Genomic DNA, 72,089 nt, shown 5'->3' on the forward strand with positions numbered 1-72,089 from the left:
TTGAGAAGAGCTGTATGTGGGGAGCCTCCCCACACATGAGAGTTGTACTCCACACAGGGGCGGATAAAACCCCTGTATAGAGTCAACAATTTTGCAGGGCTAAAGAAAGAGCGGAGTCGGCTTAGCACACCCAATCTCTTGGAAGCAGATTTTACAAGAGATGTAATATGATCTTTCCAAGATAAGTCGCGAGTAAAAGAAACCCCAAGCGTGTTCAAGGATGATGCAGGATTAAGCTGAATATTATTAATCATTAGCAGGTATACCTGTGGAAGATTTTGTCGGGTTGATAGGTGTAAGAACTGAGTCTTAGATGCATTAAAGACAACCATATTATTTTTACCCCAGTCAGAGATACGAGCCAAGTCAGACATTAGGTGTGCCATAGCCTCATCCCTTGTTTGTTGAAGTAACTGCTGAGATGGGCGTTGCGGGAACCGAATGGAAAGGTGAAGGGTGGAGTCATCAGCGTATGAGTGGATAGGGTTAGATGTACAGAAGGTCATTGATGAATAAAAGGAAGAGAGTTGGTGATAGACAGAGCCCTGAGGAACACCACTGTTGATAGATCTAGGAGAAGAACGATGGCCGTCTACAACAGTGGCTATAGAACGACCAGAAAGGAAGCTAGTGATGAAGGCACAGATAGAAGGATAGAAACCGTAAGAGGGCAGTTTGGAAATTAAAGATTTATGCCAGACTCGATCGAAAGCCTTTGAGATGTCAAGTGCAATGGCAAAGCTTTCGCCAAAGTCCCGAAAGGAGGATGACCAGGAGTCTGAAAGGTAGGTGAGAAGATCCCCAGTGGAGCGTCCCTGACGGAACCCGTACTGACGATCGGAAAGAAGGTTGTGATAGGAAAGATGCTTTAAAAGCTTTCTATTGAGAATTGACTCGAAAACTTTTGAAATACAGGACGGTTAAAGCAATTGGACGATAGTTGGAGGGTTGGGAGTGGTCACCCTTCTTTGGGACAGGCTGAATGAGAGCAAACTTCCAGCAAGAAGGAAAGGTACAAGTTGACAGACAAAGGCGAAAGGGTTTGCCTAGGCAGGGTGTAAGCACAGAAGCACAGTTCTTGAGAACAACAGGAGGGACCCCATCAGGCCCATATGCCTTGTTAGTATTGAGGCCAGTGATGGCAGAAAATACATCAATTGAAGAAATTTTAATATCAGCCATGAGGAAGTCAGAGGGGGGAAGAGATGGAGGAACAGCACTGGAATCGTCTAAGGTGGAATTGGAGGAGAAAGTCTGTGCGAAGAGATCTGCTTTATCAGTAGAAGAAATAGCTACAGAACCATCAGAGTAGAAAAGAGGAGGGAAGGATGATGAGGTAAAGTTGTTAGAAAGATTTTTGGCAAGGTGCCAGAAGGAGCGGGAAGAATTCGAGTTGGAGAGTTGAGAGCATTTAGCATGGATGTAATTATTTTTAGTAGAGCGAAGAACAGACTTAGCACGATTCCGGGCAGAAACGTAAAGATGATGTGATTCAGGGGTGGGTTGGCTCCAGTACCTTTTGTAGGCCCTCTCCTTGTTGCGGACAGCATTAGAACAATCGTGATTAAACCAAGGCTTTCTTGCGTTAGTCAAAGGAAATGAGAAAGGAATGTATGCTTCCATGCCCGAGAGAATAACCTCCATAATGCGCAAGGCACACTCAGATGGCTCACGGCCATGGAAGCAATAATCATTCTAGAGAAAATCAAAGAAGTACTGCCTGAGGGCCTCCCAGTCCGCGGCTCCAAAATGCCACAGACGACGTTTCCCTGGAGGGTCCACAGGCCGTACCGGAGTGATAGGACAGGTTAAGGTAATAAGGTTGTGATCGGAGGAGCCCAACGGAGAGAAAAGATTAACAGAGTAAGCTGAAGGATTAGTTGTGAGGAAGAGGTCAAGTATGTTTGGGCTCTCTCCAAGGTGGTCAGGGATACGGATAGGGTGCTGTACAAGCTGCTCTGGGTCATTAAGGATAGAAAAGATGTAGGCTTGTTCACCAGGTGGATCCGTGAAAGGAGAGGAGAGCCAAAGGTGGTGGTGAACATTGAAATCTCCTAGAATGGAGATTTCAGAGAAAGGAGAAATGGATAGAATGTGTTCCATCGTAGAAGTAAGATAGTCGAAGAATGTTTGATAGTCAGTAGAATTAAGGGATAAGTAAACAGCACAGATATATTTAGTCAGAGAATGACAGGAAAGCCGAAGCCAGAGTGTAGAGAATTCAGAAGAATCGAGTTCAGGAACACGAGAGCAAGATAAGTCGTTGCGTGTATATACACAACAGCCACCTTTGGCTTTGAAATGAGTATAGAGAAAGTAGGAGGATAGAAAAAAGGGTTTGCTGTCAGTTGCCTCAGACAGCTGAGTCTCCGTTAGAAAAAGAAGGTGAGGTTTAGAGGAGGAGAGGTGGTGCTCAACAGAGCGAAAGTTAGAAGAAAGGCCGCGAATGTTGCAGAAATGAAGAAGAAGAGAGTCAGACAGTGGTTCCAGGCACCTCGAGTCGTCACCGGGAGAGGGGCGGATGGTGGGGGCATTTATGGTCCCCCCCCCTGGGGACTCCGAGGCTTGGTAAAGAGACGCCATTTTAAATGAATTTTGAATAGGATGTGTAGTGTGTACTGTGCATGTAGTTTGGTGTAGATAGAGAAATTTGTACTGGAGAGCATGCTGGCCTACTCTCTGTGTAACTGAGACACTGAAAAAGTTCAGCAAAGGGGGATGGTCAGGAACTAGTCCTGAGGGCTGATGAAACGGGAGCTCCAGCACTCCCTGTCATCAGCTTTCCATCCACCTCGGGAGTACTGCCCTGCTCGACTGGTGCTACAGTCTACTCCACATTATCCTCACCTTTCTTCATATTACTCTCACATCATTCGGATTTCCCTTGATCCCACCGCACCAAGGCCTCTGCTTCGCAGTGGTGGCCACACACTAGTTAATACTGTTTGTTCGAACGTCCGACGGCTAAATATCAACGTACCGGTGCTTGCTGAGGGGATGGACTATGGCATTCCACCTTGGCAGACCCCTGTGCCTGCTATCTCATACACTACCGGCCTCCAAGACTGATCTGCCTCAGCTTCAGAAACAGCTAGCTTTGGAGACCATCGCCAGGCTGTCATTGTCCCTCCCTTCGGCCCACCATATTTACACTGATGGCTCCCTGCAGGAGGATGGCAGTGCTGGCTCTGCTGTAATTTCCCCAAGTCTGGACCTACTTCAGGGGGGCTGGTTGGGCCATAGACTGCCAACCTCGTCGAGCTGTACGTATTGCGAACTACGTGGACTCCTAGATGCAGTTACTTTTTAATGTATGTTCCTGTATTGTTATCCACGTATTTTTTCCTGTTTATGACTCTGAACTACTCGCAGTCATTGCAGAATCACGCAGAAAGCATATAATTGTGCATAGGACGTATGATATTGCACACACTTACAGTGCAATACTCCAAGTTTATCCTATTCTGACCGTGTGAAGTGTAGGCAAACATATAGCTTTACCCCTTTTCCTTACCCAGGCAGAAAATATCATACTTTCCCACACTCACGACATACAGGCAGCAACATATATTGCTAAAAAAACAACGTAAAATGAGAGAGAAAGGTGAACGTTTTATTACGGGAAAAATATGTTTTTCCCCGTCTGTAAACGTATTTATTTCTGCTTTCTCTCTCTATTCGTAATAATTAGACTTATTCGTAGTTTTGAAACTGCATTACGATTCTATTTTTGGCCATGCAAGTGGTGTTGGAGCGGCAAACTGTGACTCTACTCCCCTATTCCTAATCGAATCTGACCAGGTGCTAATCCACCCAACCCTCCAATTTCATCCCCTGTGGGAGAGCCTAGCCCCGGGGGAAGGGCAATTTTCTCATATAGGACTGAAAAATCAACCCTTTCACTCCCTTTTCCAAGCATGGGCCCAATGATAACATAAAAAATAACTTGATACTACTGTAAACACATTTTATATCAAAAAGGTGAAATAATATTCATAGCAAGTTTTTCGAGCCAATCCTAACATATTATGTACTGAAATCATTCGATATGATCATATCTAATTTATGCACATTTCAGGATCATTCACATTGTTTTGGAGGGTAAAAAAAAAATTATAACAACACGTGCGATGTTGCAGCGCGGCAGCACCTCCCAATGGCGGATATCGGTTGCTGATATTTCTGCAACTTTGTGCTCCATTGCAAGCCACAGAATGGGTCTAGGAAGCTGGGATTTGCACTGCTTGGTGCATCAGAACTTCCTCTTCAAATGGCAAAAAAATATATATTTTCAAAGCTTCAGAAAATGGCCCTGGCATCGGCCAGGGGTGCATGTAAAATTCTGGACCCACAGCCATGCAGGGGTTAACGACCATTGAGCACTCTGATGGGCAATAATTTGAAGTCTTCTTCTGATAGGAAAATAAGCTGTGTACCTCCAGACTTTGAAGTTGATGCACTCAAGGGATCATCATCAGTCCAAATAGACCATTTGGCATCTGCTGTATGTAAGTTAGAGCACCAGTCTCAGTACTTTATCCAAATGTACCATATGTGACATTTTCGTTAATCAAAGGTGGTTTTAACGAAAATTATAAGTCAAAATCAACACTGACCAGTTTTGACAGCACTATTGAATATGGAGAGTGTTGCCCGAATTGGAAATCAGGTGCTGGTGTGGTCACATGTTTCGCGTCAATACCATGCCATAGAAACTCTGCCATCCATACCACTGACATTAAGTTCATGTCCACTGAACTGTTTACTTCACCACAGAAACCTTTATTTCATTGAGGAAGTTTACACACTGATGTGTTTATATTATGGAGAACTCAGTATCAACCTAATATCAGTCAAATACCAGGATTTAGTTTTGTACTGACTTTCAATGCTCACGACAGCAGTTACCAGAATGATAGTCAATATACAATACCACGATTTATCCAGATTGCTTGAGTTACAACGTCGTGATAACCCCTTCAGACCGAGAGGTTCTTCCTAAACTGAAACAACCAAGTACAGGGTTTAGTGAAAAGTGTATATCCCATTGGAGCCCAGTGTCCCCAGTATTGGACAGAACTGGGAATTTTCAAATCTTAATAAAGCAGGGAACCCCTGGGTAGGAACCTATGAGCTTCGCGATTATGAGCCGATAGGCGGACGGCGTTATGCTAAGGACTCTCCCGGAACAGTGCCTCACCCAGCAACTCTGGGATCCAGTGGGATATGATTCTCCAGTTCTACAGTCCTTCCTAATCTCTTATTCAGTGCAGAAGAAAAAATAAGTTTTCTAAATTAGAAGCCTGCCTCAGTGTCGATTTCAAGGAATGCATGTTGAAAATCGCAAAATCAAAATATTAGCCTGTTATCGGTAAGAGTATTAACATACAGTAATCCCTCTAATATCCAAATGCCCAATATCCGAACATCCCTACTAACCGGACATAATCGTCCCAGGACCCAATACTCCCAAAATGGTCTGAAAACCGCAAAAAAATCGAAAAAAAAAAAACGAATTTTTCCCACCCGTAATTTGAACTTGGCGCGTGGGGCGCAGGACAGCTTTGTTGTGGCGCATCATTCCTCCGACATCCGCTACAGCGCCCCTGCATCCTCCCCACTTTCCGCCTGTCTCTCGTCGCAAGTGCACGCTCGTCATCATGGCTGCCCACGTGCTCGCATTTGTGGTGGTGCCTTACCTGTTGCAGGCACTCCTGCTGCTCTCGTGCCTCTCCTTCGTGTGTGTGATAATGGCCCCACTGCCTAAGAGGAAGAGAATGGTGTTGACTCTGGAGAAGAAACGGGAGATATTGGAGAAAGTAGATGCGGGGTGGTCTTCTTCCCGCATCCTCTACGAGTTCAACCTGGCCCGATCTACTTTGTTTGATATTAAGAGATCCTGAGACAAACTCATACAGTACACGGCTGACTTCTTGTCGAGAAGGAAATGCAACGTGGAGAGGAAGGTGATGTTTACTCCCAAGTTTGCTGAAGTCGACCACTCCACGTTGATTTGGTATCAACAGCAACATGCTGCTGGTGTGATGATACGTGGTACGGAGCTGAAGGCTGCTGCTGAGAAGTTTGCCAGGCTTCATGACGCCCTAGACTTCAAGGCATCCGAGGGTTGGCTCTTCGCGTTCAAGTTATGGCATGGCCTTACCAACCGTAAAGCTCATGGCGAAGCTTTGAACGCTAACGAGGATGGAGCTGACGAGTTTCGGCACAAGGTGAAGGGCTTGATCGACAGGAAGGGCCTCACTCTCGGTCAAGTCTACAATGCTGACGAAACTGGTTTATTCTATCGCTCTTTGCCAACGAACACTCTAGCTGAGGAGACGGAGAAGCGTGTACCTGGCCGCAAGCTCTCCAAGGAACGGATATCTGCTTTGTGTTGTGCCAATGCTAACGGCATGCATCAGCTTAAGCCCGTTATTGTTGGCCGTGCAAAGCAGCCTCGGTGTCTTTGTGGGATGATGGATGTCCTTCCTGTTGTCTGGTACCATTCTTTGAAGGCATGGTTTACAGCCCAGATCTTCAAAGACTGGTTCCACCACCACTTCGTCAAGGAGGTCACACATTACCAGACAGAGACACTGGGAATCCCACGCGACCAGGTAAAGGCCCTCCTTCTCCTCGACAATGCACCTGCCCACCCGTGCGACAAGGACTTGCTGGCTGAGAATGGCCGGATTAGGTGCATGTTTCTGCCACCTAATATGACTGCTCTCATCCAACCGATGGACCAAGGAGTGATCGTGGCAACAAAGCACCTATACCGACAGAAGTTCCTGGACGAGGTGATGGTTGTTCTCGAGGATGAGGACAAGCGCAGGGAGGGACGGGACACGCTAGGCCAGCGGACTTTGGAAAACTTTCGCTGCTACAACATCAAGTCTGCAATCTATAACTGGGCCAGTGCATGGAAGGAAGTCCCTGTCAAGACTCTAGAAAATGGTTGGTCTCGTCTGCTTCTCGGAACGGATGTGGAGTACGATTTCCTAGGTTTTGACGTGGATGACTTCCATGCATGTCTACGTACGCATGGCGACGATGTTGATGTGGACGATGTGCGTGAGTGGTTGGATGACGACGAGGGCAATCCTGGGTATCAGACCTTGTCTGATATCGAGATCGCATCTTCAGTTGCAGGTGTCAGTACCCAGCTGGAAGATTCTGACGAGGACAGTGACGATGATGCGGACTCCTCTCAGCAGGACACAACTCCAGCCATCCCCAAGCTGAGCGCACTCCGGGAACACCTAGGGTTCGTTCTCGACTACCTGGAACACCCAGACTGCAACAGGGAGGTGGGGCCCTTGGGACCTGTGGAGGAAGTGTGTGCTTTCAGGCAGCGCATCATCAATCATCAGAATCGTCGTTCCTTGCGTCAATCAACGATTGACAGTTTTTTCAGGCCCATGACCCCCGCTGTGCCCAGCCCTGGCTCCACTCCATTGCCTCCCCAAGACAGGCCCTCATGCTCCGAGCCACAGCCCAGCACATTAGCCACAGTGGAGTCACCGCTCGACGTGAGTTTGCGTCTAAGTGGGTACGCCATCACCACGACCCAGCGACGCACCCCTAGGTCACCTGCCAGTGATACTCTCAGACTCTGACAGTGAATAGACGCCAAGAACTTTTCCACTAGACCACACGGGAATTTACAGTGTTGTGCAGTGAAAAAAAAAGTGCATTGTTTTAAGGATTTACATTTGTGAGTGAAAAGACAATTTTTGAACTAAATTTAACGTAAATAGACTTGTGTGTTTTTGCTTTAGAAAATGGTTATAAGAGTGGAAAAAGTTAAAGTGCAGAGTGCAACACTTATTAAGTTACAATGGAGCATAAGTTAGACAAGAGTGCGCACTGTGAAGAGAACGGACTTCTGAGTGTGAATGACTAAGTTCAGTGCAAGACTTCATGAACAGTGTACTGCAAGTGCTTCAGGAAATCCATCTTACTGTCAGAGTCCAAGAGGAGGCGGATATTCATCGAGATGGCCATGGACTTGCTGTAAGTAGGCAGAATGTTTCATACTGTACTCTACTGTATTTTCCATACTATACTAACCTCAAACACCTCATTTCACTCTTTTATGTCCCTTATTGGTGTGAATATGCTGTGTCTTAGGTGCTATGCATGTGCAGTAGGAAGGTGTTTTTCTGAGTTAGGCTAGGTTAGGGTCTATAACTACCAGTCCAGGAGACAGGGACTTGTAAGTACCCAGAATGTTGAATATTGTATGAACCTACCTCAAAAACCTCATTTTATACTTCTTTTGCATTTATTTCAGTCTTTTATGTGCCTTATTGGTGTGATTTGGGTCTTAAATAGGTGCTATGCATGTCCAGAGGGAGTTGTATAGGTGTTTCTCTGAGTTAGGGTCCGTAAGTACAAGTCCATAAGCTGGGGCCCAATATCTGGACAGGACCACTATCCGGACCTGCCTATGGCTCTATTACGTCGGATATTGGAGGGATTACTTTTGAAGAACACAGTTGGATGGTTGATTGGTTGTGTACAATACATGTATTATGAAGGACTGGCATTACCGGCTAGCTCTTGCATTAGGGAATTATACAGAAAAGTGGTGGAAGTGTGTAACTAAATGATCCTCACCCGCCAAAATGGGAAAAGTATTGAGAGAGAGAGAGAAAGAGGAGTGGGGGGGGGGAAAGCTGTAGAAATGGGAGAAGCCCTAAAGGAAATCTGTCAATTAAGAGGATTTAATGTGATTACTTCATACGTTTTACAAAATATATCATGATTCATTCCTCTCTCACTCTCTCTCTCTCTCTCTCTCTCTCTCTCTCTCTCTCTCTCTCTCTCACACACACACACACACACACACACACACACAAGTTGTGTATATATGTTGCTGGGTAAATAATACTCTTGTACAGTCAGCCATTAAGTAAGGTTAACAATAACACAATTGGTTCAGAATACCCAAGCACAGTGAAACTAATTTTGCAAGAGAAGTAATGTGATGATTTTTAAAAACTAGATATTAAGAAAAAATCAACAGAAGAAAAGCAGAAATGATGAAGAACTAAGTATTGTATTGATAACAATGTTTATCAAAATACCTGGTTGTCAGAGTAAATTTTTCACCGCGATGGAGGTGTGATAGCAAAAACAAACAATGGTTGATTATGGCTGGCATACTAAAGAAAAGAATTACAATTAATTCAAAACAAAGATACCTGCAAAGTTACGTAATTTATATTTCAAGAAGTGACAGCATAAGCATATAGATAATGTTTACTTGTCCATGAAAACTATCAAGCATCTGATCAAGTGTGCAGTGACACAGTGCCACATGACTTACTACAAAGTGTGTAGTAACACGGTGCCACGTGACTGACACCAAAGTGTGTAGTAAACTCGGTGCCAGTGACTGACAACAAAGTGTGTAGTAACACGGCGCCAGTGACTGACAACAAAGTGTGTAGTAACACGGCGCCAGTGACTGACAACAAAGTGTGTAGTAAACTCGGTGCCACGTGACTGACACCAAAGTGTGTAGTAACACGGCGCCAGTGACTGACAACAAAGTGTGTAGTAAACTCGGTGCCAGTGACTGACAACAAAGTGTGTAGTAACTCGGTGCCAGTGACTGACAACAAAGTGTGTAGTAACTCGGTGCCACATGACTGACAACAAAGTGTGCAGTAACACGGTGCCAGTGACTGACAACAAAGTGTGCAGTAACACGGTGCCAGTGACTGACAACAAAGTGTGTAGTAACTCGGTGCCAGTGACTGACACCAAAGTGTGCAGTAACACGGTGCCAGTGACTGACAACAAAGTGTGTTGTAACTCGGTGCCACGTGACTGACAACAAAGTGTGTAGTAACACGGTGCCACATGACTGACAACAAAGTGTGTAGCAACTCGGTGCCAATGACTGACAACAAAGTGTGCAGTAACACGGTGTCAATGACTGACACCAAAGTGTGCAGTAACACAGTGTCACATGACTGACAACAAAGTGTGCAGTAACACGGTGCCACATGACTCACGGCGAAGGTGCGGGGACAGGTGAGGCCGGAGCGGGACTCCCACAGGCTGGAACAGCAGCTGAGCACTGAGTGCTGACCCGCCTCCCACCGCCCTTATGAACACACACACACCCAGTGAACACCTCCCCTCTCACCATACCAGCAAGTGAACACAAAGAACTGTTGCACTGCTTTGAATAATACAGCTTTCAAAAGAAGTCTCAGGTAAAATAAAACAGTGTTTATTCTCATGTTATTCAGCAATAGCAAGCAGAAAACTTACAGACACCACTGTCCTATCCCTGTGTTCATCCTGTCGATAAAACATATATATACTGGTAGTTATGAATTTCAGTACTATTCTTTTCCTTTGTCATGACAGTAATCTGTTTAAGAGATTAGAGATATTTTCGTCTGTGGGATATAACTGTAAAGTGGACAGACGTAAATATGACAGACAAACAGCAGGAATATTGGGCAGGCTTAATTGTGCAGAAATGCCCAGTGATATGAAGGCTGAAAGAGGCGAGGCCTCTAATGGACTGCCGTAGGTAGACCCCTAGACCTCAGGAACTGGTTTCCTAGTCAATAATCAGGCTTGGGTGCATATAGAAGTGATAAAACATTATATACAGAGCAGGTTATGTTTTCAGCTGCCTAATAATCCTTCATGCTTTCACAGCTGAGGCAAACATGGGTGAAGAAAAAGGAGACCAATGCCGATATGGACATGTGGAGGCGTGTGATGCGTAGAAGAACTGCTGGGCCACAGGGATCGGGATATTAAGCCTATACCCAGATTAGGACACATTACTAATTATTTATCTAATGGACCGTCATGATTTTTTTTTGCTACAACGGAATACTATTTAAACATAATTTGCACGATAGTTTCATAATAAGAGCGACCGTAAATTTCACCAGAAACTCATGTGACAGTATCTTATGTGCTGCGGTTACGGCTCAGTCAGCTGGTGTGGTCGTGGGTGTGGTATTTGGAGTGGGAAATGAATAAATGATACAGGGTTGATTCTGATAACACTGACTGGGTCGTCTCCTCAACACACAGAAAATCGCCCGACGGAGTGGAAGTGGAGATTATATATGAACCAGCCTGTGTACAGAAAATTACTTTTAGTGTTTTATTAATTCACTCAAATGGCCGGCTAGTTTACTTTCTATATATATATATATATATATATATATATATATATATATATATATATATATATATATATATATATATATATTTATATAAGTAAACTAGCCGGCCATTTGAGTGAATTAATAAAACACTAAAAAAAGAAAAACAACGTGTAAGGAAGCTCCCTAACACCTTGTTCTAAACGACTTACGTTGCTTATTACACCTTGCTGTCCTTCTTCGTGTTACATAAATCATACTCTGCATAGATAACGTGCAAACGAATGTTAACTAGCCATATCCAAAAATAAATCGCCAAGGTAGAGGTGTTAGGGAGCCTACTTAACCGACGGAAATACGGGCATGGCTGATAAGGAGTTATTTGGGATAAGTGTAAGGCACAGCAAGGTCAGGTGCAACAAGGTCAGATGCAACAAGGTCAGGTGCAGCAGTGTTAGCTGCAGCAGGATCAGGTGTAGCAGAGTCAAGTGCAACAAGGTCAGGCACAGCATGATTAGGTGCAGCAAGGTCAGGTGCAGCAAGTTCAGGCACAGCAAGGTCAGGTGCAACAAGGTTAAGTGCAACAAGATCAGGTGCAACAAGGTTAAGTGCAACAAGGTCAGGTGCAACAAGGTCAGGTGCAACAAGATCAGGTGCAACAAGGTCAGGTGCAACAAGGTTAGGTGCAACAAGATCAGGTGCAACAAGGTCGAGTGCAACAAGATCAGGTGCAACAAGGTCAGGTGCAACAAGGTCAGGTGCAGCAGGGTCAGGTGCAACAAGGTCATGTTCAGCAGTGTTAGCTGCAGCATGGTTAGGTGTAGCAGAGTCAAGTGCAACAAGGTCAGGTACAGCAAGGTCAGGCACAGCATGGTTAGGTGCAGCAAGGTCAGGTGCAGCAAAGTCAGGCACAGCAAGGTCAGGAGCAGCAAGGTCAGCTGCAGCAAGGTCAGCTGCAGCAAGGTCAGCTGCAGCAGGGTCAGGTGCAAAACAGGCAAGATGTGAGGTGATGACGTGTTGTGCAGTAGCGGCTCCAGTATTTTTTTTTTTTGGGGGGGGGAGGGGGCTTATGCGGGGCTTCCTGAGAGCAAGGAGGGGTTGAGGAAAACCAAGCACCAAAAGGAACAATATTTTGCTTTAGAATTAATGAAGGGGGGCACTGATGATGTTGGTGTGAGTGAGAGTGCAGAGTTGTGGGTACAATATTCCTCTTACTCTAATGTGGCCCAGATTTTCGTTCTTTTGCAGCTTATTTCACATAGCTCACTGACAGAAAAAGACAACACTACCACTATACGTCCTTTTCATAGCAATTCTTCGTGACTAGCGTCATGTTCAAGTGCTAATTCAATATTGCCACTCAGCATTCACGATGGTGAGATGGCAAATTTAGGCCAAGTTAGGGTAATATCGGTATAGTGGCAAATTCAGCCTGTTACATAAAACACACACACACACACACACACACACACACACACACACACAAAGTACCAATGCCCATTTTACCTTAAGCTGACCCAGATTTTCGTCTTTTGCATCTTGATTCACATAGCTCAGTGGCAGAAATGAAGCCAATGGTCCACACCCCTTCCATAGCACCTCTTTGTAACTAGCACCGACTCCTCTTCCTTTCCATAGCACTTCTTCGTGACGAGCATCATAATCTGGTGCTAATCCATTATTGCAATCCAGCATTCAAGATGGGGAGATGTCAGATTTGGGCCAAGTCTGAGTGAGAAGGGAGCTAGAAAAACATTCACCAAAATATAAATGGCCTATTATCTCTCCATCTATCTATATTCCTTTCTGGGCCATACCTGTATTGCTCCTTAAACCTTACCTGTATTGTTCCCTAAACCTTACCTGTATTGCTCCTTAAACCTTACCTGTATTGCTCCTTGAACCCTACCTGTATTGTTCCTTGAACCTCACCTGTATTGGTATCTGAACCTCATCTGTATTGGTATCTGAACCTCACCTGTATTGCTCCCTGAAATTTACATGTATTGCTCCCTGGATCTTAAATGAATTCTTGGTGATAATTTTTGCTTTCGTCATCAATTATAATAAAGAATCTTCATTATTATATACAAACAAGAAGCGGTGCCAAGGCAAAGCAAATTCCCTGCAGTCATTTTAGTGCTGACGTATAAACACAACAGGATATCTAGTCATAGAGGTCGCATATCAAATTTGGAGTAAATAGGGTGAAATTTGACGATTTTATGTCCATTTGAAATTTTTGGCCCGACCCACCTGACACTGACCCCCCTACCGCTAACTGGGCAGTGTCCCCCTTGATGTAATGAGGCAATTTATAGGATGCACATCTGAAAGATGCACATTTAGGTTTTGGTTTCATGACGATACGGTAAGTTTGAAAGAAGTTATGACGAAAGTACGATATTAATACATCCATCCATCCATACACACACACACACATATGTATATATATATATATATATATATATATATATATATATATATATATATATACATTTTGGGGGCCTACAGGCTGGGCCTTGGCCCAATTTGGCCCAAAATTTAACCAGGTGGTCAGAGGGTCATACCCCATCAACCTGGTAATTTTAGTCAAAATCGCACTAATAGTTTTCGTGGAAAGTTGTTAACAGACAAACAAACAAACAAAAAAACAAACCGAGTGAAAACAATACTCGTGCCCGAGCCCCTCCTGGGCGGGGACGGATAATTACAGTATTACTTTGTGTTGTAAAAGCTGTAGCCTACAAGACTTATCTGAAGGATGCATGATGGATTTTCTCCTTGTATGGAAGCAGGATTCGATAGCAAATGTTGCTCTAGTATCGTGTATGTAGAATATAGATAGATAGATAGATAGATAGATAGAAAGGTAGGTAGACAGACAGACAGACAGTTAGATAAAAACATACAAACAGACAGAGAAAGAAGGAAAACGAAGAGAGAAGAAAGGAAGAAAAGGAGAGAAAGAAAAAGAAAGAATGAAAAAGGGCAAGCCAGACAGAGAGACACTATATAAAATACACACAAAACAACTAAATCAAAATAACCCGAGACACCAAAATAATAACACTGTAGTCGAAATAATAATGTCATCAGCAATTACAACAAGTGTAATGATTATACCAGCCAGGCAGCTGAGGGGAAGAAGATGGAGAGCAGTTGAGGAAAGGAAGACCAAAGAAACATTTTCCAAAGAAGTTGCCTTGTTAGTAAATATAATACACGGAGACCAAGATAGATATATCCCTTCAAAACCGTTTAGAACAAATATTTCTGAATCGAGATCGTTAAACAACAGATTAAAATCTCTCATAGGCCAAAGGAAAGGAATATATAGGAAGCTAAAATGTGGTACTTGCCTGGTATTGTTTTTTTTTTTCCTGGTCATGTTTTCTTTAGTATTTCATTTCATATAACTCCATACGATTTATTTTACGCTAAACGAAGTCATGGGAGCCTAGGAGCGTTTATCTGTGGCCCTAACCATCTCATTGTCGAAATAACTCAATTATCTCTGTTATTCCATTTCTGGTAATGCAGGGTCATTACTCGTTTGTTGTGAGTGAGTCAGGGGGGCCTGACTTCAAGCTACTTTCAGTATTTATCATGCATCCTGATTTCTTTGCATGACATGGCCAACTTCATGTAAAACTGATACACCCAAAGATAAGCAGTCACTCAGTGGAAATCTGTTAACATGAACGTTAGAAGTGCAAAAAGATAAGGTAGAAATTTTAGAGACAGAAGAGGGTCCCCTAATCCATTCAGTACGATGGTGTGTGTGTGTGTGTGTGTGTGTGTGTGTGTGTGTGTGTGTGTGTGTGTGTGTGTGTGTGTGTGTGTGTGTGTGTGTGTGTGTGTGTGTGTGTGTGTGTGTGAGTTCCCAGAGGGAGACCGTTTTATTCAGCTTAGCCTAATAGTCCAAAAGAACAATAATAACTATTTTCCCTAACGTTTACAACTTTTACATAACTCTTTCTAAACCAGGTGTTCTTAAAGTAGTGTTTCGATACCCCCACAGGCGTACAGAAATGGGTTCCTGGGGGTAGGCAGAAAGGCATCCTGAAAACCAAGAAGAACAATTCTATCTATCTATCTATCTATCTATTGCCAGACGCCTCAATCCCGTTTGGGGTGGCCACAAACAAATCGCCTCCAAGTCGCCCTGTCCCCCGCCATTTCACTACCCTGCTCCCAACTCACACCCCCCTCTCTCATATACCTCTCCACCCCATCCCTCCATCTCATCCTCGGTCTCCCCCTCCCTCTTCCACCCTCCACCTCACTCACATACACTCTCTTCGTCAGTCTTTCACCCTCCATCCTCTCCACATGGCCAAACCACCTCAGTGTGTTCCTCACAACGCTTCCTATCACATCCACATCAACACCACAACGCTCCTTTATATCCTCATTCGTCAGCCTGTCTCTCCACGTGACTCCACAAGCTCCTCTTAAATAACTCATTTCCACTGCTCTCACTCTTGACTTGTGTCCTTCCAACAACGTCCAAGCTTCACTTCCGTACGTTAGAGTTGGTATCACAATACTGTCATGTAGTAACTTTTTTACTTCCATGCTCACTTCCCTGTTTCTTATCACTGCTTTCAAGGAACCAGCAACCTTCCTTCCCTGCTGTACCCTTTCAAGCACTTCACCCTCCAAACCTCCATCCTTACTCATCACACTACCCAAATACTTAAACGTACTCACATTTTCCAATTCCTCACCATCCAACCTCGCTATACATTCACTGACTTCACCTCTCTCAAAGACCATCACTTTACTCTTCCCTACATTCACCTTTAGGTTCCGTCTCTTACACACTCTCTCAAACTCATCCACCAAGCCTTGCAGCTCCCCTTCATCTTCACTCAACAACACAGTATCATCTGCAAACAACAGTACAGGGAGTTTCCAAACACTATCCTCTCTCACCAGGGCCACTCCAACATCCACTACCCTACCTTGTACCTCTTTTATTACCCCATCCATGTACAGATTGAACAACCATGGAGACATGACACATCCCTGTTTCAAACCAACTTTCAAAGAGAAAAATTCACTTAGTTCACCATCCACACGCACTGCAGCCTTAGCACCATCATACATACTCTTCACAGCATTCAACAACTTCCCATCTACTCCATATATTCTTAACACTTTCCACAATCCTTGTCTATCCACCCTGTCATATGCTTTCTCCAAATCCATGAAAGCCGCATACAACTTCTTTCCCTTCTCTAGAAACTTTTCCACTAAAGATCTAAGAATGAATATCTGATCTACACAACCTCTTCCCTTCCTAAAGCCTCCCTGTTCTTCTCCAACTAATTTCTCTGTTCTTTCTCTAACTCTGTCTATAAGTATCCTACCATACACTTTTCCTATTATACTAAGAAGACAAATGCCCCTATGATTACCACACACTTCTTTTTTCCCCTTTTCCTTTGTACAAGGGAATAATTATACCTGACTTCCAATCCTCCGGGACTCTACCTTCCTCCCAGGCCAATCTGCACATCTTCCACATCCATTCTACTACTATCTCTCCCCCATGCTTCAGCATCTCACCACACACTCCATCAATTCCTGGGGCTTTCCCTGATTTAACTTTCTTCATTGCTTCCACAACCTCTATCCTACTGATTTCTACCTGTCTTCTCACCTCCCTCCTTCTCCCAGCCATTCCCCAGCCACTTATACTCGCATTACTTCCATCCTCTACGTTCAACAATTCCTTAAAGTGTTCTCTCCATCTGCTCACTTTTTCTCCCTTCTCCACTAGTAATCTACCATGTTTATCTTTCACTCCCCTGCTAACTTCACTTCCACCCTGTCTTACTCTTTTCACTTCTCTCCAGAACATTTTCTTACAGTCCCTCCACTTTACACTCAAATTCCTTCCAAATTCCTGATCCACTCTCTTCTTACTCTCTCTTACTAATCTTTTCACCTCTCTTCCTTTCCACATATAACTCTCTCTTCTGCCTCTCAACTTCTTCCACGCCCCTATTTCTCATCCATTCATTGTATGCTTTCTTCTTTTGTGCCACAGCCTGTTTCACCTCTTCAGTCCACCACGCTGTTCCTTGCACCCCTCCGTCTTCTCTTCCTTCCACACACCACATCACATGCTGCACATATTTCTTCTGTAAATATCTTACACACACCTTCCACGTCTCCCATCTGCTCCAATTCATATTTGCCCAATCGTTCCTCCACTTCTCTCTTATACTCTGCCTTTTTCTCATCCTCTTGTAACCTTTCCACTCTCCTTGCAACTACTCCTTCCTCTCGTCTTTCCCTTCTTCTATTCCTCCATCTTACTTGCATCCTAATTCTGGCCACCACCAAGTAGTGGTCAGAAAGGCCACTCCCCCAACCTCTATAAACTCTTGCATCCAATATACATCTTCGCATCCTTTCATCCACACACACATAATCAATCATTGCCTTCCTTTCATTCAGTTCACCACCCACCCTTCTCATCACTCGCCATGTATACCTGTGGATCATTTTATGCCTGAAGAGGGTATTGGCTATTACCAACCCCCTCCCAGCACAGATGTCCACTAACGCACTCCCATTCTCATCTATCTCAGCAGGCACACCCCACTCACCAACTATTCCATCCACCTTCACATTACCAACTTTACCATTCATATCACCGATCAAAAACACTCTCTCATTCCTTCCAAACTTTTCCATGCACACTTCCACATTTGTCCAGAACTCTTCTCTCACTCTTCTAGCACGATCTTGCGTTGGCGCATACACACACACAATCGCCCACATTTGTATTCCAACTTTCAACTTTACCCACACAATCCTTGACCCAACTGATCCATACTGTCTTATGCTCTTCTTCCATCTTTTACTCACAACTATACACACTCCTTCCTTTGCCCTCTCATTCTCATCTACTCCTGCACATATACCCCATCCATACTCCCATTCTCTCACACTTTCTCCTCTCCATTTTGTTTCAGTTATTCCACATACATCCACTTTCGCATCCTCAAGCACCTGGACAATCTCTCTCTCTTTCACCTCATCATTCGCTCCTCTTACATTCCATGTACACATTACCAAGTCCTTTGTCCGGTCCTGGGTCGTCAACGTTTGGTCAGTCCTTGTCCGAGGCTTCTTGTTTGTTTTTTTAGTTAGTTGTTTTCCGGGGAGGGGCACTAACCCTCCGCCAACCCTTTTAGTCGCCTTTTACGACAAGCAGGGATACTGGGGGAGTATTCTTGAAAACCCCCCTACCCCCAGGGGGTAAGAACAATTCTGTGTATGGGAATTACCACTAACTGACAACTACGAACAAACAACAAAAATAAAAGAAACCATAGAATTCAGTTGTTTGTTTACAAACCATTCTATTTTCTCTTTTTTACTGGAAACTGAAATTGAAAGGAATAATATTAGAGAGGGGATATCAGTCTGACTTAGAGTTGAACCTGGGGGGGCTGGAGCCAAAAGAACTAAGGATCACTGAAGACTAAGGTGAGTATAATCCGCTGGTGACAGAAGAAGTACAATATATAAGGCGTTATGGCAAAATAGGGGTTAATTATTTTTATGTGAAGGGTGATATCTTAAAAATGACTTTCTTCTATACCTTGCCATTGAATTTGCCATCACTAACTAATTCAAATGCTTTCTCACGTTCAAAAAATGTACCGGGTACTGCGCAATGGTTTTTTGTATGCTAAAGTTATTTTAGTCAGTTCAGTAACAACCTGAATATTTCATGTTGTCCAGAAACCAGTACGAAATCCTGCATGTTCGCTTGGCTGATTCTAATTGTTACTTTTTTTTTTTTTAAGGTCTGCACATAGCAAGATAAAGGTTAATTAGACAACAGTTCTTTGTCTTAAATGTTACTTTTTTTTTTTTTAAAGCAGAACATGTAGGACTTTTCCATGGCATTCCTACTACTATGGTTTCAAACCCTTTCGTGAAAACAGTTTTGCCTCACCATATAATACATTAATAACCTCCATCCTTAATAAGAAACAGAGGTGAGATATCGCCACCTTCTACCTTAGTCCCTCTTTATTTATCTCTGTCATCTTTACTACTACTGATATAATCCTGGCTATTACTGTATCAATTTCTCCATGATGTACTGACTCTTCGACAATGATTCTGATTGCAAGGTCAGGTGCAACAGGGTCAGGTGCAACAGGGTCAGGTGCAGTAGAGTCAGGCGCAGCAAGGTCAAGTGCTCTTTTAACAACTTCATCTCTTTTGTTTTCTCCACCAGTTTCTCAGTAATAATATTTGGTTTATTCCTTTATTGATTCATTGGATGATTTCAGGATTCCCCTATTCTTTAAATTTTCTTCGCCTCTGTACTAATTAAACTTCTGGATATAGCCTAGTAATTCTTCTTATTATTCATGGCTTTCTTTCATTCAGGTACCTTAATGTGATCTTTCATTGTCCTTGCAGCCGGAGTATATATTATAAAAATTTCTCTGTGTCCTTTGAGAGTTTGCTGGCGTTCCTTCGGGTTTTCTAACTTCCTGTTTTTAGAGTTGCTTTATTTACTATTCTCGTTAAGATTTAACACATTGCTCTGCGTGGGTATCTACTTCATCCATCAACTGAATTTATTTAAACTGTCACACTAAACTTGGCTGCCTTATTTCTCACTGCCACAAGATTTGCACTTTTCTTTTCGAATTATCCTCTCCTTTTTCTTCTTCTTCTTCTTCTTTTCTTCTCTTGAGATCCAGTATTACTTGACATCTCACCATCTTACTTCTGACAATGTTTCAGGTAAGGGGTGCTGGAGAAGGACGCCCTCACGTGGCGGCACTACTGAACCTGGGATAGGATACGGGAACATATTCACGATTGAGTGAATGTCGTAACTGTGATTTGTTTCTACAGGAAGAACTGGACACATAAGAGGTTTCTTCTCCTTTCCTTCTTTGTCCTTCCCTCCAAAACAGATAACAGCAATGGCAATTTTCCACTGGTACACAAGAATTGTTTTTGACGAAAGAGCGCAAGACAGGGAAGGATTCTAATGTCATTGTCCATCCTGCAGAAACTACTGAGATACATGCTTGGGGTTTCATTTACTCGGGACTTATCTTGGAAAGATCATATTACATCTCTTGTAAAATCTGTTTCCAAGAGATTAGGTGTGCTAAACCGACTCCGTTCCTTCTTTACCCCTGCACAACTGTTGACTCTATACAGGGGTTTTATTCATCCCTGTGTGGAGTACAATACTCATGTGTGGGGAGGCTCCCCACGTACAGCCCTTCTCAATAGGGTGGAGTCAAAGGCTTTTCGTCTCATTAACTCTCCTCCTCTTACTGACTCCCTTCAACCTCTGTCTCTTTGTCGCACTGTTGCATCTTAATCTCTTTTCTTGCGCTACTTCAATGGTCCTCTGAACTGTCTGCATGCATCCACCTCTACGACGGGCGCGTAGCACCCGTCTAGCAGCAAGCTCTCATCCCTTTTCTGTCCAACTCTCTAATGCAAAAGTTAACCGTTACTCTCAGTCCTTCATTTATGTAACATGTCAACTCTGGAACTGTCTCCCTCTGTCTATATTTCCTGCTTCCTATGATCTCCAGTCTTTCAAAAGCAGTGTGTCCAGGCATCTTGAAATGATCATATCTTGAATTTGGCTCTCTCTTGTATTTTATTTTTCTCTTGGAAGGAACAATAATTGCGGGCTCGCGGCCTTTGGTTCCTTCTTCCTCTCATAAAAAAAAAAAAAAAATGCATTCCCTGTGTCATTTGCGCGGAGTGACTTTAGGAAGTTACCGTTCCTTTCTCTTTTTCTTCTTCCTCTCCTTCCGGCTTTCCCTTTAGGGGTCGCCACAGTGTCTCCATCTTACTGTCTTCTGCATCTTCTTCTCTTACACCTACCACCTGCATGTCTTCCTTCACTATATCCATAAACATTCTCTCTTTCTCCTGCCTGGTAACTCCATTTCCAGCATCCTCCTCCCGACATACTCCTCATCCCTCCTCCGCACATGTCCAAACCATCTCAGTCTCGCCTCTAGCTTTGTCCCCAAACTGACTTACGTGCGCTGTCCCTCTAATATGTTCATTTCTAATTTTGTCCAACCGTTCCCTTCTCTATTTAGCCATAATTAATCTAACCTAACCTAACCTTATCCTACATCAACCTAACCTAAATAAACCTATATTAAACTAACCTTACTTCACGAAATGACTGATTTCACAGTCTGCCTGCCTGCAACATACATATGTATATTTATTTATTTATATCGATATATCGACCTATAGTTACATATAGGTCGAAAAGACATCCAGCTATCTCCATGACACATATATTTCATAAAATGTTGTTGGTAAATGGCACAGTACTTGAGATAACATGCAGATACTTTCAGCACAGCGACTAAAAAGGGCACTCGGTACATGCACACTTAGCGGAACAGTAACATCCTGCATAAAGTCACTTTGTGCATACGACACCGGAGACAGATTTATATTTTGTATACTATTTTGGCATTACAAGCTAAATTTTCTCTTACCATGATGAGAAACCCTCTCCCCCTCCTTTGTTTTTTTTTATTTTATTTTTTTTCCCCGAGTAAGAATGAGGACAACTTACTTCACCGAAATTCACTTAAGAAATATTCAGCTTGGGCTGTAAGAAACTATCCTTCACCATTTGGGAAGATCTCTGTATGCTACTACAGTACAGGTTGGGGTGTAAAAAAGTATCCCTCACCGTTTGGGAAGATCTCTGTAGACTACTATCGCCATCTGGGGAGATCTGTAGGCTACTATCGCCATTTGGGAAGATCTCTGTAGGCTACTATCGCCATTTGGGAAGATCTCTGTAGGCTACTGTTGCCATTTGGGAAGATCTCTGTAGGCTACTATCGCCATTTGGGAAGATCTCTGTAGGCTACTGTTGCCATCTGGGGAGATCTCTGTGGGCTTCTCTCGCTGTTTGGGGAGATCTCTGTGGGCTACTATCGCCATTTGGGCAGATCTCCAACAGCATTAAGGTGTGAAATATTACTATGGTGGTACCATTCTTAAGTGGCGGTTTGGGTGGGGCACGAACCTCTGTACAGTGTTGCCACGTGTTCCATATCCACTATGTGAACGGCTCTGATATATGTAACAGGCATCACAATAAGATAAACACATAAGAATATATTGGTAACGTGTGTATTATAATATATGAAAGAACAGTAAACTTATTATGCATAAAATATTTATACGGCAATACAGAAACGTGGCATAATTATTTTACGGTGTTGATTTTAAAAAAAGTACTTTTATTGGCCGTTACCGTATTTCTGGGGTTGGTAATAATGTCACAATTACGATTATAAGATAATGTGCAGGAATATAAGCAAAAATATGCCAATTTCTTAGTAAAAAAAATATATATATACATTAAACCCTCGTGAGCGGCAACACACACACACCCAGTCCGACCTGGTCATCTGTGAGGGATAGAGGAACAGGCCTGTTTGGGGACACCTCTTAAAAAAACAATGCGCCAAGACTTTTACCTCCTGGGTGGTGTGGAAATAAAGTCAAGTTTACAATATGTACATTATAACGTAAAAGAAAATAACCAAAATGTATCCTAAAATACCACACACGAGAGAGAGAGAGAGAGAGAGAGAGAGAGAGAGAGAGAGAGAGAGAGAGAGAGAGAGAAGGGGGGGGGAAGGCAGACCAGGGGCAGTGTTGAGTGCAGCTGAGTGAGCGATGGGGGAAGGGAGGGAACGAAGGAGAGAGTGACTGAATGAAAACAAATCATGGCGCCACAACAACGAGGTCATCTGGCGCCATATGTAAAACAATAATATTTTTAAATATAATTAGATATAATAAAAACAAAATAAAGAAATGAAAGCACAGGTTTATAAGTCACTCATAAAAGAAACAAAATATCCAAGGGTGACTCACATCTCCCCCCAGGAGAGAGAGAGAGAGAGAGAAGGCAGGCAGGGGGAGAGTTGAGTGCATTGTCAAGCTGAGGGAAAGATGAAGGGAGGGAAGGAAGGAGGGCGAGAATGATTCAATGAAAACAAATCAAGGCGCCGCAACACTGAGGTCATCTGGCACCATATGTAAAACAATAATATAATAAAAAACAAAATAAAGAAATAAAAGCACAAGTTTATAAGACACATAAAAGAAACAAAATCCCCTAGGGTGATGCACATCCCCCCAGGAGAGAGAGAGAGAGAGAGAGAGAGAGAGAGAGAGAGGCATCGCGAGTATGGAAAACGTGGCACCACTGTACAGAGGTTCGTGCCCCAGCCAAACCGCCAATTAAGAATGGTACGACCATAGTATATCTCAAAGTTCGTGCCGGGCGACTCGGACACATTCCACAGCTTCTGTGTGGACGTCTATTTCCTAATTTAATCCAGCCTAATCTAGCCTATCGTAAACCAGCCAACCTTAACAGATTAGCCTGACTAACAAGCCATCCTGTAACTTGATATTAAAAAACAAACCTAACCTAACCTAACAGATTAACCTAATTTACTGACAAACTATCCTAACCTGATATTAAGAAAGCAAACCTAACCTTACCTAACCCAGACTTTCCTGGATAAGAAAATGTGTAAAAATGGTAAGCAGAACGGAAATTAACTTATCAGAATAACACTTTCTCTCTCACAGAGGTCTGCAGCTACTTGGGCCTGCCAGTCTTACCATAGCTGAAGACAGTGGAACGAATTGTACACACACACACACACACACACACACACACACACACACACACATAATTCATGAAATTTAACCCGCCCCATCCCGACGTTTTCTGGGCAGTGGTACGCACCAGTCCCAACATTTTTGGACCTTTTTTTTCTGGCTCAAACATCCGCTTTTGGTAAGAAACATCGAAACTTCATAGAGAAATCCCTCACCTGAGGTTTAAAATACTCGATCCAGGTAGGAGTACCTCCTTACCTTACAGGGTTTTCTATCAGGCTGGCTGCAAAGAAAACGAGTTCTATGGGAGGATAATTATTCTACACCATTCATAAACGGTATTTATTTATTTATTTGGTACGAATTTATATGTAGTACGAGAGTATATTGGTTTTCAAATGGTAATATAGGCATTATAAGCATTGTTTCACTCACTAACTCATCACCATTCCTGACCTTTTTTTGCCACATTACCTGATCATCATTTCTGACTGTTTCTTCCTCTAATGTTTGTCCTCCACATTGTCATCGATTGGGGAATCACTCTGGCCCTGAATTTCGTACCATGGCATGACATGGCTTTACTGGCCAGGTCACTGATAACAGGTGAATTGCTGAGAAAAGGTCATGCATGGGGGGGGAGGAGGTCATGCTGGGTAAGGTATTGTCCCTGCCTGGCATCTTGTAGAGGAAGGTGTCCTGTGTATACGTGCCAAAAATCACTCGCGAAAATTGAAAATTGTGCAAATTAGGGACCTTGCAATGTTGCCGCGTTAATTTACTTCGGGATATGAGTGCACATCATGTGAGGACGTGAATTCACGTCTCCGGGACGGGGCGGGTTAAGGCTCAATGGAAACCTATGTCTAACACTATATTCCCGGGTAACACGGTACCGGTATTATATGACTGGTAAACTCTGCCTTAATGTAGTGATTGTTTAATGAATGTCTCCATTATACTACAAACAGCATAAAATAGTTTTACTGTATCGGCTGCATAGATGCTGAACCTATGTTAAATACTGTTTTGCTTACTGATCATTACGGAATTAAGGAAACCATTGCAGTAAGCAACCTTTTCCCACACAGGCGAGTAACCACCTGAGTTACCACCAGTGACCAGACGCTGCCTACTTACTACATGAAGTACTGATACCCACTCGGTTCATCCCACACGTCTTCCTAGCCACTTTTTTATATAATAATTTGAAATATCATCATTATTTAATATGAACTTTGTCTACAACATTATACCTTTAATTGGGGGTAAATGAGAGCAGTTCTTTCTATAAGGTAAGACGATTTCATTTTGCCATAATGTAATATTTCTCCACCTTGTATAAACACAGTTGATCTTGGTAACATCATTATCTGCACTGCTTGGCCAGATACACTGCGTATCATACTTTCTAATTATTTCTCTGGTTTACTTCATTTCTCTCATCGTATAATTTTTTCCACAACTACAAGGGCGGCCAAGTACCGTGCTTGTTCGTGCCACTTAAAAGGGTATCACACGGTACCTGAAATCATGGTTTGCCGACGGAATGCGTTCCTGGTGTGCTGGAACCAGGCACAAACCGAGGGTGCATGCACAGAGAACGCTGGTTTTCTCGTGCAAGCAACCAGCGCCGACCGGTGCGGACCCACGCTGGCTTCCGGTGCTGGTAGGTGATCACAAAGGATGCGGGTAATCTGCTTCGACCAGCGCGGGGAGGGACATGGTAGCAGGTTTATCTGTCAGTTGTGATTTACCAGCTGTGTAGAAAACATGTCAAGCTCATCGTCTGATGATGAGCTAATATTGCTCGAGAGTACTCATGCAAAACTGAATAGGAAAAAGGGAGGAATACATGAAATAAATCGCAAAAGAAAACAGTATGGAGAATATCACCATCTTTTTAGTAACCTAAATGGGACTCGAGATGATTTTTTGAGTATACACGGATGAGCCAAGATACTTTTGACTACATTCCGAAGAAAATTGAACATCGCCTAGGAAAGACATGGTGTAACTGGCACAGACAGCCTATTCTACCAGAAGAAAGACTAGTCATCACTCTCAGGTGAGCTGAAATCAAATTCCAAAATAAATTTAATGTGGTACTAAATAAATATAATGAAATTTCTGGAAACCAAAAAATTTTCCTTTTATTTTGAGATACAGTTTGTACCTTAGTGGTACTGATAAACACTAACACTGAGCAGGGCATAGATACAAATATAATTGATATAATAATAGCACAAAAAAAAAAAATCCTTCTGTTTACCTTTATGAGGTATGAAGACTACTATTCTACAGTACAGAGGTATTGTAGCTATCAGTGGGAACATTTTGAGGTTCCAAAGGAGAGTGGGTGTAGGAGTGAGGTTCCAAAGGAGAGTGGGTGTAGGAGTGAGGAGATACCTGTAGAGAGGAAACAGAAGCTGGGGCAGAGGACCCATAGGTATGTGGAGGGAGAGACGTGATTGGAACTTGATATGCAAACTGCTGTACAATTTCTAGTATACGGCTTCTGAATGTCAACTTCTGTGCAATTGGAATTCCTTTAACATGAGGTAACAGGCTCTTGAAGAACATTAGATCCTCGTCATCATCATTATCCTGTTTGCGACTTGATTTTTCCATTAAATACTGAATTTTTTGCCTCTGAATATCCAAGAGGCTCTGGTAGTAGTCTTCTGTTTTCAGGCGCTTGTTACCTCCTTTTTTCTTCGGATACGAGGAAGCTGAAGTAAGTCTATGCTTGTCTGTTACTTCACCTTCGTGCACAGGTGTATCCTGAGTATGGGGTGGAGAGGCTGGCATACTTTCCTCACTAACCAAGGGGGGCTCCATGTCATCCATTTGATATCCTAGCTGAGGTGATTCAGGTAATGAGGTTCCAGCAGCATCACTTGCTAGCAGACTTGAGAAATTTTCTGTTGAAACTCTAGGTTTCACGACATCTTTCAGGAAATGCAATAAATGGAAATACTGCCACTTTGATGTCTGAGTGTCACCTACAGCATCACCTGATCGAGCTGGGGGTAATTTCCTAAGCTCCGCAGGAAATTGGTCCCGAAGATATTTCCATTTCTTTTTCACCAGTGTCTCTGAAGAGACCAAAGATTTGGGAAGTGATAAAGAAAGGCACAACTTTATATCAGAATTATAAATAACAACATATAAACATATGTACGTATCCTGGACCGCCATCACGCAAGAAGGGGGAGGGTAGACGAGACAACATGCACAAACACACACATGCATAGCTACTACACATGCACTCCTCACACTTAGTCCCAAGGCTGACAGCAACGGTAACATTATTATTTGATATCATTTATTGATATTGCTCATTATATTATTTACAGGTATCTTGCAACAAGATCATCGTTCCGTGCCCTTGCATTCACGTTTAGGATGGGTTCAACAACGGTGGAAAAGATTGTTGCTGAGACTGTTCGTGCACTATGGGAAGAACTGGAACAGGAACACATGCCAGTACCAACAGAGGAGTCGTTCAAGTCGATCGCTGAAGAGTTCTACAGCATCTGGAATTTTCCTAACTGCTTAGGCTCAATTGATGGATAACATATTCGTATTCAGTGTCCCCAGAATTCAGAATCAATGTACTATAACTACAAGACATATTTTTCCATTGTCCTTCAAGCTGTTGCAGATGCACATTACAGGTTTACGACTGTTGACGTAGGGGGCTATGGAAAGCAGTGATGGTGGTACGTTCCAAGCCTCAGAACTGTACAGAGTTTTGACAGAGAAAAAACTAGAAATTCCAGAACCATCCTTCCTACCAAATACACATGTCAAAGCCCCGTAGGTGTTAGTGGGGGATGAGGCCTATCCACTTTTACCTTTTCTCCTAACACCGTATGGTGGAGGTCACCTGACCTTTGAAGACAGCACCTTCAACGAACACCTATCTAGATGTAGGAAGACTGTCGAGTGTGCTTTTGGTATTCTGTACAGCAAATGTCGTTTGCTGTCAAAGTGTATTGAAATCAGTGTTGATTTGATTGATCAAATTGTAAAGTATATGTGTGTTTTGCATAACACAATTATAGACAGAGAGGGAATTAAGCACAGTCTGACTGAGACTGCTGTGTCTGCTAAACAAAATCGTATGCACTGTCCAGGAAGACCATCCAACGAAGCGAAGAATGTTAGGGAAATTTTTAAATCATTCTTACTGAATCATCCTTTAGTATACAAGGACAAAAATAAATAGAGTAGGTCCTTTGTAAATAAAGTATAAACCAAGATTTGAAAAGTGTGTTGGCTTCGCTTCTTTTGCCTTTGCTCGTACCTAATCAAACTGCACTTGTAAATACTATTAAAACACACACAATAAAAGATATTGCTCATCACTGCTAAATATTTGTTTAACTTATCTTTATAATTCACGGCACTAGTGTCAACAAGTGTGTTTATATATATATATATATATATATATATATATATATATATATATATATATATATATATATATAGTGTTATATAGCCTATGATTTCATCATCCTTTGTGTAATTCTAACGTACAGTATGCTGCATGTTTGATCACGAGCGTGTTCTACCTCACTCCCCCCTTCTACCGTTATAGTAGAGTAAGTCGTTCTTTCTGTTGTTCAGAGCAGGAGTGTCAACTCTTTGTCCCCTCTGGCTTCATTTGCGCGTCCTTCTTACAAGTTGTATCAAGCTCTGCCGGCCCCTATATAATGAGCTCAGTCTCTGCATTATTGCCACTTAGATCTACTCCTCATTTTGTTCACATCTCTGTCCTCCCCTGTACAGTTGTTATTATTGTGAGTGCTCAGGAAGTCTCCAACCATCTAGCAGCTGTGTAATTTGACTATGAGTGTTGTTACATTTTTCTTGTACTGTATAGCGTAAGTTGTTAATTTTTAGGCCTAGTAAGGTTTTGGGGATTCATGTGTTTTGGGTGTCAGCCCTTATTAATAATATTTTGTATCTGAAATAATATATCTTGCATTTACTGAGCATTACCCAGTGTATTTTCATTTTATCAGGGCTGACTTAGATAAATTTACTCTTGCTGGTTTCGTGTTGATAGAGGCTATTGCAGTTAACCATATATTTAACCTGTTTTTTGCCATTACATTATCCTTAAGAGTCCTGAATGTTTTGTTGTTAGTTTGAGCATTAAACTTTAACTTGTAATTTTACCTAACTCTTTTGTTTTGAACCTGGAACTTTACGGGACAGTAGTGATTTTTAGTATTCTCACTTAAAGTGTACATTATCTTTCTCTGTTCCGTAACATAAATTTGGCGACCTCTTATCAGGATATTCAGGATATTATCATAAGGATATTGCTTGATATTTTGTGACTGTGATTTATTCATGATGTCTACTATTACTACACTTGATGAAGCCAAAGATTTTTTGTCAAATGTGCAAACAGTGTGTGATGTAGAAAACAGAACAAAGAATGAACTTAAGCTTGTTGCTCAACAATTGGGAATTGTTGTTCGCTCTCATCATTCTAAAGATCAAATTGTTGACATGATTAATGAAAGCTTGCTTAATGTAACTCCTCCAAATGAGCAAACGCAGATTGAATTAGCTAAGTTACAGCTAGCCCTGCAGGAGGCTCGTGCTAAGGAGGCTGAATTTCAGGCAAAAGCTAAGGAGGCTGAGGCACAAGTTGAACTTGCTAGGATTCAGGCAGACCATGAGTATCGCATGAAACAAGGTGGAACTGGATCATCTACCTCTGATGATTTTGATGTGGCTAAAAATGTTAAACTTGTCCCTCCTTTTAATGAATCTGATTTAACAAAGTATTTTCAGTTGTTTGAGAGGGTAGCTACAGGTTTTAATTGGCCTAAGGAGTATTGGCCAGTACTCCTTCAAACTGTTCTCACCGCTAAAGCTCAAGTAACTTATGCATCTTTACCTCAGGATCAATCTGATAATTATGATGTAGTTAAGAGCTTGATTCTTAAGGCCTATGAGCTTGTTCCTGAAGCCTATAGAGTAAAATTTAGGACAACTTATAAGCAAGATAAGCAATCCCATGTTGAGTATGCAAAAATCAAAGATCTGTTAGAGCAGTGGTTAAATTCTAAGAATGTGGATTCTGATTTCGGTAAATTTAAGCAGATGATTTTGCTGGAGGACTTCAAAAGGTGTATTTATAAAGATGTAAGCCTATATCTTGATGAGAGAAGAATAGACAATTTGTCTGATGTTGCAGTTTTAGCTGATGAATATGTTCTCACTCACAAGAGATATTCGAGCAGAAAAAAGGAAAGCTGAGAGTAAGTACGTTGCCTCTACTCAGAGTACAGGTAACAGGAAAGAGGGTAAAGATGATGTTTCTCAGGAAGTAAATACCAGCTCCACCTCTAGATTTCAGAAAAGTAAATGTACTTATTGTAGTAAGCTTGGTCATACTACGGAGAAATGTTTCAGGAGACAGCGTGATGTGAACAAAAAGGAGTCTTTAAATATTCAGTCAATTGGTCTAGTGTCCACCCTTGAGAGTTTCCAGAATTATTTAACTGAGTTAACTGAACCTGCTTTGAGGGGTAAATTAAATTCTCATGATGGAGCTCCTCTTTTGAGCAGTGACGTGGGTGACACTCTCAAGAGTTCTTGTGCTAATTTCCTGTCTGATGGTTTTGTCAGTCCTCTGGACAGTAATGACAGGAAATCAGTTCAAATATATCGTGATACAGGTGCTTGCCAATCCCTTATGCTGACCAGTGTTCTAGGCTCTAATGTTAAATCCTCTGATGAAACTGTAATCTTACAAGGTGTAGGGAATAATTACTTCTCTGTCCCTCTGTGAAGAGTGAATTTAGAGTCTGGTTTTGTTAATGGTTCTGTTATGGTTGGGTTGGTTGAGACACTCCCAATGTCAGGTGTAACTTTCTTACTTGGAAATGATATTGGTGGAAGTCAAGTGTGTCCAGCTCCTCAGTTGTCTAGTGAGCCAGTGGCTGCGGCCCAGGATTGTGATGTCCCTGATGCGTTCCCTGCATGTGCTGTCACTAGGGCTAAGTCTAAAGTTACTGGTGACTTAGATGATAATGATGATGATGATGTTATCCTAGCTGATGCTTTTCTTGCTAATTTGGACCACTCACCAGATGAGGCAGTACCCCGTAGTGTTGATAATTTGTCTCGTCAAGAGTTGGTTGAGTTGCAGGTTGCTGACCCTGAGTTGAAAGGTCTAGCTAACTCTGCTTGCAGTGAGGAAGAGTCAGCCGGTGCTTCTACTTGTTATTATATAAAGTCAGGAGTACTTATGAGGAAGTGGAGACCCCCAACAGCATCAGCCGACTGTGAATGGGAGGTTGTACATCAAGTTGTCATCCCTCGTGTTTGTAGGCAGGATATCATTAGAGTGGCTCATGATTCCAGTTTGGCAGGACACCTTGGAGTGAGGAAGACTGTGGCATGCATTTTGAAACACTTCTACTGGCCAGGTATCTTCAGGGATGTTTCCTGGTATTGTAAGTCTTGTCACACCTGTCAAGTTGTGGGGAAGTGTAATCAGACCGAAAAGGTTGCACCTCTAGTTCCCATTCCTCCTTTTGAGGCGCCTTTCACCCGTGTGTTGGTGGATATTGTGGGCCCTCTTCCTAAGACTTCTTCAGGATTTTCTTATGTGTTGACCCTGATTGATATGGCTACTCGTTATCCTGAAGCCATTCCACTTAGAAATATCTCAGCAAAGAACGTGGTTAAAGAAATGCTAGGGTTCTTCACAAAGTTTGGTCTGCCCAAGGAGGTACAGTCAGACCGGGGAAGTAATTTCATGTCAAATGTTTTCAAGCAGTCTCTGAAAGAGTTGGACATCACCCAGATCACGTCTTCAGCTTGCCATCCCCAGACCCAAGGAGCGTTGGAGAGATATCATCAAACACTGAAATCGATGCTCAAGAAATACTGTTTGGAATATCAGAAAGACTGGGATAAAGGTCTTCCATTTGTTGTATTTGCCGCAAGAGAATCTCCAAATGAATCACTGGGCTTCTCACCCTTTGAACTACTGTTTGGCCATGAAGTAAGAGGACCCCTTAAGTTACTCAAGGAATGCTGGCTGTCGGAGGAAGATGACGTCAACCTGCTCGAGTATGTGATGAAGTTCAAAGAACGGCTGTCCACTGCTTTACAGCTGGCGAGAGAGAATTTAGGAGCTGCTCAGGAGAAGATGAAGACTTGGTATGATAAGTCCAGGTTACGCCACTTTCAGTCAGGAGATCAGGTTTTGATTCTGCTACCGGTGCATGGGCAACCTCTTGAAGCCAAGTTTAGTGGCCCTTATTTCGTGGAGAAGAAACTCAGTGATGTCAACTATGTCACCGTCACACCAGATCGTAGAAAGAACAAGCAACTTTGTCACATCAACATGCCAAAGTTATATCACAGACGGGAAGAAAATAACCCAGTCTGCACTGTAGCTGTTCCACCCGAGTATGCAAGTGAAGTTCTTCCATGCAGCATGAGCCTGAGTGATAGTTTGGGGAAGAATCCTGATATCATGAATGATCTCCAGACTAAGCTTTCTCATCTAACTCCCGAGGAAAGGCAGGAGTTTTCGGCATTACTGCAGGAGTACCCGCAAGTGTTCCGTGCTACTCCAGGAAGAACCACTGTGTTGATGCATGATGTCGATGTTGGAGACGCAAAGCCAATTAAATTGCCTCCTTACCGTGTGAACCCAGTGAAAGTTCCTCTCATCCAGAAGGAGCTTGGCTACCTGTTGGACCACAAGATGATTGAGCCCTGTCAGAGCGAGTGGAGTTCTCCTGTCACTATAGTCCCTAAACCAGGTGGGTCACAGCGGCTTTGCATCGACTACAGACGTGTTAATCAGATAACCAAAACAGACACTTACCCTCTCCCTCGTGTGGAAGATTGCATAGACAAGATCGGAAAGGCTAGGTACATAAGTAAGTTTGATTTGTTAAAGGGATACTGGCAAGTACCTATGACTGAACGTGCTAGGGAGATCTCATGTTTTGTAACACTAGGAAAGACTTTTGCATGTTCTGTAATGCCATATGGTATGAAAAATGCACCAGCCACATTTCAGAAGCTCATGAATGTTGTAACAGAGGGTTTGGCAGGGTGTGTTGTTTATATTGATGATGTATTAATCTTCAGTGACAACTGCAAAGATCACCTATGCCATGTCAGTAAATTTCTTGAGCGTTTAGTTCAGGCTAATCTTGTAGCTAATTTATCAAAGTGTGAGTTTGGTCAAGCTAAAGTTCAATACCTTGGGTACGTAATTGGTGATGGACATGTTGCACCACCAGGAGCTAAGGTTCAGGTTATAAGTGATCTTCCCAGACCTAAAAGTAGGAAAGAGCTACAAAGATTTTTGGGAATGGTAGGTTATTACAGGAGATTTGTTCTTAACTTTTCAATTCTTGTATCACCACTTACAGACCTACTGAAAAAGGGAGTTAAATTTGTCTGGACCGATAACTGTGAATCCTCTTTCAAGAAACTTAAAGCTATCCTATTAAGTCAGCCAGTGCTCGCTACTCCAAATTTTGCTAAGCCTTTTAAGATGGCTGTTCATGCAAGTGATACAGGAGCTGGGGCTGTTTTGCTGCAAGAGGATGATCAGGGTATTGAACACCCTGTATCTTATTACAGTAAGAAGTTTACTCCACCTCAAAAGAACTACTCAACTATTGAGAAAGAGCTTTTGGCCTTGATTTTGGGTTTACAGCATTTTTCATTTTATTTGTGTTCTGGTTTTGACCCCATAGTCATTTATACCGATCATAACCCACTGAAATTCCTTAGTAAGTTTAAAGATAAAAATCAGAGATTGACAAGATGGAGTCTACTTCTTCAGGAGTATTCATTAGACATACATGTCAAGGGGAAAGAAAATGTTATTGCAGATTGCTTATCTAGACTTTAGACAGATTGTTTTAGAGTAATAAGAAATTTCCTTCATAAATTTCTTTTTTCTTTGTGGGGAGGTGTTACATAGCCTATGATTTCATCATCCTTTGTGTAATTCTAACGTACAGTATGCTGCATGTTTGATCACGAGCGTGTTCTACCTCAGTCCCCCCTTCTACCGTTATAGTAGAGTAAGTCGTTCTTTCTGTTGTTCAGAGCAGTAGTGTCAACTCTTTGTCCCCTCGGGCTTCATTTGCGCGTCCTTCTTACAAGTTGTATCAAGCTCTGCCGGCCCCTATATAATGAGCTCAGTCTCTGCATTATTGCCACTTAGATCTACTCCTCATTTTGTTCACATCTCTGTCCTCCCCTGTACAGTTGTTATTATTGTGAGTGCTCAGGAAGTCTCCAACCATCTAGCAGCTGTGTAATTTGAGTATGAGTGTTGTTACATTATTCTTGTACTGTATAGCGCAAGGTGTTAATTTTTAGGCCTAGTAAGGTTTTTGGGATTCATGTGTTTTGGGTGTCAGCCCTTATTAATAATATTTTGTATCTGTAATAATATATCTTGCATTTGCTGAGCATTACCCAGTGTATTCTCATTTTATCAGGGCTGACTTAGATAAATTTGCTCTTGCTGGTTTCGTGTTGATAGAGGCTATTGCAGTTAACCATATATTTAACCTGTTTTTTGCCATTACATTATCCTTATGAGTCCTGAATATTTTGTTGTTAGTTTGAGCATTAAACTTTAACTTGTAATTTTACCTAACTCTTTTGTTTTGAACCTGGAACTTTACGGGACAGTAGTGATTTTTAGTATTCTCACTTAAAGTGTACATTATCTTTCTCTGTTCCGTAACAATATATATATATGAAGCTTCAACTACCAACCCACATAAACAGGAACACACACACACACACACACACACATTCTTACCTTCACAGTCTAGTTCTTTGCTGATTTCTGCCCACAGCTTGTCAACGACATTCCTGTTTGCGTGTAGCTTATTCCTCTTATCCCACAATGATGGTTTCTCAAATACTTTGCTGATAAGTAATTCAATGTCCATCTTGCCAGACGTCCACTCGCGCGAGTTGAGCAGGCAAGAATGGTCCAGGGGAATCAGGAAAGCTGGTTGAAGCAGGCTGCCCGCGCCGACACGCTCGAGCCTGCTTCCTCTGTGCACGCTTACACTTGTTTATATGGTGTAATTCTTGGCGCAGGTCAGCGCCGCTCGGCGCTGGTTGCTCGCGCGAGAAAACCAGTGTTCTCTGTGCATGCACCCTAACACACACGTTCCTCGAACGCCTCCGACGGTCGGGAAAAATGTAAACAAAGCCCACTGTAGTCTGTCCCACCGTCTCACACGAGTAACACGTATCAGACGCAACATGGCTTTTCTTGAATTTGCTGAGGGGAGAGTGATTGCTGCATTGGCTCTTGCAGTGGTGTCACTTGAGGAGGAAGAGGAGGAGAAAGAAGCGGCGGCGGCCAAAACCACGCGAAGGTGGCTGTGGAGCTGAGCATGGCTCATGAGAAGAGAGGAGGGCAGCCAGTATAGGGAGCTGATTGAAGAATTATCCCTAGATCAAGGGTGCTACCAGAACTGGATGCGTGTTAACAGACAACAGTTTCACCACCTGCTGGAAATGATTGGACCAGCCATCAGTAGAGCTAATACAAACATGAGGAAGGCTGTAACGCCACAGGAGCGATTGTCAATAATTCATTGCCACTTAGCCACAGGTAAATTATTGATTGATGAAATGTTTAATTTAGTTTGGTAAAAGTATTCAGAGTACAGGTACAATGAAAGAAAGTGTAGGGTCTTGCCACACACCTTCAGCATAGATAATACTGTCACAATGTAGCTAAGATAGAATAAAAGGTGATGTGTATCCAGAAGTCTCCATCAGCAAAGGTAAAAATAGTCTTTATTATGTATAATAAGCAAATTTCAAAAAGAAACGGTGGTGGGTCTTGTAATTTTTTTCCAAGTAATCATTTTTCAAAGAAAACATCCATTGAAAATTGTTTCATACCTAAACAATATAATGTTACGTCCCCATTCCACACTGCCACGGCTCCAACAGCGGTAGTACAGTACAGGAAGGACGTTGCCCAGTGAGTGGTTCTTCCTATGGTCAGCCTTTCGCTGTACAGCACACAAGATCAGCTGAGGGGAAAATAAACACTGGCTTCTTAAAGTTCACTGTCTTTTATTTTCCAAATAATTCCACTTAATGCTTTCCAACTTCACTATTCTCAAAAGCACTGGAGCACAAAGTTTACTAACTGCAGTTACACTTAATGCTTGAAAACACTTCACTATTTTCACAAGTACCGATGATGTACAAACTTCAATAAACACTTCACCGTTTTCATAATTACCGAAAATATACAAACTTCCCTGACACTGCACTGACACTGCACTAGACTCAAACTGAACTGAAAACCGACTGAACTTGAAACAGTCTCTTCCCCAACCTTATATAAGCTTGCATTACCCTAGAAACTTCTACTTCTCCACAGTTCTGGTGTATTCCAGGGAGAGTACAGTTACCAACCAAAACATGCCAGTTTTCTTACTGTACATAACACTATAAATTATTTAGCATACAAACTTAAAATTAATTGCATAATTTATCAGTCACATAACTAAAACATTACTGAGAAAAAGAGCACAAAAATTAATGCATAACGTACGAAATTACCACGGTCACAGACAGCAGGCAAACTGGCAACTCTGACTCGTACCGAAACCTACGGTAAACGTCCAGAAACATCGAGATGCTTCTCGACTACCTAACTGGCAAATCTCACTTCTTAACAATAACAACCTAACCTAGGACCTAATCTGAAGTAATTTCCAACACATGTTTACTTAGAAGAAAAAGATATACTCATCAAACCTTACCTATCGAAGTAAGTCATAATATCCAACATGAGTAGGGGAATAAACTCTAATGATTCTGGTCTTGCATACACCTCGTTTTATAAAAATAAAACGCAGTAGTACCTAATATTTTTTTACAAGGTTTATCGTGTGTTTTCTTTGAATCTGATTTATTTCTGTGGGAAGTACTAGTAGTACCGGTAGCCTGATTTATAATGAATGTTTATAGAGAAGAAAATGCTCAGTGGGTCATAAATTAACTATGGAGCATATAGTTTTGGTCCAATTTTTTCGGGTGTAATTCCAGCTTAATACCCTGGTATAATCTCAGTAGTATTTATGCCCAAGGCATAGTCTCATAGCAACATAAAAAAGGTCCACCTCTTCGTCGATATGGCACCTGAGTATTTTGAGATACTCCACACAGAGATAGTGATGAGCGCCGCTACTAGCCAAATTCATGCTAGAATGTTGTTGGCTAGTAATATTATCAACATGTGTCTTAATTATATCTTTAATTTAAGTATATTTGAAGAAATTACATTTTGTTGCTCCCTTTTCCAGGAGAGACTCAGAAATCACTGAGCTTCCAGTTCAGAGTCAGCCAGAACCTGATCTCCTGTATAATACCAGAAGTTTGTCAGGCATTATACAGAGCTCTGCAGCCGACATATGAAACTCCCAACGATCCAGCAGGAGTGGAGGAGGATAGCTGCTGACTTCATCTCACTGTGTAACTTTCCACAGTGTTTGGGTGCACTTGATGGAAAGCAAGTGTTGTTGGAGAAGCCTAGCCACAGTGGGTCACACTGTTATGATTATAAAGGTCATTATAGTATAGTTCTCTTGGCATTGGTTAATGCTGATTATAAATTTTTGTACGCTGATATTGGCACAAATGGCAGGGCTAGTGATGGAGGGGTCTGGAATAAGTGCACCATAAAGGAAGCACTTGAAACTGGTAATATTAGCACTCCACTTCTAGCTACCTTTCCCCACACTGACGTAAGTGTACTTTATGTCATTGTTGGGGATTATACTTTTCCCCTTAAGGCCTGTTTAATAAGACCCTATCCCGGCAGTGACCTATCACCGAGAAAATAATTTATAATTACAGGTGTCAAGTGCCAGATGGGTATCTGCAAATGCTTTTGGAGTATTGGCCAGCAGATTTCAAATATTTAGGCAGCCATTGAGAACGAGACCATATAGGGTCAATAAAACTGTGCCGGCTGCAACCACGCTGCACAATAGCCTCTGTACAGAGTCTCGGCTGGCATACTCACCTCGTGAACTCGTACACAGAGACGACATTCCAAGCAGGAGGCCCATTAATGGACAGTGGCATCAAAATCCAACTAATGGCCTTGGTGATTTATGGGAGGTTGCAAGACATCCAACAAGAGAGGCCATGGAGATCAGGGACTTGTTCTGTGGGTATTTCAATAATGAAGGTCGTGTTCCATGGCAGAATGACATGGCTTTGATGCATTAGCATCACACACACACACACACACACACACTTCCCCAGCTTCACATCTGATCACCCCATGCAACAGCTTTGTTCTCTCTTCACTCTAACTTGCTGTCCTTTGCACTTATTTGCATATCCTTTTCATGAGAGCCAACTTTAAAGACCTTTATTGCTCAGCATTATATCAACAGGCTCCCAGTAAATATGTACAATCAAGTAGTGGAACCTGTGTATTTTTAGAATGAAATAATGTGCATTTTATAGTATGAAAGAATGCTATCTCTTCAGTACTTTACAATAAACAATACAATATCTTTCTTCTGATTTGGTCCTTATCCTGTATTTTTTATGAGAAAACTGATCATATGAGAAAGCAACAACAGATTTTGGCAGGCATTTTAAGGCACAGAAAAGATTTTAAAGTTCTAGATGGAAGGTGCACAATATGTTTAACCCTTTGTTAGTCCTGTGGGGTATTCAAACGTGGTTAGTCCAGTGGGGTGATACAACACCCCAATACAAAAATACATGTAGTGTTACTAACATGTAAAATATAATCATATTGCCGCTTCAGCACTAATGAAAAGATTGAATGCCTTGTAGGTGGTGTTTATTACTTTATAATAGGAAAATACAATAAATTATAAGTAAAAAAACACCGTACCGAATGGATTCAAATCTCATTTGTTAGGTAAACACGCACAGGAAAATACATTTTGTGATTTTTAAAATAAGTATAATGATAAACAATATGCAAAAATAAGATAAAAAACCAATCTGTATCACATTATGATCTAAATGGTTAGTTTGATGGGGTGACTGGATACCCAACGGGGAGGGGGGAAGTGCCCCACTCTCTCATTACAGCAGAAGCAGGACTAAACCAATCCACATACTCCCTCCTCTCACTGAATCAGGAGAGTACTGGAATGGAGAGAAATATTAGAATTACCAGCTAGGAAATGTGAGCTTTTAAAAAAATTAGGGGTGCCCAAACACCCCACCTGACTAACAAAGGGTTAATAATGGTGATTGTTGATGGTAAAGTTTTGATGGCACAAAGCAGTAACAACTTCCAGAACCAGACTATGATAAAACCATTCCTACCAGAAAACTAATGAGGCAATCAGGGTATCAAAATAACTGTGGGCATGCATACAAAGGGTTTAAACCAAATAACAAATAGCAGTCTAGTCTTTTTTGTTAAAATCTTCATCAATCATGGTGAGGTATTTCCTCACAATAGCTGTATGAACCCAAGATATATATATATATATATATATATATATATATATATATATATATATATATATATATATATATATATATATATATATATCCCTCCAATATCCAATGTAATAGAGCCAAAGGTATGTCCGGATAGTGATCCTGTCTGGATATTGGGCCCCAGCCTCCTGGACTTGTACTTATGGACCCTAACTCAGAAAAACACCTATACAACTCCCTCTGGACATGCATAGCACCTATTTAAGACCCAAATCACACCAATAAATGCAAAAGAACCAGAAAATGAGGTTTTTGAGGTAGGTTTATACAATATTAAACATTCTGGGTACTTACAAGTCCCTGGCTCCTGGACTGGTAGTTATGGACCCTAACCTAGCCTAACTCAGAAAAACACCTCCCAACTGCACATGCATAGCACCTAAGACACTATTCACGCCAATAAGGGACAAAAAAAAGAGTGAAATGAGGTGTTAGAGGTATGAAAAATACCGTACAGTACAATATGAAACATTCTGGATACTTACAGCAAGTCCCTGGCCATCTTGATGAATAACCCGCCTCCTCTCAGACTCTGACAGTAAGAAGGAGTTCCTGAAGCACTTGCAGTACACTGTTCATGAAGTCTTGCACAGAACTTAGTCATTTGCACTCAGAATTCCATTCTCTTAACACTGTGGACTCTTGTCTTACTTGTGCTCTATTGTACCTTAATGAAATAAGTGTTGCACTCTGCACTTTAAGTCTTTCCACTCATAAAACCATTTTCTAAACAAACACACTCTAGTTAATTTACGTTACATTGACAGTCCATTAAATCTTTGTCTTTTCACTCAGAACTCAAATTCCTTAACACTATGCACTTTTTTTCTTTTTTTTTCGCTGCACAATACTGTAAATTCCCGTGTGGTCTAGTGAAGAAGTTCTTCGTGTCTAATCACTGTCAGAGTCTGAGAGTAACACATGCAGGTGACCTAGGGGAGTGTCGCTGGGTCGTGGTGATGGCGTACCCACTGCAGACGACTCTGAAGAGAGGCGCAAACTCACGTCGAGTGGTGACTCCACCGTGCCTGATGTGCTGGGCTGTGGCTCGGAGCATGAGGGCCTGTCTTGGGGAGGCAATGGAGTGGAGCCAGGGCTGGGCACAGCGGGGGTCACGGGCCTGAAAAAGCTGTCAATGGTTGACTGATGCAAGGAACGACAATTTTGACGATTAATGATGCACTGCCTGAAAGCGCGCACTTTCTTCACAAGTCCCAAGGGCCCCATCTCCATGTCGCAGTCCGGGTGCTACAGGTAGTCCAGAACGAACCCTAGGTGTTCCCGGAGTGTGCTCAGCTTGGGGATGGCTGGAGTAGTGTCACGCTCAGAGGAGTCCGCATCATCGTTGCCGTCCTCATCTGAATCTTCAAGCTGGGTACTGACACCTGCAACTGAAGATGCGATCTCGATATCAGACATGGTCTGATACCCAGGATCGCCCTCGTCGTCATCCAACCACTCACGCACTTTGTCCACATCAACATCGCCCCCATGCACACAAGTCATCCACGTCAAAACCTAGGAAATTGTGCTCCACATCCGTTCCGAGAAGCAGACGAGACCAACTACTTTCTAGAGTCTTGACAGGGACTTCCTTCCATGCACTGACCCAGTTGTAGATGGCAGACTTGATGCTGTAGAGGCGAATCTTTTCCAAAGTCCGCTGGCCTCGCGTGTCCCGTCCCTCCCTGCGCTTGTCCTCGTCCTCGAGAACAACCATCACCTTGTCCATGAACTTCCGGCAGTACAGCCTCTTTGTTGCCACAATGACTCCTTAGTCCATTGGCTGGATGAGAGCAGTAGTATTAGGTGGCAGAAACATGCACCTAATGCACCCATTCTCAGCCACCAACTCCTTGTCGCATGGGTGGGCAGGTGCGTTGTCGAGGAGAAGGAGGGCCTTTACCTGGTCGCGTGGGAGTCCCAGTTTCTCCCTCTGGTAATGGATGACCTCCTTGACGAAATAGCAGTGGAACCAGTCTTTGAAGATCTGGGCTGTGAACCATGCCTTCAAGGAACGGTACCAGACAACAGGAAGGACATCCATCACCTCACGAAGACACCGAGGCTGCTTTGCAAGGCCAACAATAACGGGCTTGAGCCTGTGCATGCCGTTAGCATTGGCACAACACAAAGCTGATATCCATTGCCTGCAGAGCTTGCAGCCAGGTACACGCTTCTCCATCTCCTCGGCTAGAGTGTTCGTAGGTAAAGAGCGATAGAATAAGCCAGTTTCGTCAGCGTTGTAGACTTGACCGAGAGTTAGGCCCTCCCTGTCGATCAAGCGCTTCACCTGTGCAGAAACTCGTCTACTCCATCCTTGTTGGTGTCCAAAGCTTCGCCATGAGACTTACGGTTGGCAAGGCCATGTCGTAACTTGAATGCGAAGAGCCAACCTTTGGATGCCTTGAAGTCTAGGGCGTTGTGAAGCCTTGCGAACTTTTCATCAGCAGCCTTCAGCTCCGTGCCACACACCATCACACCAGCAGCACGTTGCTGTCGATAACAAATCAACGTGGAGCGGTCGACTTCTGCATACTTAGGAGTATACATCACCTTCCTCTCCACGTTGCATTTGCTTTTCGAAGAGAAGTCAGCCATGTACTGCATGAGTTTGTCACCGGATCTCTTGATATCAAACAAAGTGGATTGGGCCAGGTTAAATTCACAGAGGATACGTGAGGTAGACCATCCCGCATCCACCTTGTCCAATATCTCTCTCTTCTTTTCCAGAGTCAAAACCACTCTCTTCCTCTTCTCATGTGGCGGGGCCATCATCACAAACATGAAGGAGAGGCACGAGAGCAGCAGGAGAGCCTGCAGTAGGTAAGACACCACCACAAAAGTATCAGTGTGGAGCTGTTACTTCAGCTCCAGTCAGCACCCCTGAGACGGCCAGTAGCCACTCAACCCTCCTGAAGGAGACGGCCTGTAGCCGCTCTAAGGGAAAACAGGAGACGGCCGGTAGCCGCCATGAAGGTGCCCTTCCCAAGATGGCCTGTAGCTGCTCAACCCTCCTGAAGGAGACGATCTGTAGCCGCTCCCTCCTTCATCAGGAGACGGCCTGTAGCCGTTCCCGCCTTCGTCAGGAGACAGCCTGTAGCCACTCTGAAGGTGCCCCTGAGTCGGCTTGTAGCTGCTCCCTTCCCCAAGCCACGGCCAGTAGCCAGGCCTTAGCGACAGCCTGTAGCTGCACCGCTAGAAGGCCACGGCCAGTAGCCAGGCCCTATGACAGAAGACGGCCTGTAGCCACTCCTCCATCAGGTGCTGACTCCTGTTCACCAACCTACAACTCAGAGGGAGTCCTCAGCCTGGAGGAGTACTGGAGAGGCCCCGTGACTTCCCCACGCCTCTTCTCCCTGCAGCTGGATCTTGAGAGTACTCACCGGATGGCCCCCAACGTAGGAAGCCCCTTCCTGACGGCGCCACCGAGCACCAGGGACCGCAGCCCTCAGGACCCCCAGACCACCCCCAAGACCCCGGGGCGGGACCTCCCTACACCCAGATGCCGGAAATCTTCATCCTCTGTCAGGCATCTGAGCGAGAAGTTCAGGCAGTTATTCGGCCCCAGCCCTGAGGGCCGAACTCCAGCCCCAAACCCCGAAAGTGTGGGGCCCTTCACAACCCACAGCCCCAGACGAGAGAGGACGCCCCTATGCATGATCCCCTGGCCCCTGAACACAGAGGCCCCCGGCGGAACCCAACCCTGTCAGTAGTGAGGTTGGGTCACCTCCACCGCCCTTGTACCTGACCGCCATGATGCCCAGACCTGAATGGAGTGACATTGAAAGCACAGTGTCCGTAACTTAGTGACGTGAAAGCAGATCAGTGAATTAACCATATAAAGGAAGACAGTGAGAGAAGCACCAGTGACAATATAAAAGTGGTGGAGTGAATAAAAGTAACAGTGAAATCGTGAACACGGCCAGGCAGTGAAATACGGGTCTATTACCGTGAATACGCTACCATCTGATAACGCCACATCATACTAAAATCATACACAGACCCCAGTGTTAAAGTAATAATTGCCAACAGTGAAATAGTACCACCCACTCCACAAATATATAAAACTTGGACTTTCTGCAATAATAGTATGGTATATAAACCTCTGCCCTAAGTGCTATTCACCTTGCCCGACCTTGACCTGAGTAGTATCCTGCGCAGTACTAATAACCCATATCTAGGCATAAGAATTATAATTGTCCAGTGTATCTGCATTCGTGACATCTACCCGCTCCATTGTAGAATTTAGTAATACACGTTTAAGGTTGTTGCCTTGAGTTCTTGTGTCCTGCCTATCTCCTATTTGTCTAAGCTCTGGTCTAGAAAGAGAGCCCAGCTACACACTAGGCATTAGAGTGACAGGAAGCCAACCCTAAAACACCTAGCATAACGCTGGTGGACAGCGGGTTCTTGACCTGGGCATATGAGAGAGTTAATCAGGAAATACTGGAAAAATGGCAACCAAACTACATGTGCAATTACCTAACTTTGACCCCAAACAGTACGATGTGCACACATACCTGGCAATTAGTAAACCTTTGCTAGATATCGGTTTCGAGGATGACAAGCAGAAAATTACAGTCACACTCCTGCTACTGGGCAAAGTGGCAGCTAATATAGCACCCAAGATCGCCCTGGGGCTCACCTGGCAGAATTTCACGAAACTCGAGATTCAAACCATCACCCCATCACTAGGTAAAGTGGTGGCATTATCTCAACTGGATAGTTTAACCCGCCCCGTCCCAGAGACGTGAAGTCACGTCCTCACATGATACGCACTCATATCCCAGAGACGTAAATTAAAGCGGCAACATTGCAAGGTACCTAATTTGCACAATTTTCAATTTTTGCGAGTGATTTCGCGAGTGATTTTTGGCACGTGTACACGGGACACCTTCCTCTATTCCTCTACAAGATGCCAAGCAGGGACAATGTCTTACACCGCATAACCTCTCCCCTCCCCTTGCACGCCATTGTCTTGGCAATTCACCTGTTACCAGTGACCTGGCCAATAAAGACATTCAGGGCCAGAGTGATTCCCCAATCGATGACAATGTGGAGGACAAAGTTTACATAGCATTAGAGGAAGAAACAGTCAGAAATGATCAGGTAATGTGGGAAAAAAAAGTCATGAATGGTGATGAGTTAGTGAGTAAAACAATGCTTATAATGCCTATATTACTGTTTGAAAACCAATATACTCTTGTACTACATATAAATTCGTACCAAGTAAATAAATAAATACTGTTTATGAGTAGATAAAATAGTTACCCTCCCATAGAACTCGTTTTCTTTGGTGCCAGCCTGTTAGAAAACACAGTCAGTTAAGGAGGTACTCGTACCTGTATCGAGTATTTTAAACCTCAAGTGAGCGATTTCTCTGTGAATTTTCGATGTTTCTCACCAAAAGCGAATGTTTGAGCCTAAAAAAAAAAGGTCCAAAAATATTGGGACTGGGGGGTACCACTGCCCAGAAAACGTCGGGACGGGGCGAGTTAACTTTCAATGGCAACTTGGACAATATTTTAATCCAGGCTAGATGCCTGGTCACTGCTGGATCCCCCAGCACCTTTTCAAGAAACTGTATCGCCAGGGCAACCACCTGCTTACCCCATCCGGGCATATCCTCCTAACCCCCGATGCCGCTCTCGAAGTCCTCCGACACCTGCACACCCATGGCATTCACCTGGGCATGAAAAAACTCCTGCAAGTCTTTAACGACACCTACTGGGCACCCAATCCTTCTGCCCTCACCAGGGAAATTATCCAATCCCGCCAAGCATGCACCCTCAGTAAAGACATCACCCTTACCGTCAGTCCATCGGGCCAGATTACCGCCCACAAACCTTGGCAGCTATTGCCGATCAACATAGTGGGACCCTTACCCCCGATATCAGGCTATAGGTACGTGATCACGTTTGTTGACACATACTCCAAATTCGTAGTAGCCTGCCCAGTGAAGGAACATCACGCTGTTGCAGTGGCTGACACCCTTATTCAGCAAGTATTCCTGTACTTTGGTATCCCACAAGCGATCCACTCAGATCTCACACCCGAGTTCACCAGTAAGATCTGGGAGGAGATGGCCCACATATTCGACTATAACATCACCCACTCGTCCCCTTACTGGCCCCAAGGAAATGCCATAGGTAAGCGAAGCCATCGTATGCTGATGAATCAACTCCGCACCCGGATAGAAGCCACCAAAGACGACGACTGGCCCTCCTATGTAAAAATCGTGCAATTGGGCATCAACTCCTGCCCCCGAGAAGACGGAATTTCACTGTACAAACAAGTGTTTGGGGAAACACCCCTCCTCCTGCCCCTTCAGCAGCATTTGCAACCCCCCACTTCAAGCCCCACGTCAGACCCATTGCACCATCTCAAACATCGGCTAACCCACCTCCAAAACAACCTGGACCTCCGCTCCGACACCGCATCCAACCCCTTCAAGCCAGGTGACACTGTTATGATAGTGCAGCTCCCCACCCCCCACAGGCTTGCACCACACTTCATAGAGCCATCATTCGCATCCCTAACCCCTATCAGGTGATTGTCGTGTACCACGGACCTCCGCACACCCTCTGAAACCGGCATGTGCGCCCTTTTCGCACTCCTGCCCCCACCGCCCCGGCCCCACACCCCGTCCCACCCCAACACCACTTCCCTCTACCTCCTACAACTGTTACATCTCCCCCTCACCATCTCTCTCTCCCTCCCCCTCCCCTGCCGCCTCCACCTCACCTTCCATCATGCCACATCGCACCTCACCTGACAACCCTCAAACACCACCAACTCCCCACCACCCCCCCACCTCCTCACCACCCACCGCCTCCTCTCCCACGCCCAGCACCACATGTCCCGCCCACCACACCCCTGCCCAAGCCGTCGCACACCCCTGCCACCGCATTTCCCAGGCTGCAGCCTGCACACGCCCCCTCAACCCGGCCTGCCCTGTCCCCTGCCCCCAACTCCACCTGTACTGCCCACGCTCCCATGACTCCACCACCCACTCACCCTACACCCCACTCCCCGTGCCATGCTGCCCACACCCCTACCACCCCACAGTTGCCCTTGCATGCCCTGTGCACCTCACACACACGCTGACACTGCACACACACATCACCACCCACAGCCACCCTTAAAACAACCATCACATGATCCAGCCGCCTCTCCTGCCCACCTGCCCGATACACCTACTCTCCCACCCCACCCGCCTCACTGCAAAATCTCACCCCTGCCCCTGCCGTAAATCATCTCACACTCATGATACACCAGGCACAAATCCCGGCCACCTACACTCCTCAGAGATGCCATGCCACATTACCCCAACATAAAACCCCACACTCACCGTCCATCTCCAGCATTCAACACAGCCCTGCACAGAGGATAACACCTAGCACCATGAGGATTCAACGAGCTGTATGGGCGCCGCCCTTTGGATGAAAACAACGAGTCCGAGGACCTCACCACCTCCTATGACTCCTCCGCTCCTCCACCGACTCATCCACCCTCTTCATCACCTGTGATGAGCAGCTAGATGAGAATTCAGCCACCACAGCCTGGCACGCCCTCCTCCAACACTTACAGCCAGTATACCACACCTACGACACCGAAGTTTACCACCTCCAGTCACAGGGACGTGACTTTTTCCCAGCAGACGGTGGTAAAATGCAGTATAGTGCCACAGGGGGCGACCTAACACCCCCAGAAGGAGCCCACAGAGGAGCAACGACAGCACACCAACTCAGGGCGACAAGGATATAAGTCCGCCTGGGCCAGGTGCCCCTATGACCCGGAGGTCGCCCGCCACCACCATAGCAGGAATACAAGACTACCTTCTGAGTGAGCCTTCCCCAACCAATATCGGGGTGGAGCTGTTACTTCAGCTCCAGTCAGCACCCCTGAGACGGCCAGTAGCCACTCAACCCTCCTGAAGGAGATGGCCTGTAGCCGCTCTAAGGGAAAACAGGAGACGGCCGGTAGCCACTCTGAAGGTGCCCTTCCCAAGACGGCCTGTAGCCGCTCAACCCTCCTGAAGGAGACGGCCTGTAGATGCTCAACCCTCCTGAAGGAGACGGCCTGTAGCCGCTCTATGGGAAATCAGGAGATGGCCTGTAGCTGCTCCCACCATCGTCAGGAGACAGCCTGTATCTGCTCCCGCCTTCGTCAGGAGACAGCCTGTTGCCACTCTGAAGGTGCCCCTGAGTCAGCTTGTAGCTGCTCCCTTCCCCAGGCCACGGCCAGTTGCTGGGCCATAGCGACGGCCTGTAGCCGAGCCCCTACAAGGCCACAGCCAATAGCAGGGCCCTACGGCAGGAGACGGCCTGTAGCCACTCCTCTATCAGGTGCTGATTCCTGTTCACCAACCTATGACTCAGAGGGAGTCCCCAGCCTGGAGGATTACTGGAGAGGCCTCATGACTTCTCCCTGCTGGACCTGGAGAGGACTCACTTGATGGATCCCAATGTAGGCCGGTGCCACAGCCCCTTCCTGATGGCGCCACTGAGCACCGGTAACCGCAGCCCTCGGGACCCCCAGACCGCCCCCAGGACACCCAGGCGGGACCTCGCTACACCCAGACACCAGAGATCTTCGACCTCCGTCAGGCGCCTGAGCGAGAAGTTCAGGCAGTTATTCGGCCCCAGCCCTGAGGGCTGTACTCCCGCCCCAAGCCCCAAAAGTGCGGGGCCCTTCGCCACCTGCAGTCCCGGACGAGTGAGGATGCCCCTGCCCATGATCCCATGGCCCCTGAACACAGAGGCCCCTGGTGGAACCCAACCCTGTCAGTAGTGAGGTTGGGTCACCTCCGCCGCCCTTGTACCTGACCTCCACGACTCCCAGACCCGAAAGAAGTGACAGTGAAAGCAGTGTCCGTGACTTAGTGATGTGAAGCCAGAGCAGTGAATTCAGTGGGAGAAGCACCAGTGACTATATAAAAGTGGTGGAGTGAATAAAAGTAACAGTGAAATCGTGAACACGGCCAGGCAGTGAAATACGGGTCTATTACCGTGAATACGCTACCATCTGATAACGCCACATCATACTAAAATCATACACAGACCCCAGTGTTAAAGTAATAATTGCCAACAGTGAAATAGTACCACCCACTCCACAAATATATAAAACTTGGACTTCCTGCAATAATAGTATGGTATATAAACCTCTGCCCTAAGTGCTATTCACCTTGCCCGACCTTGACCTGAGTAGTATCCTGCGCAGTACTAATAACCCATATCTAGGCATAAGAATTATAATTGTCCAGTGTATCTGCATTCGTGACATCTACCCGTTCCACTGTAGAATTTAGTAATACACGTTTAAGGTTGCTGCCTTGAGTTCTTGTGTCCTGCCTATCTCCTATTTGTCTAAGCTCCAGTCTAGAGAGTCCAGCTACACACTAGGCGTTAGAGGGACGGGAAGCCGACCCTAAAACACCTAGCATTACAATAATAAACGAAAGAAGTGGTGGCTGGCTGCTCGTCGGAAGTTCCCAGTGTTGGAATGCAGTCTTTATTGTTGTGAAAATATTATTTTCTTCACCATATAGGTTCACATATGCCAAAATATCTGGAACTTGATCAAAAAACTGTGCTTAATTTAATTATTAATGGAAAATTGTGATTCAGATCGAAAACGTGCTAAGTTAGCAAGTATTTCTACTTTAGTTCGCCAACATGCCTTGACAGACTTTTATTTTGATCAAATACTGATTTAAAGTGCAAATAAATGCATTTGTATGTTAAATTAATATTTATAGAAAGAAGTCTGCCAATGCAAGTTGTTGAGTTAAAAGAGAAACACTTCTGCTAATTTTAACTCGTTTTCGCTATGAATCCGGATTATTTACAAAGCAAAATTAAACAAAAAAATTTGACCGGGTATCAGATAATTAGGTGAGTATGAACCTATATGGTGATAAAATCTATTACACTTCCCATTTAAAAGTGCTTATTCGGTGTTGATTCGGTAAATAACCGCCGATTCAGTATTTCATCGCACCCTCCTGAAAGTACTTTACAATCAAGTTTAGAGTCACTGAATCTGTTCTCTCAGAAAACTAATAATGAAGAGGTCAAATATTAGATATTCATGAGCATAACACCAATATAAACTCATAAGACTGATACTGTATGCCATACATTAAGCACTTTACACCTCATGAGGTACGAGCACCGCTTGGGAATGGTGTAGCTATAAGCTACATCTAGTCGATTTCTCCACAATTTACTTACCTAACAGGCACAGCTCCGGTCAGATTTTCGTGATACAGTCAGCACTGCCAATGCCAAAGCGTCTGAGGTTCAGAGTTCGAGAATTTCGACTGGCGTGTCTGACACACACACACACAAACACACACACACACACACACACACACAGTATACACCTAAGGCATGGTAACAGACATCGACGGAGCATCTTTTTTTTTTTATATAAATAACAGAACGGAGGAAGGAAAAACAAATGGGTAAAAAAAATAATCCATACACCAGATTACTGGTGTCCTCTGTTCATAAAATATCTGTAACAGTTAGACTTGAACAGTTGTGGGTTGAAATTTGGAGGAAAACAACTCTGGGGAAGCGAGTTCCAGAGAGATGCAGTTCGGGGAATGAAAGAATTCTGATAGGCAGATGTTCTGCAATATGGTTGAGTGACATTCCAGTCATGAGCGCTCCCTATTTTATTACAATCATGACCAATATTTCTATGAAATATGTAATCTATATCCTTATATATATATATATATATTGTTACATAGCCTATGATTTCATCATCCTTTGTGTAATTTTAACGCACAGTATGCTGCATGTTTGATCACGAGCGTGTTCTGCCTCAGTTCCCCCCTTCTACCGTTATAGTAGAGCAAGTCGTCATTTCTGGAGTTCAGACCAGGATTGTCAACTCTTTATCCCCATGGCTTCATTTGCGCGTCCTTCTTACAAGTTGTATCAAGCTCTGCCGGCCCCTATATAATGAGCTCAGTCTCTGCATCATTGCCACTTAGATCTGCTCCTCATTTTGTTCACATCTCTGTCCTCCCCTGTACAGTTATTATTATTGTGAGTGCTCAAGAAATCTCCAAACATCTAGCAGCTGTGTGTAATTTGAGTATAACTGTTGTATTTTTTCTTGTACTGTATAGCATAAGTTTAATTTGTAGGCCTAGTGAAGTTTTTGTAATTCATGTAGGGATCTTTATGTCCATCAGTTTTAATATTATTTTGTATCTGTAATAATTTATCTTGCATTCACTGAGTATTATCTGGTATCTCATTTTATCAGGGCTGACTTAGATAAATTTACTCATGCTAATTTTGTGTTAATAGAGGCTATTGCAGTTAACCATATATTCAACCTGTTTTTGCCATTACATTATCCTTATGAGTCCTGAATGTTTTGTTGTTAGTTTGAGCATTAAACTTTAACTTGTAATTTTACCTAACTCTTTTGTTTTGAACCTGGAACTTTACGGGACAGTAGTGATTATTAGTATTCTCACTTAAAGTGTACATTATCTTTCTCTGTTCCGTAACATAAATTTGGTGACCTCTCATCAGGATATTCAGGATATTATCATAAGGATATTGCTTGATATTTTGTGACTGTTACTTATTAATTATGTCTACTATTACTACACTTGATGAAGCCAAAGATTTTTTGTCAAATGTGCAAACAGTGTGTGATGTAGAAAACAGAACAAAGAATGAACTTAAGCTTGTTGCTCAACAATTGGGAATTGCTGTTCGCTCTCATCATTCTAAAGATCAAATTGTTGACATGATTAATGAAAGTTTGTTTAATGTAACTCCTCCAAATGAGCAAACGCAGATTGAATTAGCTAAGTTACAGCTAGCCCTGCAGGAGGCTCGTGTGAAGGAAGCTGAATTTCAAGCACAGGCTAAGGAGGCTGAATTTCAGGCAAAAGCTAAGGAGGCTGAGGCACAAGTTGAACTTGCTAGGATTCAGGCAGACCATGAGTATCGCATGAAACAAGGTGGAACTGGATCATCTAGCTCTGATGATTTTGATGTGGCTAAAAATGTTAAACTTGTCCCTCCTTTTAAAGAATCTGATTTAACAAAGTATTTTCAGTTGTTTGAGAGGGTAGCTACAGGTTTTAATTGGGCTAAGGAGTATTGGCCAGTACTCCTTCAAACTGTTCTCACCGGTAAGGCTCAAGTAACTTATGCATCTTTGCCTCAGGATCAATCTGATAATTATGATGTAGTTAAGAGCTTGATTCTTAAGGCCTATGAGCTTGTTCCTGAAGCTTATAGAGTAAAATTTAGGACAACTTACAAGCAAGATAAGCAATCCCATGTTGAGTATGCAAAAATCAAAGAAGATTTGTTAGAGCAGTGGTTAAATTCTAAGAATGTGGATTCTGATTTTGACAAATTTAAGCAGATGATTTTGCTGGAGGACTTCAAAAGGTGTATTAGTAAAGATGTAAGCCTATATCTTGATGAGAAAAGAATAGATAATTTGTCTGATGCTGCAGTTTTAGCTGATGAGTATGTTCTCACTCACAAGAGATATTCTAGAGAAAAAGGGAAAGCTAAGAGTAAGTACGTTGCCTCTACTCAGAGTACAGGTAACAGGAAAGAGAATAAGGATGATGTTTCTCAGGAAGTAAATACCAGCTTCACCTCTAGATTTCAGAAAAGTAAATGTACTTATTGTAGTAAGCTTGGTCATACTACGGAGAGATGTTTCAGGAGACAGCGTGATGTGAACAAAAAGGAGTCTTTAAATATTCAGTCAATTGGTCTAGTGTCCACTCTTGAGAGTTCCCAGAATTCTTTAACTGAGTTAACTGAACCTGCTTTGAGGGGTAACTTAAATTCTCATGATGGAGCTCCTCTTTTGAGCAGTAACGTGGGTGACACTCTCAAGAGTTCATGTGCTAATTTCCTGTCTGATGGTTTTGTCAGTCCTCTGGACAGTAATGACAGGAAATCAGTTCAAATATATCGTGATACAGGTGCTTGCCAATCCCTTATGCTGACCAGTGTTCTAGACTCTAATGTTAATTCCTCTGATGAAACTGCAATCTTACAAGGTGTAGGGAATAATTACTTCTCTGTCCCTCTGTGCAGAGTGAATTTAGAGTCTGGTTTTGTTAATGGTTCTGTTATGGTTGGGTTGGTTGAGACACTTCCAATGTCAGGTGTAACTTTCTTACTTGGAAATGATATTGGTGGAAGTCAAGTGTGTCCAGCTCCTCAGTTGTCTAGTGAGCCAGTGGCTGCGGCCCAGGATTGTGATGTCCCTGATGTGTTCCCTGCATGTGCTGTCACTAGGGCTAAGTCTAAAGTTACTGGTGATTTAGAGGATAATGATGATGATGATGTTATCCTAGCTGACACTTTTCTTGCTAATTTGGACCACTCACCAGATGAGGCAGTACCCCGTAGTGTTGATAATTTGTCTCGTCAAGAGTTGGTTGAGTTGCAGGTTGCTGACCCTGAGTTGAAAGGTCTAGTTAACTCTGCTTACAGTGAAGAAGAGTCAGCCGGTGCTTCTACTTGTTATTATGTAAAGTCAGGAGTACTTATGAGGAAGTGGAGACCCCCAACAGCATCAGCCGACTGTGAATGGGAGGTTGTACATCAAGTTGTCATCCCTCGTGTTTGTAGGCAGGATATCATTAGAGTGGCTCATGATTCCAGTTTGGCAGGACACCTTGGAGTGAGGAAGACTGTGGCACGCATTTTGAAACACTTCTACTGGCCAGGTATCTTCAGGGATGTTTCCTGGTATTGTAAGTCTTGTCACACCTGTCAAGTTGTGGGGAAGTGTAATGAGACCGAAAAGGTTGCACCTCTAGTTCCCATTCCTCCTTTTGAGGCGCCTTTCACCCGTGTGTTGGTGGATATTGTGGGCCCTCTTCCTAAGACTTCTTCAGGATTTTCTTATGTGTTGACCATGATTGATATGGCTACTCGTTATCCTGAAGCCATTCCACTTAGAAACATCTCAGCAAAGAACGTGGTTAAGGAAATGCTAGGGTTCTTCACAAAGTTTGGTCTGCCCAAGGAGGTACAGTCAGACCGGGTAAGTAATTTCATGTCAAATGTTTTCAAGCAGTCTCTGAAAGAGTTGGGCATCACCCAGATCACGTCTTCAGCTTACCATCCCCAGACCCAAGGAGCGTTGGAGAGATATCATCAAACACTCAAATCGATGCTCAAGAAATACTGTTTGGAACATCAGAAAGACTGGGATAAAGGTCTTCCATTCGTTGTGTTTGCTGCAAGAGAATCTCCAAATGAATCACTGGGCTTCTCACCTTTTGAACTACTGTTTGGCCATGAAGTAAGAGGACCCCTTAAGTTACTCAAGGAATGCTGGCTGTCGGAGGAAGATGACGTCAACCTGCTCGAGTATGTGATGAAGTTCAAAGAACGGCTGTCCACTGCTTTACAGCTGGCGAGAGAGAATTTAGGAGCTGCTCAGGAGAAGATGAAGACTTGGTATGATAAGAAGTCCAGGTTACGCTACTTTCAGCCAGGAGATCAGGTTTTGATTCTGCTACCAGTTCATGGGCAACCTCTTCAAGCCAAGTTTAGTGGCCCTTATTTCGTGGAGAAGAAACTCAGTGATGTCAACTATGTCATCGCCACACCAGATCGTAGAAAGAACAAGCAACTATGTCACATCAACATGCTAAAGCTGTATCACAGGCGGGACGAAAATAACCCAGTCTCCACTGTAGCTGTTCCACCCGAGTCTGCAAGTGAAGCTCTCCCATGCAGTACGAACCTGAGTGATAGTTTGGGGAAGAATCCTGATATCATGAATGATCTCCAGACTAAGCTTTCTCATCTACCTCCCGAGGAAAGGCAGGAGTTTTCGGCATTACTGCAGGAGTACCCACAAGTGTTCCGTGCTACTCCAGGAAGAACTACTGTGTTGATGCATGATGTCGAGGTTGGAGACGCAAAGCCAATTAAACTGCCTCCTTACCGTGTGAACCCAGTGAAAGTTCCTCTCATCCAGAAGGAGCTTGGCTACCTGTTGGACCACAAGATGATTGAGCCCTGTCAGAGCGAGTGGAGTTCTCCTGTCACTCTAGTCCCTAAGCCAGGTGGGTCACAGAGGCTTTGCATCGACTACAGACGTGTTAATCAGATAACTAAAACAGACACTTACCCTCTCCCTCGTGTGGAAGATTGCATAGACAAGATCGGAAAGGCTAGGTACATAAGTAAGTTTGATTTGTTAAAGGGATACTGGCAAGTACCTATGACTGAACGTGCTAGGGAGATCTCATGTTTTGTAACATTAGGAAAGGCTTTTGCATGTTCTGTAATGCCATATACTGATTGTTTTAGAATAATAAGAAATTTCCTTTGTAAATTTCTTTTTTCTTTGTGGGGAGGTGTTACATAGCCTATGATTTCATCATCCTTTGTGTAATTTTAACGCACAGTATGCTGCATGTTTGATCACGAGCGTGTTCTGCCTCAGTTCCCCCCTTCTACCGTTATAGTAGAGTAAGTCGTCATTTCTGGAGTTCCGACCAGGATTGTCAACTCTTTGTCCCCATGGCTTCATTTGCGCGTCCTTCTTACAAGTTGTATCAAGCTCTGCCGGCCCCTATATAATGAGCTCAGTCTCTGCATCATTGCCACTTAGATCTGCTCCTCATTTTGTTCACATCTCTGTCCTCCCCTGTACAGTTATTATTATTGTGAGTGCTCAAGAAATCTCCAAACATCTAGCAGCTGTGTGTAATTTGAGTATAACTGTTGTATTTTTTTCTTGTACTGTATAGCATAAGTTTAATTTGTAGGCCTAGTGAAGTTTTTGTAATTCATGTAGGGATCTTTATGTCCATCAGTTTTAATATTATTTTGTATCTGTAATAATTTATCTTGCATTCACTGAGTATTATCTGGTATCTCATTTTATCAGGGCTGACTTAGATAAATTTACTCATGCTAATTTTGTGTTAATAGAGGCTATTGCAGTTAACCATATATTCAACCTGTTTTTGCCATTACATTATCCTTATGAGTCCTGAATGTTTTGTTGTTAGTTTGAGCATTAAACTTTAACTTGTAATTTTACCTAACTCTTTTGTTTTGAACCTGGAACTTTACGGGACAGTAGTGATTATTAGTATTCTCACTTAAAGTGTACATTATCTTTCTCTGTTCCGTAACAATATATATATATATATATATATATATATATATATATATATATATATATATATATATATATATATGTAAAAGACTAGTTATTTTTTTATTACTTTACTTCCATGTCACATGAATTAATATGGTTAGGCAACAAAGTATTACATTTACCCAGAATACATCCTATACTTGTATACGGTAGTCATAGCTAGGAAACGCTGACAGGTAACATTTTACCACATGCCTTGCCCTTGCAACTGACCTTTTAATTTCAAACTACATTTGTGTAGTAAACAGATGATGAAAGTATAGCACACCTGTGTCTCGTGTGTAAGCTCTGAAACACACGGACGGTCGGGTCTCCTTACATTTTTCTAAACTATAGGTTAGTCACATAAATGACGGATGCTACCACGACGTGGATAAGCGTCTTATTTTAAATCATGATTGGTAAAGTAAAATCAATATACAGTTTTTTCTTAATATATTATAATCGTAATAATAAACACTGAAGGAGATGAAAGACTCATTTGCTCTGATATTATTACCATATTTAATATCCAGTCCAACCACCATTTATCACAATCACTTTCTGTAGCCTCCGCGTCATTGATGCCACAAGCGTTTGCATCAGTTTGAGAATTTCGACTCGCGCGTCTGACACTGATAGAGAGGGAGGAAGGGAGGGAATCATCCGAGACTTCTTCGTATCATATGGATCTGGGGGTTACCAATCCCCGGGGAAATACGGTATGGACAGGAAAGAGCAAAACCTGTCGTTGAGAGGCAGCAGCATCGCTCTGCGTGATAGTGGGCAGTCTACAGTATACTTGCTATCGCTTAGCGACTTGGTCTGGCACCAAGGACCGCCGCCAAATAGATTACGTGGTGGAACACCAGCGGAAACCTAAACGACCCACGTAAGTTATTTAAGTTCTGTGCATACTTGGATTTCTTATAGTACGAATACTCATAAGATATAATTGCAGGTGAACAATTATAATTATTTTACTGTACCTATGAGGTTAGGGTTTGTATATTGAAGTTTTCAGTATTATAGATAATCATATTCTACATATTGTCTTCAATTACATTTACAACCATCAACAATTGTCTTGTGACCTGCATTACTGGTTGGTGGTGGGGTAGTGTAGGGTATCAGGTGTTTAGTCCTGTCACTAATGGGGTTGGAGTAAAGGAGGGTCTGTGGTAAGCTGTTAAGCGTGCTATAATGGTTAAGTGTTGTTCATGGTAACGTATGACTTACAGTAGCATTATAGTATAGTAGTAGTTCATGTTTACATGTTATCTATGTTTATTTAGTGCTTCTGAACCTGGCTGTAGCAAAGACGTGACCAAAACGCATTGCAGCTCTGGCTTCCTCTTTAGTCTTCTGATAATGTTATCATCTCCACTACCCTCCCGTTCACAGATAACCATGGTATATGACATGCAAAGGAGATGATTAGTTTTACCACATACCCTTTAACTACAAATCCATATCATGGTTTCACACATTAAGCATAGCTGGTGATTAAACTATCGATTACATTTAGGATCCATTGACATTACAAAAAGATCCGTATCATGCGACATAACTGTGTGTTACGTGATTCCTCTGCCACTAATGTTAACGAAATAGGAGCGAGCATTGATAAAACAGATAAAAGATGAGGAGAAAAGATATGGTTGTTTAGAGCAATATAAACATCCCTGTTCACCACGTTCCTCTATCAGTAATATCAATATAGAAATTGTTCCAATTGGTTAACAATGTGTTGTAAAACTTTCGTGGATTCTATGGAAGTGACAGTGTTAGGGCGTGAAGTAATAACATAATTCATTCGTCCAGATTGATACAACTAAGCGAACTGCATTATGGTAATATCTCCCCAATGAGTGGGTCCGAAAAGGTGAGAGAATGACGTTCGCCCCGTAAAACGATATTGCATATGCAGATCGTTCAGGTTTCATGGATGCACTAAAACATTACATAGTCCTTCGGAAAGACCCATGCAAACCATAATAGAAACGTTTGAGAATACCTCAGTAAATGCATCAAAACCTCGTTGGGTTTACAGTAAATTCCTTTTCTTAGAAAGAACAGGAGCCCCAAGGAGGACGTCACCATTAGAGGATGGGAATATCATTGCGGCAGCGTAAGCTAACCCCCTTACCAACGCAGCGGCAATAAGGCATGACTTGCAGTTAGAAGTGTCAGCCAGAACTCTGAGGAGGTCACATCGTGCTTGAATACACCATCATATATATATATATATATATATATATATATATATATATATATATATATATATATATATATCAATCAATCAATCAATCATTTCCTGTGGCACCCTCGGGGATGCATAGGGCCTCGATGAACTCACACCACCACATCCTATCTTGTGCTAACCTCTCAAGATCTCCCCATCACTCATCTCCAGCTTCCCGTCTCATTGTCCTCACCCACGTCTCTTTTGGCCTTCCTCTACCTCTCCTACCAAGTGCCACCCACCCTGGTGTACCTCGTACTATTCCCTGTCTCCTATACACATGTCCTAGCCACTTCCATCGTGAGAACCTAACATATTCATCGACCGGCTGCACTCCCGTTATTTCTCTAATTCTACTATTTGGTATCCTTTCCCACCACTTAACTCCTAATATTCTTCTAAGTGCTTTGTTTTCAAACACCAAGAATTTATTTTCCATAGTCACTGTGCTGTACCAAGACTCATCTCCATAAATTAAGATACTCCTAACCATTACCTTATAAAGTTTGATTTTTGTATGCACAGAAAAATTGTTATTATTCCAAATATTTTTAAGCATTCCCATTGCCTGATTAGCCTTCTTTAACCTTTCCTCGAATTCAAAGTTCAAAGAACCATCCTTGGCTAAATAAGTACCTAAATATTTAAACCTATCAACTTGCTTTACAACCATACCTCCAATTACACATTCCTGCGCATTTTCCATATTCATATTGATTATTTCAGTTTTTCCACAATTAATAAACAAACCCACCTTGGGACCTTCATTCACCAAACAGTCCAACACTCTCTGCATTTCTTCTGGCCCATCACAAATCAAAACTATATCATCTGCATAATCTAAATCCAAAAGTTTCCTGTTCTCTCCCCAAAGTATACCTGCACCGGTTTCTGTTCCAACGCGTTTCATAATGTAATCAATGACCAATATAAATAGTAAAGGCGATAGAACACCACCTTGAATTACTCCGGACTTGACTTCAAACGAATCACTCAGACAACCATCAACCATCACTTTACAAAATGTGTCCTCATGCATGTTCATAATGACCCTCACAAACTCCTCTGGTATTCCATAATGTCTCATGATCTTCCTCATAGTCTCTCTCGAAACACTATCAAAAGCCTTTTCAAAATCAACAAAACAAAGACTTAACGGTACTCTCATTTCATTAACTTGCTGCATCAAATGCCTAACTATAAAGATCTGATCATTGCAACCACGTCCCTTTCTAAAACCAGCCTGTTTATCCCTCAGAATACTCTCAACCACCGGCTCCAACCTATTTAACAACACTCTACTGAAAACTTTCAAAGCTATCGGTGACAAAGAGATTCCCCTCCAATTACCACATTCACTCAGGTCTCCCTTCTTCGGAACTTTAACAATTACACCATTCTTCCAAACTGATGGTAGTAACCCCGTCACCCATATCTTATTGAATAGCTTGGTCAAGATCATTATTAATCTATCCCCCTCCACTTTAAACATTTCCGGAAATAAACCATCCTCCCCTGGTGCCTTATTATTCTTTAACTGTTTTACTGCTTTCTCCACTTCTGCAAGCCTCAACTCTCCTGTTTCTATATTTAAATCTTCCTGAGCAGACGGTATATCCTCTTCTGGTGGTATTGGTCTATTAAGAACTGTCTCAAAATGCTCTTTCCATCTATTTTTAATATCTCCATCTTTGGTCAATAAATTTCCTTCCCTGTTTCTAACTGGTATTTCCTTGCGTTTACCTGCATTACCACTCAGTTCTCTAATCGATTCATATGCTATTCTTTGACTCTGTCCATCATTTTTGTTTATTAAGATTTCAGTCTCTGCAACCTTTTCATCCACACATCTTCTTTAATCTCTCCAAGCTAACCTTCTTACTTCTGAATTCAAACTCCAGTACGCAGCTCTTGCTAATTCAATCTCTCGTTCATCAACGCATTGCATCTCACTCCTCAATTTAGCCTCACCTCACTTTTTTATCATATCCCACGTTTCCTCTGATATCCATTTCTTTCTCCTGAATCTATGTCTCCTTCCAATCGTACATTCAGCAGTCTCATGCAAAATTTTGTTCACATCCTCCCACATCTCATCTACACTTCTCTCCCCCTCTTCCAACGTTTCCAACACCAAAAACCTATTTCTGCATTCTAATCTGAATTCCTCCTTTTCTTCTCCTTCCCTTCTAAGCTTAACAATATCGTATCTACCAACACCAGATTTTTCCTTCTTCTGATTTTTAAGTTTAAACCTTATTTTTGCAATGCTGAGTTGATGGTCACTACCAATATCCGCTCCCCGTTTAACATGAACATCTAGCAGAGAACTTCTATGCCTCCTACTGATAGCGATGTGATCAATCTGATTTTTATATTTTCCACACGGCGACACCCAAGTTGTCTTGTGTATATTGAAATGCTGAAAGAGTGTGCCCCCGATGACTAAGTCATTTGCTAGACAGAAGCTTCCAAACCTCACTCCGTTTTCACTCATCCTACTACCAACTCCCATCTTACCCATACATGCCTCAAATCCCTCATTTGAACAGTCCATTACTGCATTAAAGTCTCCAACGCAGATCAAAACATCATGTCTAGGTACCCTTCCTACTCCTTCTTGCAACTTTTCATAAAATGTGTCTTTCCTTTCATCGAGTGCATCATTAGTAGGTGCATAACACACAAACAGACTGATGTTGCCATGATTTGATTTAAACCGTGCGTATAACAATCGCTCATCTATAGGATCCCACTCACATAAAGCCTTATTTGCCTTACAACCCAGCAACAATCCTACTCCCTGATAATGCATTCCGTCCTGTCGGCCAGATATCAATAAACGTATACCATCCTCCAAATCCAACTTATCGACTCCAGTTAATCTAGTTTCTGTCAGAGCACAAGTATCAAGTCCGTAATTTTGAAAAACCTTCACTAACTCATCGATTTTACCGTCATGATTTAGCGTTCTCACATTCCAGTTACCAATTTCAATTGTATTTTTTGCATTAACAAAGGAATTAGATTGTAATTGAGGCAACCGTGAGATTCTTAGCACCCCCTGCCCATTTAAGGGCTGCACGGGACTGGGGGCCATTATTGTTCTTTCAGAGTCCATCAAGGTTTCTTTGACTAACTTCCTGAACACCTCGCCATTGTGTTGCAGTCGCAGTAGGCAGCTAACTTACCTGATTGCCCACACCCGAAAGACCCAGCTATGCTGTAGCCAGTCACGTGCCGGCATGCTTCCCAACCATTTCACTCTCAAGGAGTTCCTCTGCCTGAGAAGGTGTGGCCTTGTTAGTGAGTCCGGAAGTACAGCAGTGTGTGATTGAATGGAAGGAGGTGTCATCGGGACTGATGTGGGTGAAAGCGAAATTTGAACGTGAGTTGTAGGTGTTTGTGAGTGCATATGGGCCTGGTAGTGAAAGGGATGAAGAAGAGAGGGAGTCTTTTTGGAATGATGTTGATGAGTGTCTGCAGAGTTTTGGAGCGAATGTGAATGTGGTAATGATGGGAGATCTGAATGCTAGAGTGGAAAATGTAGCAGTTGAAGGTGTAGTTGGTATGCATGGTGTGCCTGGAAGAAATGAAAATGGGGAACGAATGACAGCGATGTGTGTTGAGAGAGAGATGGTGATTGGAAATACGCCGTTTAAGAAGAAAGATATTTATAAGTGTACATGGGTGAGACAGGAGGGTGGAAGGGTTGTTAATAGAGCTTTGATGGACTATGTGGTTGTGTCTAGGAATGTAATAGGAAGATTGTTGGATGTGAGAGTTCTGAGAGGGGAGGGTGGAGGTATGTCTGACCACTACCTGGTGGAGGGAAAGTTAAGAGTAGGTAAGAGATGGGTGAGAGCTAGGAGGGTTAGATGTGGCAGGGAGGTTTTGAAAGTGAGTGAGTTGGATAAAAGAGAGAAAAGGATAGAGTATCAGGAGAAATTGAAAGATGAGTGGAACGCAGTGAAAGATCGAGAAAATGGCAGTGTGGAGGAGGAATGGCAATTATTTAAGAGTGCTGTGGTGGGGCATGCAGAAGAGGTGTGTGGTGTGAGACGTGTGGGTGGTGGTGTAAGAAAAGGAAGTGAATGGTGGTGCGAGGAAGTAAGTATGGCTGTGGCTGAGAAGAGACGAGCATATGAAGTGTGGCTGCAGAGGAAGGATGAGATGTCATATGAAAGGTATTAGGAAAAGAGGACTAGGGCGAGAAGGGCTGTGCGTGATGCTAAAGTGGCAGCAGATGAGAGGTGGGGTAGGCGGCTGACAGAGAATTTTCAGCAGAATAAGAAAATGTTTTGGAAGGTGAAAAGGGTGCGAAAGGGAGAGTCTGGGAAGGAAGAACGAGTAAAAGCAGAGGATGGAAGGATATTAATTGAGATGGATGCAGTAAGGAAGAGATGGGCAGAGTATTTTGAAAGATTGTTAAATGTAGAGGAGGAAAGGGTGGCTGAGATTGTGGCGGATGGAAGGATGCAAGGAATAAATGTGTTGGGAGAGTTGAATGATTCTTTGATCACGAAGGAGGAAGTGGAGAAGGCAGTAAAGGAGATGAGAACAGGGAAAGCTGCAGGTATGGATGGGTGTGCTGTGGAATGCCTGAAGGGTGGTGTAGTGACTATTGTTGACTGGTTAGTAAGATTGTTGAATGTGTGCATTGTGAAAGGTATGGTGACAATTGACTGGGCAAGTGCTTGTGTGGTCCCGTTGTATAAAGGCAAGGGTGATAAGTATGAATGTACTAGTTTTAGGGATATAAGTCTGTTGAGTGTTGTAGGTAAGGTGTATGGTAGAGTGTTAATTATGAGAGTTAGAGAGGGTACAGAGGGAGTGATTGGTGATGAGCAGTGTGGCTTTAGGAGAGGGAGGGGATGCGCGGATCAGGTGTTTGTGGTGAGACAAGTGTGTGAAAAGTATTTACCGAATGGCAAGGATGTGTTTTGGGCATTTATGGATTTAGAGAAAGCGTATGATAGAATTGATAGGAAGGCTTTGTGGACTGTTTTAAGATTGTATGGACTTGATGGTAGGTTAGTAAAAGGGGTGAAAAGTTTTTATGTAAATAGTAGGGCGTGTGTAAGAGTGGGAAATGCTGTGAGTGATTGGTTTCCTGTGAGAGTGGGGCTGCGACAGGGATGTGTGATGTCGCCTTGGTTGTTTAATATTTACATGGATGGTGTTGTAAGGGAGGTGAATGCAAGAGTTTTAGGTGGAGGTCTGAGTCTGGTGAATGTTGATGGTGGAGAGTGGAATCTGAAGCAGCTGCTGTTTGCAGATGATACTGCACTGGTGGCTGATTCAGAGGAGAGATTGAGACAGTTGGTAGAGGAGTTTGGAAGGGTGTGTGAAAGGAGGAAATTGAAAGTAAATGAGAATAAGAGTAAAGTGATGAAGTGTACGAGGTTGGTAGATGGTAGGGAGATGATTATAGTTTTGAATGGCGAGTTGCTTGAGGAGGTAGGGTATTTTAAATATCTTGGGTCACATGTTGCTGTGGATGGAAGAATAGATGCAGAAGTGAAGTTTAGAATAAATGAAGTAGGAAAGGTGCTGGGAGGAATGAAAAAAGTGTTTAGATGTCGTTCGCTTAGAATGGATGTAAAGAGAAGGCTGTATGAGGGTGTTGTGGTACCGACTGCATTACATGGGGTTGAAACACGGAATATGGGTGTAGCAGAGAGGAAAAGTTTGAATGTAATGGAGATGAGGTGTCGGAGGAGTATGTGTGGAGTGATGCTTATGGATCGAGTGCGAAATGATGAAGTGTGAAGGAGAACTGGAGTTGTTTGGGAGATGGCTGGTAGAGTTGACCAGAGGGTGTTGCGATGGTTTGGACATATGGAGAGATTGGATAATGAGCGATTGGTGAAAAAGATAACTAGATCTGATGTATGAGGTGTAATGCTGAGAGGAAGACTACGAATAGGATGGATGGAGAGTGTGAATAGAGCACTGGATGCTAGAGGGATGTCTGTTGAGCAAGGAAGAGTGGTTGTGCATGACAGAAATAAATGGAGAGAAATTGTGAATGAATAAGTGATGATGCAGCCCTGAGGGGTATTCTCCTGCATTTGGTCTGATCAGCTAGTCAGGTTAGGTGCAGGTAAGGGGATGAGTCTGTTATGATGTGGCAGGGGTAAACCAGCTCTGCTGTCGGGCCCTTTTGCGGATGTCACTGATTGCATTGCGCAGTTGACTCTTGTGCGGTGCGGTGCGGTGAGGATCTGTCCGTTCTCCCCTTTGGGGTTAAGATGCGAATGAATGTGTTTGAATGGATGAGTAAATGGGGAGTGTGTCGTCCTGTCTCGGCTACCTCCCTTTACTTGGGGGAAGCAACCTAGGTATATATATATATATATATATATATATATATAAAGATAATGTACACTTTAAGTGAGAATACTAAAAATCACTACTGTCCCGCAAAATTCCAGTTTCAAAACAAAAGAGTTAGGTAAAATTACAAGTTAAAGTTTAATGCTCAAACTAACAACAAAACATTAAGCACTCATAAGGATAAAGTAATGGCAAAAAACAGGTTAAATATGTGGTTAACTGCAATAGCCTCTATTAACACGAAATTAGCAAGAGTAAATTTATCTAAGTCAGCCCTGATAAAATGAGAAAACCAGATAATACTCAGTGAATGCAAGATATATTCTTACAGATACAAAATATTATTAATAATGGCTGACACCCAAAACACATGAATCACAAAAACCTTACTAGGCCTAAGAATTAACACCTTATGCTACACAGTACAAGAAAAAAAATGCAATAACACTTATACTTAAATTACACAACTGCTAGATGGTTGGAGACTTCCTGAGCACTCACAATAATAACAACTGTACAGGGAAGGACAGAGATGTGAACAAAATGAGGAGTAGATCTAAGTGGCAATTAATGCAGAGTCTGAGCTCATTATATAGGGGCCGGCAGAGCTTGATACAACTTGTAAGAAGGACGCGCAAATGAAGCCATAGGGGACAAAAGGTTGACAATCCTGCTCTGAACAACAGAAAGAACGACTTACCCTACTATAAGGGTAGAAGGGGGGAGTGAGGTAGAACACGCTCGTGATCAAACATGCAGCATACTGTACGTTAAAATTACACAAAGGATGATGAAATCATAGGCTATGTAACACCTCCCCACAAAGAAAAAGAAATTTACAAAGGAAATTTCTTATTACTCTAAAACAATCCGTCTAAAGTCTAGATAAGCAATCTGCAATAACATTTTCTTTCCCCTTGACATGTTGTATGTCTAATGAATACTCCTGAAGAAGTAGACTCCATCTTGTCAATCTCTGATTTTTATCTTTAAACTTACTAAGGAATTTCAGTGGGTTATGATCGGTATAAATGACTATGGGGTCAAAACCAGAACACAAATAAAATGAAAAATGCTCTAAACCCAAAATCAAGGGCAAAAGCTCTTTCTCAATAGTTGAGTAGTTCTGTTGAGGTGGAGTGAACTTCTTACTGTAATAAGATACAGGGTGTTCAATACCCTGATCATCCTCTTGCAGCAAAACAGCCCCAGCTCCTGTATCACTTGCATCAACAGCCATCTTAAAAGGCTTAGCAAAATTTGGAGTAGCGAGCAGACTTAATAGAATAGCTTTAAGTTTCCTGAAAGAGGATTCACAGTTATCGGTCCAGACAAATTTAACTCCCTTTTTCAGTAGGTCTGTAAGTGGTGATACAAGAATTGAAAAGTTAAGAACAAATCTCCTGTAATAACCTACCATTCCCAAAAATCTTTGTAGCTCTTTCCTACTTTTAGGTCTGGGAAGATCACTTGTAACCTGAACCCTAGCTCCTGGTGGTGCAACATGTCCATCACCAATTACGTACCCAAGGTACTGAACTTTAGCTTGACCAAACTCACACTTTGATAAATTAGCTACAAGATTAGCCTGAACCAAACACTCAAGAAATTTACTGACATGGCATAGGTGATCTTTCCAGTTGTCACTGAAGATTAATACATCATCAACATAAACAACACACCCTGCCAAACCCTCTATTACAACATTCATGAGCTTCTGAAAAGAGGCTGGTGCATTCTTCATACCATATGGCATTACAGAACATGCAAAAGTCTTTCCTAGTGTTACAAAACATGAGATCTCCCTAGCACGTTCAGTCATAGGTACTTGCCAGAATCTCTTTAACAAATCAAACTTACTTATATACCTAGCCTTTCCGATCTTGTCTATGCAATCTTCCACACGAGGGAGAGGGTAAGTGTCTGTTTTGGTTATCTGATTAACACGTCTGTAGTCAATGCAAAGCCGCTGTGACCCACCTGGCTCAGGGACTAGAGTGACAGGAGAACTCCACTCGCTCTGACAGGGCTCAATCATCTTGCAGTCCAACAGGTAGCCAAGCTCCTTCTGGATGAGAGGAACTTTCACTGGGTTCACACGGTAAGGAGGCAATTTAATTGGCTTTGCGTCTCCAACATCGACATCATGCATCAACACACTGGTTCTTCCTGGAGTGGCACGGAACACTTGCGGGTACTCCTGCAGTAATGCCGAAAACTCCTGCCTTTCCTCGGGAGGTAGATGAGAAAGCTTAATCTGGAGATCATTCATGATATCAGGATTCTTCCACAAACTATCACTCAGGCTCATGCTGCATAGGAGAACTTCACTTGCAGACTCGGGTGGAACAGCTACAGTGCAAACTGGGTTATTTTCGTCCCGCCTGTGATATAACTTTGGCATGTTGATGTGACAAAGTTGCTTGTTCTTTCTACGATCTGGTGTGACGGTGACATAGTTGACATCACTGAGTTTCTTCTCCACGAAATAAGGACCACTAAACTTGGCTTGAAGAGGTTGCCCATGCATCGGTAGCAGAATCAAAACCTGATCTCCTGGCTGAAAGTGGCGTAACCTGGACTTCTTATCATACCAAGTCTTCATCTTCTCCTGAGCAGCTCCTAAATTCTCTCTCGCCAGCTGTAAAGCAGTGGACAGCCGTTCTTTGAACTTCATCACATACTCGAGCAGGTTGACGTCATCTTCCTCCGACAGCCAGCATTCCTTGAGTAGCTTAAGGGGTCCTCTTACTTCATGGCCAAACAGTAGTTCAAAAGGTGAGAAGCCCAGTGATTCATTTGGAGATTCTCTTGCAGCAAACACAACGAATGGAAGACCTTTATCCCAGTCTTTCTGATGTTCCAAACAGTATTTAGTGAGCATCGATTTGAGTGTTTGATGATATCTCTCCAACGCTCCTTGGGTCTGGGGATGGTAAGCTGAAGACGTGATCTGGGTGATGCCCAAATCTTTCAGAGACTGCTTGAAAACATTTGACATGAAATTACTTCCCCGGTCTGACTGTACCTCCTTGGGCAGACCAAACTTTGTGAAGAACCCTAGCATTTCCTTAACCACGTTCATTGCTGAGATATTTCTAAGTGGAATGGCTTCAGGATGACGAGTAGCCATATCAATCAGGGTCAACACATAAGAAAATCCTGAAGAAGTCTTAGGAAGAGGGCCCACAATATCTACCAACACACGGGTGAATGGCGCCTCAAAAGAAGGAATGGGAACTAGAGGTGCAACCTTTTCGGTCTGATTACACTTCCCCACAACTTGACAGGTGTGACAAGACTTACAATACCAGGAAACATCCCTGAAGATACCTGGCCAGTAGAAGTGTTTCAAAATGCGTGCCACAGTCTTCCTCACTCCAAGGTGTCCTGCAAAACTGGAATCATGAGCCACTCTAATGATATCCTGCCTACATACACGAGGGATGACAACTTGATGTACAACCTCCCATTCGCAGTCGGCTGATGCTGTTGGGGGTCTCCACTTCCTCATAAGTACTCCTGACTTTATAAAATAACAAGTAGAAGCACCAGCTGACTCTTCCTCACTGCAAGCAGAGTTAGCTAGACCTTTCAACTCAGGGTCAGCAACCTGCAACTCAACCAACTCTTGATGAGACAAATTATCAACACTACGGGGTACTGCCTCATCTGTTGAGTGGTCCAAATTAGCAAGAAAAGTGTCAGCTAGGATAACATCATCATCGTCATTATCCTCTAAGTCACCAGTAACTTTAGACTTAGCCCTAGTGACAGCACATGCAGAGAACACATCAGGGACATCACAATCCTAGGTCGCAGCTACTGGCTCACTAGACAACTGAGGAGCTGGACACACTTGACTTCCACCAATATCATTTCCAAGTAAGAAAGTTACACCTGACATTGGGAGTGTCTCAACCAACCCAACCATAACAGAACCATTAACAAAACCAGACTCTAAATTCACTCTGCACAGAGGGACAGAGAAGTAATTATTCCCTGCACCTTGTAAGATTACAGTTTCATCAGAGGAATTAACATTAGAGCCTATAACATTGGTCAGCATAAGGGATTGGCAAGCACCTGTATCACGATATATTTTAACTGATTTCCTGTCATTACTGTCCAGAGGACTGACAAAACCATCAGACAGGAAATTAGCACATGAACTCTTGAGAGTGTCACCCACGTTACTGCTCAAAAGAGGAGCTTCATCATGAGAATTTAATTTACCCCTCAAAGCAGGTTCAGTTAACTCAGTTAAAGAATTCTGGGAATTCTCAAGGGTGGACACTAGACCAATTGACTGAATATTTAAAGACTCCTTTTTGTTTACCTCACGCTGTGTCCTGAAACATTTCTCCATAGTATGACCAAGCTTACTACAATAAGTACATTTACTTTTCTGAAATCTAGAGGTGAAGCTGGTATTTACTTCCTGAGAAACATCATCTTTATTCTCTTTCCTGTTACCTGTACTCTGAGTAGAGGCAACGTTCAGGTAGAGACGATCTATGGTCGCTCCCAAGGTGTTCCGGTAGAGACGATCTATGGTCGCTCCCAAGGTGTTCAGGTAGAGACGATCAATGGTCACTCCCAAGGTGTTCAGGTAGAGACGATCTATGGTCACTCCCAAGGTGTTCAGGTAGAGACGATCAATGGTCGCTCCCAAGGTGTTCAGGTAGAGACGATCTATGGTTGCTCCCAAGGTGTTCCGGTAAAGACGATCTATGGTCGCTCCCATCCTCGTGAGACGATCTATGGTCGCTCCGAGAGTGTCGTGGTAGGGACGACCTATTGTCGCTCCCTCCCTTGTGAGACGATCTACGGTCGCTCCGAGGGCGTGCACAGTAGAGAGACGTCCCCACGGCAGGAGACTGGAGCCCAGGCTTCCTGTCCCAGGGTGACCCAGACAGGCCGCCCAGCCTCCCCTGGTCTCTGTACCCTACGCCTGGCTCTAGAGCAAACGCACCTGACGGACCCCAGTGGAAGTCGCTGTGCAGCTCTCCCCCTGTCGGCGCCCCTAGACACTGGAGACCACAGTCCACAGGCTCTCTCGGCTCTCTCCAGGACACCCGGGCGTGATCTCTCTATGCCCCCACGACGCCGGGACCTATCACAGAGGTTCCTGGAGGTATTCGGCCCCAGTCCCGAGGGCCACATGCCTGAGCCAAGTCCGGAAGCCATGGGAAGTCCAGGACGCGAGAGGACGCCCTTACGAGCTATCCTGTGCCCTCTCGGCATGCCTCGCATTGACGGTGCCCCTAGCCCAGCATGATCACCGATGACATGTTCCCGCCTATCCCCCTGATGAATACGTGTGATATTGTAACATGCGTGATTTAGGTTAAGTGTGATTTCCCCTAATGTAAGTATTGTGCTGTGATTTCACATAGTGAATATCGGGGTAAATCAGATCACAGTGAGAAGTTAAAGGACGAGAGTGTGGAACAAGATCTGATTGACTATACGTGTGAGTGACATCTCTGTTATACATTTAATAAGCCTGTGCCTATAAAGACATACCCCCATTACTGTGAAGGAATATTGTGAACGGAAGTATTAATAGTATTCTCTCCTTCCCCCATGCTACCCATAAATCTTGTTTACCACCCGCTCTCACTCCCATATCTCAAGTAAGTGTAAATCAAGGATAAAATCAATTACCAAAGTATTTTGGCTAGTGGAAACCATATAAACTTCACGGCTAATATCTGCCGCCTTCCAGTATTACCCTAACTTTCCCCTAGCCGTCACGAGTCACTTCCCGCACCTCCCCTATCTCCTCCTAGTGAGTCTCAACCCCCTCCCCGCGCCCCCGCGTGCGCGCCTATATATACTGCACTCCTGATACACTAGGATTGTTTGTGTTGTCATTAGTATCAGAGAAGTAAGTATCCTGCGAGATACACATATCCTAGATAAGGTTTTATATTGCTACATATTGTGCTGTAATATCTACTTATTTGTCCTGTGTCTGACTGTGGTAATATACGTGTAAAGGTTGTTGGCTAGAGTTTTTGTGTCCTGCCTCTCTTTACTGCACTAGCTCCGTTCTCGAAAGAGGACCCCACTCCACGTTAGGTGAAATGGGAACAAGAAGTCGAGCCTAATTTCACCTAGCATTACAAGAACATTTGTGGAAAATGCGTATTGAGTGACTTGGACCAATACTACAGCCATCGCTCCAGTAAAATAGTTTTAAATTACCCCCAAACCGAATACTATCATCCGTAACTTATTCACAATTCGCACGACCTTTTATCCTTGAAGGCACGGCTAACATGAATGAAATAAAACACAATAGACTCTTGGAAAATTAGATATCCAGTTAATCTCAAAGCGACAGACAACAGTTCATTTCAGAACTCAGGGACCCTAAAATGCGTGGCTTAAAAAACAGTGCCCCCGAGAAATACATAGTACCCCCGACGACAGGGCAACCCAAACACAGCTTAGTGTGCCCGAGGATGTGCCGACATCCCCACACGGACCCCACGGGGTAGCCGCCGCCAGTCACCACCACTCCCAGCAACAGCGACATATGTAAGCCTGGGCCGTGCGCCCCTGTGTCATGCAGCCACCATGCCGTCGCCACCGTAGGAGGACACTACCTTCGTGGAGTGGAATTGTTGAGTCAGCTAGGGGTGGAGTTGAAAAAGACACTCTAGACAGGCCCCTCTGGTAGAGACGATCTATGGTCGCTCCCATCCTCGTGAGACGATCTATGGTCGCTCCGAAAGTGCCCCGGTAGAGACGATCTATGGTTGCTCCCATCCTCGTGACACGATCTATGGTCACTCCGAAAGTGCTCCGGTAGAGACAATCTATGGTCGCACCCCTCATCGTGAGACGATCTATGGTCGCTCCGAAAGTGCTCCGGTAGAGACGATCTATGGTCGCTCCCATCCTCGTGAGACGATCTATGGTCGCTCCAAAAGTGCTCCGGTAGAGACGATCTATGGTCGCTCCCATCCTCGTGAGACGATCAATGGTCGCTCCGAAAGTGCTCCGGTAGAGATGATCCATGGTTGCTCCCATCTTCATGAGACGATCTATGGTCGCTCCGAAAGTGCTCCGGTAGAGACGATCTATGGTCGCACCCCTCATCGTGAGACGATCTATGGTCGCTCCGAAAGTGCTCCGGTAGAGACGATCTATGGTCGCTCCCATCCTCGTGAGACGATCTATGGTCGCTCCAAAAGTGCTCCGGTAGAGACGATCTATGGTCGCTCCCATCCTCGTGAGACGATCAATGGTCGCTCCGAAAGTGCTCCGGTAGAGATGATCCATGGTTGCTCCCATCTTCATGAGACGATCTATGGTCGCTCCGAAAGTGCTCCGGTAGAGACGATCTATGGTCGCTCCGAAAGTGCTCCGGTAGAGACGATCTATGGTCGCTCCCCTCCTCGTGAGACGATCTGTTGTCACTCCGAGGGTGTGCAGAGAGAGGTGAGTGGAGAGACGTCCCCACGGCAGGAGACTAGAGCCCAGGCTTCCTGTCCCAGAGTGACCCAGACAGGCCTCACAGCCTCCCCTGGTCTTGGTTCCCTACGCCTGGCTCTAGAGCAGACGCACCTGACGGACCCCAGTGGAAGTTGCTGCCGCAGCCCTCCCCTGTCGGCGCCCCTAGACGCTGGACACCGCAGCCCACAGTCTCTCTCGGTTCTCCCCAGGACACCCGGGCGTGATCCCTCTACGCCCCCACGACGCCGGGACTTATCACAGAGGTTCCTGGAGCTATTCGGCCCCAGTCCCGAGGGCCACAAGCCTGAGCCAAGCCCAAAAGCCACGGGAAGCCCAGGACGCGAGAGGACGCCCTTACGAGTTATCCTGTGTCCTCTCGGCACGCCTCGCATTGGCGGTGCCCCTAGCTCGGCAGGATTGCCGATGACATG

General features: G+C 43.6%; 1 protein-coding gene across 1 annotated transcript; it reads right to left on the bottom strand.

Moving 5' to 3' along the window:
• Positions 1 to 11,528: 11,528 nt before the first annotated feature.
• LOC145396315 (uncharacterized) lies at positions 11,529 to 34,834 on the bottom strand. Its single transcript, XM_080269716.1, has 4 exons — positions 34,702 to 34,834; positions 26,163 to 26,953; positions 25,381 to 25,594; positions 11,529 to 12,118 (listed from the first exon to the last, which is right to left on the bottom strand). The coding sequence occupies exons 1-4, from the start codon at positions 34,832 to 34,834 to the stop codon at positions 11,529 to 11,531; spliced, it is 1,728 nt and encodes a 575-aa protein (XP_080125842.1).
• Between the last annotated feature and the right edge of the window lie 37,255 nt (positions 34,835 to 72,089).

The sequence above is a fragment of the Coenobita brevimanus genome, chromosome 36, assembly GCF_032717465.1.
Source record: "Coenobita brevimanus isolate Jiangsu-jjx chromosome 36, ASM3271746v2, whole genome shotgun sequence".
NCBI classification, from domain to species: domain Eukaryota; kingdom Metazoa; phylum Arthropoda; class Malacostraca; order Decapoda; family Coenobitidae; genus Coenobita; species Coenobita brevimanus.

What these genes read in the sequence shown, in the direction of transcription:
- LOC145396315 (XM_080269716.1), bottom strand. Translation starts at nt 34,834, where the DNA reads ATGGACATTGAATTACTTATCAGCAAAGTATTTGAGAAACCATCATTG. An exon ending in CAAAGAACTAGACTGTGAAG is followed by an intron (nt 26,954 to 34,701) that starts GTAAGAATGTGT and finishes TGGTCTCTTCAG; the next exon opens with AGACACTGGTGAAAAAGAAA. An exon ending in TCGGCAAACCATGATTTCAG is followed by an intron (nt 12,119 to 25,380) that starts GTACCGTGTGAT and finishes ACCCTGCTGCAG; the next exon opens with CTGACCTTGCTGCAGCTGAC.